The following is a 72,089-nucleotide window of genomic DNA, read 5'->3' as shown; positions in this document are numbered from 1 at the left end:
CTCTCTAAGTGATCCTCACCCTCTGATTTGATCCTAGGGTCACTAAGGATTGCTTACACCTTAAGCAATATTAGAATTCCAAACTTACCCCTCTAAAGGTGGCAAATCACCATTTTACCAAACAAAATATCTTGCCTTTTATAAAAAAAGGAGGGCGATATCTACACAACAAAGCTTTGATAATTCACCCTATCACAACCCAACTTTGATTATTGCACACACTTCGCCTGTCTTATTCTACATTTCTCTCCCGATTGCCATGAAATTTTGCTGGGGTATCCTTGAGAACACTAACAATCTCCTGGGGAATTTGTACCCACGAATACGCACAATAAGATGCTCAAAACTCAAGCCTTCTTCTCATTTTGGGCTCAGTCCTTTAGGAATTTTTGAGATTAATTTCGGGATATTTTGGGACTCGAAATTTGAGAATTTTATTTGATTTTTGGAGTTCTTATTCAATTTTGGGGACTTTACGCTCCGGTCAAAATGGGGTGTCTACAGATGCCCCTCTTTGGCAGAGTGTGCTTGTCGCACGAAAGCCAAAGCCGAACAGACAACACATTTTGACCGGCCCAAGTCTTTAAACAAAAGGATCTGAGAAGACAGCATCTTGACAGATCGACAAAGCGGAATGATTAGACAATTATCATGATCAAACCTAATTTAGGATATGAGAAGACGGCATCTTGACAGATCGACAAAGTGGAATGGTTAGACAATTATCATGATCAAACCTAAATTAGGATCTGAGAAGACAGCGTCTTCACAGATCAACAAAGCGGAATGATTAGACAGTTATCATGATCAAACCCAAATTAGGATCTGAGAAGACATCATCTTGACAGATCAACAAAGCGAAATGATTAGACGGTTATCATGATCAAACCTAAATTAGGATCTGAGAAGACAGCATCTTGACAGATCAACAAAGCGGAATGATTAGTCAGTTATCATGATCAAACCTAAATTAGGATCTGATAAGACAGCATCTTGACAGATCAACAAAGCGGAATGATTAGACAATCATCATGATCAAACTATTCTAGGATCTGAGAAGACAACATCTTGACAGATCAACAAAGCGGAATGATTAGACAGTTATTATGATCATACCTAAATTAGGATCTGTTAGCCCAAGGGTTCAACAAGTACTCCTATTGAATTGTTTTGATGATTAACAAACTAAATTTGTTTTAAAGGTTTTATACACTAATGATTTCCATTGGCAAAGTTATAATGTTCACAGTGTACCATCCTCAAGAGTGCATGACAAGGTTGAACTCAAGCACAAGAATGGCAAATCAACTCAAGCATCAATGGAGTGGAGTGAAGACATGTCAAAGCCTCTACAAGGTGCCAACAAGATTGAAGACCAAGTAAATTTAGAATGTAAATGGTCCTCAATGTTTAGTCTAGGTCTATGGCACAAAGGAGAGTTAAAATCAACCTAGATAGAATTTAATGGGTTTGTGAATGTTCATAGTGGTGTCTCAACATTGTTGGACCCTCATGACACTCCATTTATCTTGAAAAATCAAAGTTCCAAAAGCCCAAACAAAATCAGCAAAATATAAGGAAAATCTGCTGGCCGTAGGCTTCTCGGAACTCCGAGAAAATTCTCGGAACTCCGAGAATTGTTCCAGGTTCAAAAAAATAGCCGCTCGGAGCTCCGAGCCCGGAGTCCGAGACGACCGTTGGGGTGCGAATATTTTGTGATTTTTTGTCCCCTCTATTTATATGAACCTAGGGACTCTTGGGTTTTTCACCCAAGGACATTACAAAGATTTCAAGAGCACAAAAAGTCATTTGTTCTCCTTCTCTTGAAGATCTTCACTCTCCATCTCTCTCTTGTGCCATTTACCTTAGATTATTCTTGAGAGACCTTAGGACCTTCACTTGTTCAATCTTGTTCTTGTGAGAGTGAGTGAGCTTTACCTTAAATTAGCCTATCTAGAGGCAAGCAAGCTTTTTCATTTCATCTTCTTTGTATTTGGCACAAAGGGCGCCGTAGAAGACCCTTGGAGCGTAGAGCTCGATTTGTACAAGGCGGAAGGAACGCCGTATTTAAGTTCCTTGGAGAAGATAGTGGAATCCTCAAGGAGAGTAACTTGAGAAGAGTGGAGTAGGTCTTGAGATAAGACCGAACCACTATAAAAATCTTGGTGTCAAAGCTTCTTTGCCTCTTCACCTCTTCTTTTGTGGTAAGTTTTCACTATTGCTTTGAATACTATTTTTGATTTCCTATTCAATCTAAAACTAGTGCAATCTAAGTTTTCAAAATTCTTAAAATTTGAAAAGAAACCCAATTCACCCCCTCTTGGGTTGCTAAGTGGAATTTCACTTGGTATCAGAGCATAGGCTCTTACATAGGAATTCTCTTTGAAAACCTACAAGGGAAAGATTCAAATGGCAACCTTTTCTCATAGCAATGAGGGGCAATCCACCACTAGACCTCCCTTCTTCAATGGCTCAAACTATCCATATTGGAAAGCTAGAATGAGAGTGTTTTTAAAATCTTTGGATTTTGATGTTTGGAGAAGTATCCAAAATGGATATAATGAACCTAGTGTTGATATGGAACTATGGGATGAAAATGAAAGAAGAGAATCCACTATCAATGCAAAAGCAATGAATGCCTTGATTTGTGCCTTATCTCCCGAGGAGTTCAATCGAGTTTCTACTCTTGAAACCGCTAAGGAGATTTGGGATATGCTAGAGGTAGCTCATGAAGGGACAAATCAAGTGAAAGAGTCCAAGATGAATCTTCTCTTTAGAGAGTATGAGCTATTCATGATGGACCCAAATGAAACCATTGCCGAAATGCATACTAGGTTCACAAACATAACAAATGGGTTGAGATCCTTAGGTAAACAATTGTCTAGCAAGGACTTAGTTACCAAAATACTTAGATCTTTACCTAAAGATTGGGATCCCAAGGTCACCGCCATTGAAGAAGCAAAAGACGTATCAAAAATGGGCTTAGAAGACTTAATAGGTTCCTTAACAACTTATGAAATGATTTTAAAAGGAAGAGAAACCTTAAACAAACAAAAGGAAGATACAAAAAGGAAATGAATAGCTTTCAAAGCAAGAGTTGAGAGTGAAGAGGAAGAGAGTGAAGAAGACACACAAGATGATCTTGCTCTCTTCACCAAGAGATTCAAGAAATTTCTCAAATTCAAGAAAGGAGGTAACTCTAGCCAAGGAAGAAATAGACCCTCAAACAAAGAGGAAATGAGATGCTATAAGTGCAACAAGGTTGGTCATATACGGCCAAATTGCCCACTCATCAACAACAATGACAAGGATAGGAAGAATAGAAGACATGGCAAAAAGGCTTTGTGTGCGGCGGCTTGGGATGAAGGGAGTGCTTCATCCGGAAATGAATCCAACGGAAAGGATGAAGATGACCTTTGCTTCATGGGACTCGCCGATGTAACACAAGACATCTCCTTATCCGAGGTAAATGATGTTGATGATATATCTCATGAATTCTCTAATGATGAACTAATTTTTGCTTGTGAAAAACTTCATGAAAATTTGGATTTACAACTCGCCAAAAACAAAACAATGAAAAAGTCCTTACAAAATGTCACTAGGGATTTTGGGTTCATGAAAAAGGAATTCGATTTGCAAACCAATACAAGTGAAAAATTGTTTTTGGAAACCAAAGCTTTGAATGAAGAAGTAGACAAATTAATCTTTGAAAACAAAAGCTTAAAAGAAGAAAATGAGAAACTTATTTTGAAATGCAAAGAACTTGATTTGACATTTAAAAAATTCTCATGTGGCAAAAATAAACTAGATGAAATTCTTGAAAATAAGCTTGTCTCTCTAGAAAAAAATGGTCTTGGTTACCAACCCTTTTCTAAAGGAAAAGCCTCATTCAAAAATAAAGCTATAGGAAATTTCTCCTACATCCATGCTAACACTAGTGCCTTTATTCCCACTTGTCACTATTGTGGTAGAATAGGACACTTAAGGTTTGCATGCAATGTTAAGAAATCAAAAGCAACAAAATTTATGTGGGTTAAAAAGAATGAGCTTTATGATGTTGCTAACCTTGAAGGACCCAAGAAAAAGTGGGTACCTAAAACTTCAACATGAGCTTTGATTCTTGTAGGTGTGCTTGAAAGGAAAACCCTCAAAGGACAAATGGTTTTTGGATAGCGGTTGCTCAAGGCACATGACGGGAGATGTAAGCAAGTTCGCCTTTGTCACCATGAGTCATCAAGGAAATGTCACCTTTGGGGATGATACAAGAAGCAAAATCCTCGGTGAAGGTACCATTAAAATTAAGGACATTAAGGTTGAACATGTTTTGCTCGTTGACGGTCTTTCATTTAATTTAATAAGCATTAGTCAACTATGTGATCTTGGTCACAAAGTTCTTTTTGAAAAAGATAGATGTAAAATTTTGAATTCCAAGAATAATGAAGTTGAATTTGTTGCATATAGAGATGGCAATATGTATTCATTAGCATTAGAAGACCTTGAAAATCAAAACATCCAATGTCTCTCCGCCATGGATGATAACCCTTGGTTATGGCATAGGAGACTTGGTCATGCTCATATGGATTTAATTTCAAGATTATCTTCTAAGAATCTTGTGAGAGAGTTACCTAAACTCAAATACATTAGAGATAAAGTTTGTAGTGCTTGCATTCATGGAAAACATGCTAAAAACTCTTTTAAACCCATAAGTGTATTATCTACCTCTTGTCCTCTCCAACTCCTTCATATGGACCTATTTGGTCCCATGAAGACTAGTAGTAGAGGAGGAAGTAGATATGTATATGTGATTGTTGATGACTACTCTCGATTCACTTGGGTGTTATTCTTAACTAGTAAAGATGAAACCTTCAAGAAATTTGTCAACTTGTGCAAGCGAATTCAAAATGAACAAGGGGTTTTCATAAATGAAATTAGAAGTGATCATGGAACCGAGTTTGAGAACTTTGAGTTTGATACCTTTTGCAATGAAAATGGAATCAAGCACAATTTCTCGGCTCCAAGAACTCCCCAACAAAATGGGGTAGTTGAAAGGAAAAATAGATCTATTATTGAAATGGCTAGAACTATGTTAAATGAGCACAATGTTCCAAGAAACTTTTGGGCGGAAGCCGTTCACTCGGCTTGCTATATTTTAAATAGAGTGCTCATTAGACCTCACCTTAACAAAACACGTTATGAACTATGGAGTGGAACACCCCCCCAAAGTTAGCTATTTCAAAGTCTTTGGTTGTAAATGTTTTATATTAAACATGAAAGACACCTTGCATAAGTTTGATTCAAAATCCGATGAAGGTATCTTCTTAGGCTATTCAACCCATAGTAAAGCTTATAGAGTCTATAACAAAAGAACTCAAATTGTGGAAGAATCCGTGCATGTCAAATTTGACGAGTCATTTGAACCTCCTAATGTCATTAATGAAGATGATGATGGTGTCAATCTTCTAGAGCCTCTTAGTCAAGTAGAGTCCATTGTCCAACCCTTAGAAAATCTTAATTTAGAAGGTCAACCTATAGAAGAACTTGAAGTAGAAAGTCTTCCTAAACATAGTAGAATCATGTCTAGTCACCCCTCTACTCAAATCATAGGTGAAACCTCACAAGGAGTTAAGACAAGATCTCACTATAAGAATGTTTGTGCCAACATGGCCTTTATCTCCCAAATAGAACCCAAGTCCATAAAAGAAGCTGAAAAGGATGAATTTTGGATGATTGCTATGAATGAGGAACTAAACCAATTTGAGAGAAACCAAGTATGGAGGTTAGTTCCTAGGCCTAGTGATCACCCGGTTATTGGGACTAAATGGGTGTTTAGAAACAAACTCGATGAGCATGGAGATATTCAAAGGAATAAAGCTAGATTGGTAGCCCAAGGTTACAACCAAGAGGAAGGTATCGATTATGATGAGACATTTGCTCCGGTTGCTAGATTGGAAGCCATAAGGATGCTACTTGCATTTGCATCCCATAAAAACTTTAAGTTGTATCAAATGGATGTGAAGAGTGCATTCCTAAATGGGTATATTATGGAGGAAGTTTATGTTGAACAACCTCCCGGTTTTGAGGATTTCAAATACCCTAATCACGTATATAGGTTGGACAAAGCCTTGTATGGTCTAAAGCAAGCTCCTAGAGCTTGGTATGAGAGGCTTAGCTCCTTCCTATTAGAGAGTGGCTTTCAAATGGGCACGGTTGACAAAACCTTGTTTATTAAAAGAAAAGGAAAAGATATGCTTATTGTTCAAGTCTATGTAGATGATACAATATTTGGTGCTACCAATGATAAGATGTGTGAAGAATTCGCACAATCCATGCAAAAAGAGTTTGAGATGAGTATGATGGGAGAGCTTACCTACTTCCTAGGACTTCAAATCAAACAATGTAAAAATGGAATTTTCATCAACCAAGAGAAGTATACTAAGGAACTCCTTAAGAAATTTGGGATGGATAGCTCTCAAATCAAGCCAACTCCTATGAGCACTTCCACCAAATTAGAAAAGGATGAAAGTGGGAAACCGGTTGATGAGAAAAAGTTTAGAGGAATGATAGGAAGTCTATTATATTTGACCGCTAGTCGGCCGGATATAATGTTTAGCGTGTGCATTTGTGCTAGGTTTCAATCGGGTCCTAAAGAGTCTCATTTGAGTGCCGTTAAGAGGATATTCAAATATCTCAAAGGAACTCCTTCTTTAGGATTATGGTATGAACGATCGAATGAATTCAATCTAGTAGGATTTTCGGATGCCGACTTTGCCGGTTGTAGAATTGATAGAAAAAGCACAAGTGGCACTTCTCAATTTCTAGGAAGGTCTCTAGTGTCCTGGTTTAGCAAAAAACAAAACTCGGTAGCCTTGTCTACAACCGAAGCAGAATACATTGCGGCCGGCGCTTGTTGTGCACAAATCCTATGGATGAAGAACACTCTCATGGACTATAATCTTGCATTTAGTAATGTTCCAATCCATTGTGATAATACAAGCGCCATCAACTTGACAAAAAATCCAATTCAACATTCTAGGACTAAGCACATAGAGGTAAGGCATCATTTCTTAAGAGATCATTCTCAAAAAGGGGATATTGAAATTAAGTACATCCACACCAATGAACAATTGGCGGATATCTTCACAAAACCCCTTAATGAGGATCGATTTTGTGACCTTAGGAGTGGACTCAACATTTGGAGTCTAGATCAAATGAAAGAGTTTGCACATGAAGCATGAATAGAAGACATAATTATCTTTGTATATATATATCTCATATTTTGATTGTGACTACATGGTTTTTGATGATCCAACCCTAACTCTAAAAATCACTCAATTGGTACCCATAGCCCACTTCATTTCAAGGGGGAGTCGGTACCATCACCCTAAATTAAGATACTTAAAACTTTGGCCTTGCGCCATCATCAAAACCCTCGGAAAGTCATCTATGTTCATGCATTGGATCATGGTTGGTTAAGTTGAAACTCAAAATATCACATATAACTCTGTTCTCCTCCCATTCAAAAAAAAAAAAAAAAAAAAAAAAAAAATTTCAATTCTCGGAACTCCGAGATTTTGTCTCGGAACTCCGAGAAAATGAACAGAGGGCTCTGGAGCGTTTCTCGGAACTCCGAGAAAATTTCTCGGAACTCCGAGATTTCTTCCAGGCTTCTCGGAACTCCGAGAAAATTTCTCGAAACTCCGAGAATCGGACAGTAGAAAAATAAAAAAACGCGTGTGTTCTCGGAACTCCGAGACTATTTCTCGGAGCTCCGAGAATCGGTCCAGGAGCGTTAAAACCCCTGGATCCGGTTCTTTTTTTTCATTTTCTCCTCTTCCCTTTCCCTCTTCCTTCCCTTTCTTCTAAAATACTACCTCCATTTTCGTTCTTTCTCTTCCTTTTTCTCCTTCCACAACCCCTTTTCCTCCTTCAAACCATTTCCTTTAACTCTCTTCTTCCTACCAACCCATTTTTCTTCTTCAAACCCTAAAATTTCTCCTTTTTTTCTCCCCTTCTTCTATTTTCTTCCATTCTAGGGCCATTTCCTTGTTTTTAAACCCTTATCCTTCTTTATTTCTCTATTTCTCTCTATTTCTCTCTATTTCTCTTATTCTCCTTCATTTTAGGGCTATCTCTCCACTCACATTTCTTCTCACAATGCCTCCCAAAACCAAAAATCTCAACATTGGAGGCTCCTCCCAAGCTGCAGACCCTGAATACTTTCCTGAAGAAGTTCCCGAGGAAGAAGGGCCTTCTCGGAAGAAGGCAAAGGCAAAGGCTGTAGCGGCTGAGGTTGTGCCTAACTCATTTTTTACTGGGGATAAAGCCAAAAAACTCTGGGCCGACATCGGCACTAGGGGCATCCTCACCGGCAGGTACATTGATCCTCCTGTCCTTCAAAATTTCGACTTACAGGCCAAATTTGATGCCCTTCACTGGACATCCATCCTACACCTCAATGAACCAGTATACCCTCGATTGGTGCGTCTCTTCTACGCCAATCTCACAATTTCTCCTTCCTTCTTCAAAATTGAATCCAAAATCAAGAAAACAGTGATCAAACTCAACTATCACACCTTTGCCACTCTTCTTGGGATCAGCTTTGATGGCCTCACCCACTATTTCTGGCCGGAAGATGGGACCCATTCATTGGATGATATCGATCATGACACGGTCTATGGTAGGATTACACGGAACTACCACTCTGGTATGCCCGTCCAATCCGCCGACCTCATTCCGGTAGCGCGTATGCTTCACAACTTTATGTACCACATCTTCATCCCTCGTGGTGGGATGCGTGAAGCCCTCAGACCCTTAGAGGCCTATCTTATCTACAGCATTCTCGAGGGCCGCCAGCTTTGTCTGCCGTACATCATGTTTCGCTACATGTTTCAGACCCCTGGCCGCTACCGCTCTTCGTTGCCCTATGGCATGGTCCTCACACGTGTCTTCCGTCACTTTGGCATCACCTTGGATGGTGAACTGACCATGACTCCGACTGCCCCGTTTGATGAGCAGACCTTTAACCGCATGGCTTTGAATCAAGTAGCGGTTGACGATGCTCCTGCCGCTGGAGGCGGCTACGAAGCCGATGCTCAGGCTGCACCGGCCCCGCAGCCATCACAGGATACATCTTCATACTGCACTCGCCAGGATTTGGCTCAGATGCAGGAGGCTATTGAACGATCCATGGCCTCACAATTTGCGCAGCTATCTACCCATGTTGACTCTGAGATCTCTGCTCGCTTCCAGACCATGACTACCCACGTTGATGAGCAGTGGGCCGCTTATTATCGCTACCTCTCCGGTGACCAGTGGGGCCAGGCGCCGGGCAGCTCTTCTCATCAGCCACCGCCTCCTCCGCCTCAGTAGATGGCTCGAGTTCTCTAATGCTCAGATTTCAATTTCTATTCGGTGTATCTATCTGTTTCTGTTGTGTATCGATAGTCTTTGGACTATCCGCTGGTTGTATGGATTTTTTTTTTGGGATGTTTTAGGTTTATCTACATCTGTCGCCATTATGCTGTGTCATGAATGCTATGTATGCTGACCGATTGTATGCACTTTTCTGTATGCCATTTCACATCCTCTATATATATCTCTATGTTTCATTCTTTTTGCTTGCATACCATGTATTATGCCTACTCTCTTTATCGCATTTCATGTTACTTGTTCATTTGCTCTCACCTACCCTCACTCCTTTTGTTCCACCTTTTTGGTGATGACAAAAGGGGGAGAATATTTGAGCTCCCAATGCATATATTAAGGGGGAGCAAAGCTCTATGCTTAAAATGTTGCAATCAAATTTTCATCCTTAAAGTAATGCCTTAAATGTTCAATTAAATCAAACTCTTAGGGGGAGCCCAAAGTGTTTTATTCATCCCTAAAGGGGGAGCTCCTACCCTAAAACAAATTATGTTTGTCATCATCAAAAAGGGGGAGATTGTTAGCCCAAGGGTTCAACAAGTACTCATATTGAATTGTTTTGATGATTAACAAACTAAATTTGTTTTAAAGGTTTTATACACTAATGATTTCCATTGGCAAAGTTATAATGTTCACAGTGTACCATCCTCAAGAGTGCATGACAAGGTTGAACTCAAGCACAAGAATGGCAAATCAACTCAAGCATCAATGGAGTTGAGTGAAGACATGTCAAAGCCTCTACAAGGTGCCAACAAGATTGAAGACCAAGTAAATTTAGAATGTAAATGGTCCTCAATGTTTAGTCTAGGTCTATGGCACAAAGGAGAGTTAAAATCAACCTAGATAGAATTTAATGGGTTTGTGAATGTTCATAGTGGTGTCTCAACATTGTTGGACCCTCATGACACTCCATTTATCTTGAAAAATCAAAGTTCCAAAAGCCCAAACAAAATCAGCAAAATATAAGGAAAATCTGCTGGCCGTAGGCTTCTCGGAACTCCGAGAATATTCTCGGAGCTCCGAGCTCGGAACTCCGAGAAAATTCTCGGAACTCCGAGAAAATTCTCGGAACTCCGAGAATTGTTCCAGGTTCAAAAAAATAGCCGCTCGGAGCTCCGAGCCCGGAGTCCGAGACGACCGTTGGGGTGCGAATATTTTGTGATTTTTTGTCCCCTCTATTTATATGAACCTAGGGACTCTTGGGTTTTTCACCCAAGGACATTACAAAGATTTCAAGAGCACAAAAAGTCATTTGTTCTCCTTCTCTTGAAGATCTTCACTCTCCATCTCTCTCTTGTGCCATTTACCTTAGATTATTCTTGAGAGACCTTAGGACCTTCACTTGTTCAATCTTGTTCTTGTGAGAGTGAGTGAGCTTTACCTTAAATTAGCCTATCTAGAGGCAAGCAAGCTTTTTCATTTCATCTTCTTTGTATTTGGCACAAAGGGCGCCGTAGAAGACCCTTGGAGCGTAGAGCTCGATTTGTACAAGGCGGAAGGAACGCCGTATTTAAGTTCCTTGGAGAAGATAGTGGAATCCTCAAGGAGAGTAACTTGAGAAGAGTGGAGTAGGTCTTGAGATAAGACCGAACCACTATAAAAATCTTGGTGTCAAAGCTTCTTTGCCTCTTCACCTCTTCTTTTGTGGTAAGTTTTCACTATTGCTTTGAATACTATTTTTGATTTCCTATTCAATCTAAAACTAGTGCAATCTAAGTTTTCAAAATTCTTAAAATTTGAAAAGAAACCCAATTCACCCCCTCTTGGGTTGCTAAGTGGAATTTCAGGATCTGAGAAGACGCCATCTTGACAGATCAACAAAGCGGAATGATTAGACAATCATCATGATCAAACCACTCTAGGATCTGAGAAGACAGTATCTTGACAGATCAACAAAGCGGAATGATTAGACAATTATCATGATCATTCCTAAATTAGGATCTGAGAAGACAGCATCTTGACAGATCGACAAAGCAGAATGATTAGACAATTATCATGATCATTTCTAAATTAGGATCAGAGAAGACGGCATCTTGACATATCGACAAAGCGGAATGATTAGACAATTATCATGATCAAACCTAAATTAGGATCTGAGAAGACAGCATCTTGACAGATTGACAAAGCGGAATGATTAGACAATCATCATGATCGAACCTAAATTAGGATCTGAGAAGAGAGCATCTTAATAGATCAACAAAACAGAATGATTAGACAGTTATCATGGTCAAACCTAAATTAGGATCTGAGAAGACAGAATCTTGACAGATCAACAAAACGGAATGATTAGACATTTATCATCATCATTCCTAAATTAGGATCTGAGAAGACGGCATCTTGACAGATCAACAAAACAGAATGATTAGACAGTTATCATGATCATTCCTAAATTAGGATCTGAGAAGACGGCTTCTTAACAGATCGACAAAGCGGAACGATTAGACAATTATCATGACCATTCCCAATTTGAAAATTGGACTTGGAAAACGCGTTCAAGTTTCTCAAATCTTGATTTGTTAAGACTGCTATCTCAACTATCATTGCATGCTAGGTATCTTATATGGCCCGACTTTCATCAGGATGTAGAAGTTGCCCCTAGTATAATTTCGCATCCAATACAGGAGTCTTAACAAAACTCGAAGAGTTTGAAGCTTTCTTTCATGAAATTTGGGTCACAATGATTTTTTTTGAAAGCTTTTCCTTTTTGTTTTCAATAGAGTTGAAAGATTATTTTTTTTGAAAGTTTTTCTTTTTTCTTTTCAACAGCTTTGAAAGATTTGCTTTTTTTTCATTTGGCTTTTTGGATTTGAAGCTCAGATCGACCAAGGACGGCCTCCTGGTGCTCTAGGCATAGTACTTTTGAAGTTGATCAAGGTTTGAGATGCTATTTTTTTTTTTATACCACAAATTGAAATGATAAGACAGTTGCTCATAACACAACCACTTAAGTTTGTGAGACAGTCTCTCGCCATGCACACACTACAACTGTGAGACAGTCTCTCACTAAACAAATCAATAACACGAAACTCAAGAAGGAACAGTTTTGATTCAAGAGACTGAGATTTTGATCGATTCCATTACAGGATTGATTGTCTCTTGCCGAGAACTTTAGGAGTGCGCGATCTCTATTGAGAATCAGACACTAGCAACTTACTGAGGTTTTGAGTATTGACCATTTTTTCAGAGAGAACTGAATTCTGGTGGAGATTGAAGGCTGCGCGAGCAAATTCTAGATTCCGCTAGGGAAACTGATTTTCTTGGAGAATTGACTCTTCTGAAGAGTGGACTCAACTGAGGAGTTTAGAGGTTTGGCTTGAGATGTGCTTGTACCCCTCTTATCTTAACTTGTTGGAGACATTATTACTGATTGCCTTTGTGTGCTTGACATCTTTTATGACGCAAGTCATAAAAGATGCCCCTAGTATATTGTGTTTCCATGACAAGAGTTTTAAGGAGGCTGGACAATGATGGTTGAAGAGAAGATGCATCGCTTCATAAAGGCTTGAGGTTGCACAGTTTTTTTTTATAATTTTTATGGAGAGAGTAGGACAATCACCATGATGGCTGAGTATGAGAATCCCTTCTTTCGCATTGCTCACTTTTGGAGGCTTAAGGTCTCTGGTGACTTACGTTGAACATTGCCAAGGCACGCTTCCAGCTTATCCTCATAGGACCAAGCAATACTTCTTTGAACCTTCTAAATAGGTTTATCGATTCTTTGCGCTCTTAGGGAGATAAAATTTTACCAATCCTTATTTCCCGAGTTTCAGATTTGGATACCACTATCCACGATATCGATTTCATCTTCAAGTGGCTTTGCTCGACGCTCTTCCTCTCGTTTGATCATCTTTCAAATCTCGAGGAGAATTTCATCGACATCCCCGTCCGAGGAGGGTGTCTTAATTTGTTTATTAACATTAGATCCACGAGTGAACATATACAAGAATGTTGATGACACTGGAATCAAATGTTCATTGCATTGAATGTTTGAAGTACATACAATGATTTTTGACGCGCGATGATATGCTCTCCATCAAATTCAACAAAAGATTGGACGTTGGCTCACAATGAGAGAGACCAATAAACACAACATACTTAGAATTGATATTGACATGGTTAGACTTACCAACTTTGACAGGAGGGTTGGTATACACACTTCAAAACAAATTTCACAGATGAGACACTTCATCGGAGGCAACGTATTGACGCTGAAAGTTCAACGGCAATGTGCCTTCCTTAATGATGATAATGATTGGAGAGATCGACCCTGGAGTTAGAATCACAGAAGGGATAGTCCTATAATGTCCTATCAACTTGGCTCAAACTAATCCATTGGCATTGGTGGGATTTTCTCAGGCGTGGTGATATCTCATGAATTTCAAGCTCTGACATCTTTCATTTTCCCTATGCAATCAATCTACTTCCTAGCCCCAGGGTGGTACAGGTAAAGGTGGTAAGATATATGAAGGGTTGAATGGGTGAAAGGATTCCCATGATGGGTGTAGGAGGTGCAACACGGTTAGGTGTAGGGTTCTTGGAAGCACTTGAGTTCAAGAATAATGAGGGGATCCCTGTCTATCAGGTCATGGATATCATCATCATCTCTCTCATTTCTGTCAAGACGATATTTTTAGTATACTCAGCCATCTGGGCAATGTGAGAGGAAATAGGTACAACGGGCTAGCTAGACCAAGTGAGTTCAGAGATGAACGCTCATTTGGGGTTGATGGCAGACAAGTGACTAAGACTCCTGTCATGGAAACCATAAACACTAGGCTAAATGAGAATTAATCACATGGTAATGTAATGTGCAAGTTGAAACAAAAGGTAGACAAACACATCCATCCCGTGGATAAAATCCGACAGTATAACAACTGTACATGAAGATGTGGTAAGGTAAGCACATGATTTGTCAACAAGCCTAAAAAGATGATGACCACACTCAAGGTATTTATAGAAAATTCGGCAGCATAACGGCTATACCAGGAGATGTGGTAAGGTAAGCACATGATTCGTCAACGAACCCAAAAGGATAATGATTACGCTCAAAGGTTCTGAAAAAAAATCGGCAGCATGACGGCTATACTAGGAGGGTCTCAACAACTAAACATGAAGAGTATGCCGTCATGGTCAAGATAAAGCAGGGCTCTCAGCAAGAACACACACTCTGGTAATGATAATGGCAAGATAGACTCATAATCGACATGCGGAGTACATCTGATCATGATCAATCAAATGATCAAGCTCATGGAAGATAGATCATGGCTAAAAGAGCCAAGAATCTTATAATAATCCATATAATGGATAGAGAGGAATAATTGATTAGATTATGAAGGAACACTTAACTAAGAAGTAAACCCTAATCTAATAACAGATATGTATACATATAAATATATACATATACACATATATACATATATCCTAACCAGGGGCACCATCCCTAGTCTAACCTAGCGGGGTCAAGGATGACTTGACTCAAAAATGTCTGTGAGTGTACTAGACAGCGCGGCGGATAATCACAGTGTGATTTACCCTTCTACACTACAAGGGTAGACTGACTTCTATCCTTAGCTCAGACATGCCAGTCGCCAATCTGTGGACCCTAATCCGAGAGAGGCTGGGGGACGAGCCCCCACGCGAGTCTGTAGATCATCCACTTGAAGGAGAGCTCCACCAAGGAACTCTCGAAAGAGTGCCCCTCACAGCATGAGCGACGATGTAAAGTGAGATACCTCTCGATTTGGGGACTAGCCCGGATTCGAGACGCACCTTAAACAAAGAAAGAGTCACCATCCAAGGAAGTAGGCCCTGAATCCCATGCCGTGCTCTGTCGCAACAGATAATCAGAGACACAAAATATCCGTGCCTGATGACGAATGGGGAAGGGGTTAGGCGCCCCCAATTCGCCCAAGTGCGAGCACCTGGTCTCTTATGCCATTTATTATTAACTTTGAAGAGTTTTGGGCGAAAATCATGCGAAATGGGAACGAATATCCCCGAGATAGCGTCTAGCTAATCATGCATTTCTCGGAGATAAATAATAAGCACATACAAAAGAAAATGAAAGACATGCCACCTAAGAATAGCTAGGTGTAGACACCCCATTTTGACCGGACCCAAGTTCGTGTTGATTTTCTGCAAACCCGTCCAATGAGTGAGTGGGTACCCCAAATTTAACCCTAGCATAGATTAGGGTCTCGTCCAGATCCTCATAAAATTTTGTCGAAATCTGAGCCTGTTCGCTTAGTGAACGAGCCAGGGGAGTGAGCGTAGCGCGAATCCGGAAGAGGGATGAATTATCTGCACTAGGGGGTGCCCTGGGAATAAGGGGGGAAGAATATTTTGCTTTCCTTTTTCTTATTGTAAGCCCAATGGTTTTTACCTTGGCATTCCCATCTTGTTTTGATGATTCCAATACATAAGTGATCATTTATCACTAATGTGTTTGTTTGTCTAAGTTGTAGATCTTGATAAAGTAAGATCAAGGATGCTTGGATTGAAGGCCAAGAAGCCCACATTGGACCACTAATTGGAAGGCCAAAGTCATCAAGCAAGAAGTCATGAAGACTTGAAGACATGAAGAAATTAATATTGAAGACCATTTCTTAATGTAATTGATCCAAACCTAGATTAGGTTTTTAGAGGCATAATTAAGGTAATCTCACACACCCTAAATAGACAAGTGATTGTATTTGTGGAGTTCCAACACCTTGGAACCCTCATAGCAATCCCATCTTGGTTGAGAACTGGAAGCCCAAAAACAGAATTGAAAATCTGCTCTGCATAGGCTTCTCGGAACTCCGAGAGGTTTTCTCGGAACTCCGAGAATTCGTCTCGGAACTCCGAGAAATGGTCCAGTAGACTTTTTCCAATTTCTGTGTGGCTTCTCGGAACTCCGAGATTTTTTCTCGGAACTCCGAGAATTCTCGGAACTCCGAGAATTATTCTCGGAACTCCGAGAATTATTCTCGGAACTCCGAGAACACTCCAACGGTCTGAAAAAGAGCCGTTTGGAATTTTGCTGGAATTACCGTAATGCCACTGAACGGTCATATTTTGTTTTTCCTATAAATATGGGTGTTCTAAACATACAAACTATCAATCCTAACACTCTTAAACTTCATTTGAATACCCAAGAGTGAATCAAGCTTCAATTGTGCCTCTCATCACCAACTCTAGGATTTGGATCATAGGCTCTCAATTGTACATCTTTTGTAACCCTTGTGAAGGGATTTTTTAGTTCTTTCTTTCATCTTTCAAGATTTGTATTCGGGCGAGTATTCGGAGAAGCGGAGCCCTTTTTTCTCCGTGGTGAGGATTGCCACCAAGGTTAAAGCAATTGTAATTGGCACCGATCTTTGCCAAGGTTAAGAAGATCAAATAGTGAAGCTATCAACGGGTTTGGTTGGTGGAGTGGAGTAGGCCTCGGGTTTGAGGACCGAACCACTTTAAATCTCGGGTGCACTCTTTCTATCTCTTTGCTCTTTCATTTGCATTGCACCGTTAGATTTAACTTGTATGCTTAAAATAATGTTTTTGATCTCTTAATCGGTTTAAGTTTTTCAAATTGGTAAATTCTAGTTTTCTTAAACAACCGTATTCTCCCTCCTCATAGTTGCCATTTCTAATTCAACTTGGGACCCCCTATATCGGATTTTCACTTGGTATCAGAGCCTTGGCTCTTAAAAGATTTTAAAATTTTTTTGAAAGTTTTTTCAAAATCTAACTAGGGAAAGATTTTATTTGGCAACTTCTAATTGTGAAATGGCACACCAAATAGGAACCGGACTTCCGGAAGGCCATTCCACAACTAGACCTCCTTTCTTCAATGGGTCAAACTATGGACATTGGAAAACAAGGATGCGCATCTATCTTCTTTCGATAGATGTGGAACTTTGGTACATTGTTGAAAATGGATACAATGTACCTTCCAATCCTTTTGAAGAATGGAATGTGGTAGAGAAAAGGCAAGCTAATTTGAACTACAAAGCAATAAATTCCTTGTTTTGTGCCTTAGCTACCGAGGAGTTTAATAGAGTTGCTCTTTTTGATTCCGCCAAGACTATTTGGGATACCCTTGCAACTACCCATAAGGGAACATCACAAGTCAAGGATTCCAAAATAAACTTGTTAAAGAGCAAGTATGAAATGTTTAGAATGAGTCCAAACGAGAGTATTTCGGAAATGTATACTCGTTTTTCTATTATTTCTAACGAACTAGCTAATCTTGGTAAATCTTATCCTAACGATGAGCTTGTAAGTAAGTTACTTAGGTCTCTTCCTCCCCATTGGGATCCAAAGGTGACCGCGATTCAAGAGTCAAAAAATCTCAAGACGCTAACCATAGAGGAGCTTGTAGGATCTCTCATCACCCATGAGATGCTCCTTACTAGCCGACAAGAGGAAAAGAAGCCAAAGGAGAAGGAGAGGGAATTTAGATCCCTAGCACTCAAGGCTTCCAAGGAAGACTCATCAAGTGAAGCGGATAGTGACGAAGAAGAAGCTTTACGAAGATTCAAGAGCTTGTGGAGAAAGAAGCATAAGAAAGATAAGAAAAAGAAAGATGAAAGTGATGTTGATGGAGCCTTAAGATGCTTCAATTGCAGGAAGATTGGACACAAAAGACCGGATTGTCCACTTCTAAAATCAACTTCCTCTAAGTACAAGGGTAAGAAGGATTGGAAGAAGCATAAGGCTCTTGCCGCCGGTTGGGATGCGTTAAGCACATCGGGCAAAAGCTCAAGTGAAGGGGAAGAAAATAAAAAAGATGATCTTTGCTTCATGACAATCACCCATGAAGTTGAGGTAAACTCTAACCCCTCATATTCTTCATCTAGTAGTAAAAGTGATAGCATACCTTATGATGAATTATGTGAAACCTTGCATACCCAAATTTCCAAAAACAAAGTTCTTAAAAAATCCATTTTAAAGTTAGAAAAAGAACTTGAATCTTTGAAAAGTGATTTATCTTCTTCCATATCTCAAGAACAAGTTACACTTGAAAATCATAAACTTGAGATTAATACCCTTAAGGGTAGCTTGGATGAGAAAACTTGCCAACTTTTAAAATTTCAAAATATGGCAAGCTCCTCCAATTCTTATGAAGATGAAAGAAATGAGCTTTTAGTTCAAACATCCCATCTTCATAATGAAAATGAAAGACTTAGATTATGTTTACATGGATTTCTAAATGGAAATAAAATTATTGACATAATCCGAAGTAAAACTAGTCTTAGACCTCAACATTCTTATCATGATAGGACTAGTGTATCTAACCCTCTTGTTAGATGCCATTTTTGTGGAATGAATGGTCATTACCAATTCCAATGTGCATCCAAGAGTAGGGCTAGATGTGGGACCAAGAAATCTTGGGTTCCCAAAACCCCCATATGATGATATTCATATTGTGTAGATTAGGGGTTTTTGAACTTAAAATTGAATATATTTCATTTGTATGTTTTGTTTGATAACCCCTCTTGTATTGTAAAATTATTTTAACTAGGGGGAGTTAAAATTGAATTTTTCTTTGAAAAAGGGGGAGCTTTAAAATTGTAAAATTTTAAACCCTTGTTTTTCTTACCCCTTCTTTTTGTTGATGACAAAGGGGGAGAAGAATCTAGAGTAAAGTCTCTAGTGTAAGAAAAATGTGAAAAGAGTATATGCTTTGATTTGTAAATCTCTTGTGCTTGTCATCATCAAAAAGGGGGAGATTGTAAGCCCAATGGTTTTTACCTTGGCATTCCCATCTTGTTTTGATGATTCCAATACACAAGTGATCATTTATCACTAATGTGTTTGTTTGTCTAAGTTGTAGATCTTGATAAAGTAAGATCAAGGATGCTTGGATTGAAGGCCAAGAAGCCCACATTGGACCACTAATTGGAAGGCCAAAGTCATCAAGCAAGAAGTCATGAAGACTTGAAGACATGAAGAAATTAATATTGAAGACCATTTCTTAATGTAATTGATCCAAACCTAGATTAGGTTTTTAGAGGCATAATTAAGGTAATCTCACACACCCTAAATAGACAAGTGATTGTATTTGTGGAGTTCCAACACCTTGGAACCCTCATAGCAATCCCATCTTGGTTGAGAACTGGAAGCCCAAAAACAGAATTGAAAATCTGCTCTGCATAGGCTTCTCGGAACTCCGAGAGGTTTTCTCGGAACTCCGAGAATTCTCGGAACTCCGAGAATTCTCGGAACTCCGAGAATTCTTCTCGGAACTCCGAGAAATGGTCCAGTAGACTTTTTCCAATTTCTGTGTGGCTTCTCGGAACTCCGAGATTTTTTCTTGGAACTCCGAGAATTCTCGGAACTCCGAGAATTATTCTCGGAACTCCGAGAACACTCCAACGGTCTGAAAAAGAGCCGTTTGGAATTTTGCTGGAATTACCGTAATGCCACTGAACGGTCATATTTTGTTTTTCCTATAAATATGGGTGTTCTAAACATACAAACTATCAATCCTAACACTCTTAAACTTCATTTGAATACCCAAGAGTGAATCAAGCTTCAATTGTGCCTCTCATCACCAACTCTAGGATTTGGATCATAGGCTCTCAATTGTACATCTTTTGTAACCCTTGTGAAGGGATTTTTTAGTTCTTTCTTTCATCTTTCAAGATTTGTATTCGGGCGAGTATTCGGAGAAGCGGAGCCCTTTTTTCTCCGTGGTGAGGATTGCCACCAAGGTTAAAGCAATTGTAATTGGCACCGATCTTCGCCAAGGTTAAGAAGATCAAATAGTGAAGCCATCAACGGGTTTGGTTGGTGGAGTGGAGTAGGCCTCGAGTTTGAGGACCGAACCACTTTAAATCTCGGGTGCACTCTTTCTATCTCTTTGCTCTTTCATTTGCATTGCACCGTTAGATTTAACTTGTATGCTTAAAATATTGTTTTTGATCTCTTAATCGGTTTAAGTTTTTCAAATTGGTAAATTCTAGTTTTCTTAAACAACCGTATTCTCCCTCCTCATAGTTGCCATTTCTAATTCAACTTGGGACCCCCTATATCGGATTTTCACTTATAAACCACGGTAGAGAGAAAAGAGAAGGAGGAATCTCAGATCTGAGATCTGAGGAAGAGGAGAAAATCGATTTTCGTTTCAAAGATCTGAGATTTTTGAAAATTAAGGAGGGATTTTGGTTTTTTTTTTCCATCGAAGGGGATCGGGAGAAACAGAGAAACGAAGAAGGGAAAAAGGGGATTTTGGGGATCTTTCGTCTCCGGCACCATCTCCGGCCGGGGCTCCGCTCAGCCATCACCTCCATCAAACCTTCTCTCCCAGCCACCTCATCTCCACCTCCATCCCATTTCTGCAAATCATCTCCGACCCTAACACCGGCGGATTTCCTTTAAATCCGGCAAAAATCATTAGATCAGCTCATTCATTTCTTAGATCCTTCTTCACTCTCTCAGATCTAAACTCTGTACACCACTACCAAACCCTAATTTTAGAGAGGGAAAGAGAGAAGAGAGATTAAGAGAGAGGGAATAGATCTGGATCTTAAAATCCTTGTCCGAAACCTTAGCTTCTTCCTTTTCTTCTTCGATCTCCTTCTACGATGAAATCGTCGGAGATCCGGTTGATTTCTCTCTCACTGTACCCCATTTCTTATCAGATCTCTCCTCTTATCATTGATCTCTATTTTTAGTCTTTTGATCAACCCTTTTAAACCCTAATTCGAGTTGAGAATCTCAGATCCGGAGGATTTTTCAATAGATTTGAGCTACTCGTGTATTCTAATTGGTCTCATTGAAATTTAAATGATCTCAATAAATTTCCTGGGCGAATGTCATCGTTTCTGGTGTTTTCGAGGTAGCTCTTTTCATTCTAGTGTTCTAAAAGAGAAGGTAAGGTTTTCTTTTCTTGCGTTTCACTTCATTTCTTTATGTTCTGTAGTAATTTTCTTATTGAGGCATATCTGATAGCATGAGATTACAGTTTGGTTGATGATTGCGAATTATCTGTGATGGTGTTCTTCTCCGAGAACTCTCTGATGACTTGTGATTACTATTGTGTAGAAATGTTTCATGACTGATGATGATTTCTTGTTTTGATAATCATTTCGATGGTATATGACAAAGATTTTCTTTGTATATTCAAAGTTTTCATCAAAGGATTTTTTATATTTCTGTCTCAGATTATCTACCTTGTTTTCTTTTAAGAGTATGGCATTATTTTATAGATTTGATGTTAATATGACCTTTTAATCAAATCTGGTTAAATTCGGCTGAGGAGGAATTATGTTTGAGACATTTAATGTCCTTGGACTTTATGTAGCAGTGTAGCCTGTCTTTGCTCTTGCTGCCGGATACGCAACTCCCAAGTGTGAAATGACAGGAGTTGTGGTTGATGTGGGAGATGGAGCTACTCATGTCGTACCTGTCGCGGATGGTTATGTTATTGAGAGCAGCATCAAGTCTAATCTTATTGCAGGGAAGGATGTAACTCTCTTCATTCAGCAACTCTTACGGGAAAGAGGAGTGCTTATACCGCCAGAAGATTCTTTTGAAGTAGCTCGAAAGGTGAAAGAAATGTATTGCTACACTTGTTCAGACATTGTTAAGGTTTCCTTTCATCCTGAGATTTATAGTAGCGATTTTTCCACCCCATTGCCATCTGTAATTGACAAGTGCATTCAGTCAGCTCCAATTGATACTAGGAGGGCTTTGTATAAGAATATAGTATTATCTGGAGGATCAATCATGTTCAAAGACTTCCATAGAAGGTTACAGCGGACTTAAAGAAGATCGTAGATGTTAGGCTTGATGCATTTGGTGCCTGACATGGTGGAGATATAAAATCGCATCCAGTGGAAGTCAATGTGGTCAGCCATCTTATCCAGAGGTATACAGTTTGGTTTGGAGGCTCACTTCTGGCATCAATACCTGAATTCTATGTGGCATGCCGTACAAAAGCAGAATACAAGGAATGCGGAGTAAGCATATGCCGTGCAAAGCCCGTCTTTTAAGGGGACTTACTTAGTCTCGATAGTACTCCTTTCTTTTGTTTTATCTCCTTGGAGACCCTCTTAGTCTTTTAGACATCCTTAAATATTAGAGCCCTTATCATTGCAAGGGCGATGAAGGCGCTAGCCCAAGCCCATCCTTTGGGGACTTGCTTAGTCCGAGTAGGTTTCCCCTCTTAGTTTAGTAGACTTACTTAGTCTTTTAGACACCATTAGATGGTAGTTTCTCTTCTTCATTTCGGAGACCATTGTGGTCTCATTAGCGAGTACCGTTCTAGGAGACACGCTTTGTCTCGTTAGGCAGTTCTCCTCTGGGGACAAGCCTCGTTGCTTAGAGCCTCCCCTTTAGAGAGACAATTTGTGTCTCTATAGAGCTAGCTTTATCTGTCCACTTTTCAACTATGTTTTGCACTAAAATTTTTATAAATTGGGAATATCATTTGATATATTCGTATAATCTGTTGAAAATCTAATACTCTTCTTATACTAAGCTTTGAGTTAGGTTTTGAAGATGGTGATGAATGGATTATTCAGGTGATACTATCTTGAAACCTTATCATACTTTCTTTTATTTCATTAGGCTACCCAGCGGCTGGTCTGGGCTAATTAATTTTATAAATTGTTTAATTGAAGAAGGAAATCAGATGATTTGCACTATTCGATGTCCTTGACACGAATATCGTCTGATTTCAAGGCGGTTTGTAGAAATATTATATGTGTAGGAAATCAGATGATTACTTTGGCATCATCTGATTTCATTGGAGTCCCCGTATTGGGGTTTGTGGTTGGCTTTGAAGTGTTTGATATTGTTTTTTACTTTATTAGGCTATCCAGCGGCTGGTCTGGACTAATTAATGTTGTTTATCATTTTATGATTGCTACATGTTGTGCACTCTTTAGTTGTAGATCTTACTTTGCGGATATTTGATTTGTTTTTATAATAATTGAATGGAAATTTGAGTTTACTTGGTAACCTTTTTCTTCTCTCTTTGGATAGACTAGCACAGTCTTCTAGACTTTTTTAGATAATAGAACTTGTACTGTGAGACATACTCTGTCTCGTTAGGCAATCCTCCTTTGGAGGCAAGCCTCATTTGTAGAATCCTCTCTGAGATTGCACCTCAGTTTGTTCATTTGTTAATTAGAGACTAATTTGGTCAATTAGTTGTCTTAGCCCTGCTTACCCCTTTGAGGGCAATGATAAGGTTACTTGGAGCCCATCTTTGTGTGTGTTTGGGAGACCCGCCCGGTCTCATTCTCTCGTTAATCCTCTTTGTGTGCTTTTTGATTTTGGGAGAACACCTACTCGGCTTGGCTTCATACCCCTACCCTTATGGGTATTGGGTTGCACATTTGTTGCACCCTGGGGCTAGGTAGCTGTCCGGCCCGGCTGGGTGTTTTTACCTTTGCCAAATATGCACAAGGTCTTTTATTCCTTTTAGACTTGCCCAGTTTCATTCTCTTGCTAAACCTCCTCTTTGTGTGCCGTTTGGTTTTGGAAGAACACCCTACTCGGCTTGGCTTCATACCCTTACCCTTATGGGTATTGGGTTGCACATTTGTTGCACCCTAGGGCTAGGTAGCTGTCCGGCCCGGTTGGGTGTTTTACCTTTGCCAAATATGCACAAGGTCTCTTATTCCTTTTGCTTGTAAGCTTCTCCTTAGTCGATAGTCCATTCGCATAGGAGTCGGCCTTGATTAAAGAGTCTTTGACTCATTCATCCTTTAGATAGTGTTATTAGAGAGTCTTTGACTCATTCGCCTTTTAGGTGGCGTTATTAGAGAGTCTTTGACTCAATTGTCTTTTCAGTAGTGTTGTAGGAGAGTCTTGGACTCATTTGTCTTTCAGGTGTTGTTATTAAAGAGTTCTGACTCATTCTTTCTCTTTTAGAGAGTCTTTGACTCATTTATCCTTTAATCGGTGTTTTTGGAGTCTTTGACTCGTGTTTCCGTCTCTTAGAGAGTCTTTGACTCGTATATCCTTTAGTTGGTGTTTTTGGAGTCTTTGACTCGTGTTTCCATCTTTTAGAGAGTCTTTGACTCGTATATCCTTTAGTTGTTGTCAGTGGAGTCTTTGACTCGTATTTTCATCTCTCTTAGAGAGTCTTTGAATCGTGTTTCCTTTTCTTTCAGAGAATCTTTGGTTCATTTATTCCTTTGGTGATGTTATTAGAGAGTCTTTGACTCATTTATCTCTTTCGCAGTTTTCTTAGAGAGTCTTTGACTCATTTGTACTTTCAGTTGGATTTATTAGAGAGTCTTTGACTCGCCTTTCCTTTTGCAGTCATTAGAGAGTCTTTGACTCCGTTATCTCATTTTCAGTGTTATCAGTTACTCTTATTAGAGAGTCTTTCACTCATTTGTTCTTATAACGGTGTTATTAGAGCATAGTTTCCCTTATTCACCCTAGGGTTTGTCCCAAACCCTAGGGTGTTGCTTTGTATTTTCCCTTAGGTCTTTGACCAAAAGGGTGAAAACTCTTTACTTCAAAAACTTTTGAAAACTTTAAAAATACGAAAAAATATCTGAAAAACCTTAAAAAGCCTAAAGTGTTGAGTGTTTTAGAATTAGTAGTTAGAGAGTTCGTTTCGAACTACGTTGGCTTGATCCTCTTCCACGAGGTACGTAGTGCAGCTTGGGATTTACATCCCAAGTCCAGCCAAACTTTTTTGTAAATAAACGTTTTAAACCTTCTTCAAAAACCTTTAAAATCTTGTTTTCAAAAGATCTTCCTCTAGAGTTAGGAGTTTCTCCTAGATAGAGAGTTTTAGAGTTAGGGTTTTTCTTTTGATAGGTTGTTTGATTGTTTGTTTGCTGTGTGCTTGTTTTAGAGTTAGGGGTCTGTCCTAGAGTTATAGGAGCGCCTCCGTCCGGTCAGTCGGCGATCCACATCGCCGAGTGATGACTAGAGTAGGATACGCTAGTCCACATTTGGTTTTCCTTAGGAAATACAGCCTAGTTACACATAGGTTGTAGGAATCACTTGCATTAGCCTAGGGCTAACATGCATTTAGTTAGGGCATATAGGGTGTCCTAAAAATCCACAATTCACTGGAATTTAAATAATCGTACAAGAAATTTTAATAACTAGTCCGGTCTTTTAGATCGAGTCTAGGATAGAGGGCTAGGTGTCTTAGGCATCATAGCTTAGAATAGGCGCGAAGAACTACGTTGCCTTGATTCTCGTGGAGGCGGGGATACGTAGGCTTCTTTGGATGAATACCAGACCATCCGAAGACTCGGGCTAATTCGTTTAGAGTCTTAGGATTTGTTGTGCTGTTATTGTAGGATTTGATAGGTTTTCTTACTTTATTGTACTGATCTTATACCTTTAGCTATAGCTTGCATGTGTTTGTACATCAGAACTTAGACACCCGTTAGGCTTGTCACTCATAACCTAGCTATGCTTAGGTGACACATCTTTCATTTTATTTTATATGTGTTTATTATTTTTATCCTCAGGAAATGCATGCTTAGGTAGACGAGTCCTGAGGATTGTTCCCATTTCACATGATTTTTATTCAAACTTCTTTGGAGTTACTAAAAATGGCATAAGAGACCAAGTGCTTGCACTCGGACGAATTGGGGGTGCTCTCAGACCTTCCCCATTCGTAACCAGGCACGAACCCATATATATTTCTGGTTATCCATTGCACAGAGGATTTGATTTTAGGGTTCCATGGCATATCCATGGATGGCGACTCTGAGTTTATTTCAGGTATGTCTCGGTTTCGAACCTCGGTTCCAGATCGAGACATATCTCTTTCTTTTTACATCGCCACTCGTGCTATGCTATGAGGGTGGCATCCGTTTTGAGAGTTCCTTGGTAGAGCTCTCCTTCACACGTGGATGATCCAGATGGTGTTAGGGACTAGTTCCCTCGCCGCCTATCTCGGATCGGGGTCCACACTAGGTTATGAGTGTCATGCCTGATTGGTGTCTAAGTTCTGGTGGACAAACACACGCATGCTACAGCTAAAGGTATAGGATCTGTACATGAAAGTAAGAAAACACAACAAAACATACAATATGACAAACCCTAGACTTTAATGCAATACTTGACTCGGACCAAGATGGCCATCCATCTTGGCTGCACTACGTATCTCAGCCTAGGGAAGAATCAGAGTCAACGTAGTTCGGCGACCTATGCTAAACTACAATGCTTAACCCTCTAGGACTGCTATCCTAGACTCGATCAACTAGACCTGACTAGTTTTTAAAGCTTCTTGCGCCATTACTTAAGTTCAATTGAATGGTAATTTTTAGGACTTCCTATATGCCCTAACTAATGCAAGTGGACCCTACACCCTATGTGTCACTAGGCTATGCGTCCTAAGGAAAACCATGGGCTATCTAAATGCGTTCTAGTCTAGCCATCGAATCGACTAAGTGTCTAGCCGACCACGACTCGAGGCCTCCTAACTCTAAAGACACTCACACGACCAGACACAGCATATCAACACAAAATCAGGACAAACTCCTAACTCTTAGACACCCCAAACGCCTAGGATGGACTCCTGACTCTATGGGAAGATCTTTTGAAAATAGTTTGCAAGGTTATTTTGAAGAATTTTTGTATTTTTGGGAAGATTTGAAAGGTTCTGCAGCTTATGGAAGTTTTTTAAATTGTGAAAGTTGTGAAGTTATGAAAGTTGTGGCTGAACTCAGGATGCCAGCAGCACGCCTGAGCTACCTACGTACCCCTCAGCTAGGGATCAAGCCATCCGTAGTTTGGACCAGAATTTCCTAACTACTCCTAATGACTCTTGATTTTTGAGATTTTTGGTTTTTTAGATGTTTTTGAAGTGATTTTGAATTTTTGACACAAGAGGACAGAATCCTATTATCATAAGGGTAGGATAGACTCTTGATATCCCACAAAGGTTGGAAAGCATCCTATGCCTTGCGGGGGAATTCAACAGAATCATGACTTTGCAAGGGTTGGACAGCATCCTATGCCTTGCAACAGCGTATAAAAAATCAAATGCCTTGATGACAGGATGGAGAGAATCCTAACCCCTATGATGATAGGACAGACTCCTGAAAGATTGACTCTTAAAGATGGAAGGACGGAATCCTAAACTCTATGAAGGTTGGACAGAATCCTATATTCCATAGAGGTAGGAGGGACTGATGAATTTTAAAAGGGGGGGACCGACTCCTAAACTTTGAAAGGGTAGGACAGACTCCTAAACTCTATGGCGGTAGGACACTCTATGGCGGTAGGACATACTCCTAAACTCTCTATGACAGACTCTAAAGAGGAAGAAATCCCTTAACCTGCGAAAACTCTAAGGCAGGAAGGGAAGGGGTTGGCTCAATAAGCATTCCGTCATAGCCTGCGCTCGAAAAAGACAAATTCCTAGAGGCAAAGAGTTCTAAAACCCCGAAAAAGACTAATTCATGTTGCCACTGTACAAGGAATTTTCTCTTTTGCAATAAAAAAAAACATAAAAATTCAATTGAGACCTTTGTTAATGTGCGATCTGAACCACGAACAGAACCTGTTTGGGCTTAATCAAAATATTCAACTGAATCGCGAAGACTACTAAAATGCTGAAATTCATTTGATAGGAAACATGAAGATAAAGGTTGATCATCAAGAATGCAGAGAAAAGGAATGCCCTGAGATGAGCCATTTGATAGATTTCCAACTAAAAATAAAGAAAATCACCATCTGAAGATGACTACTATAAGCTCAAGCTTATGAATCAAGGTGCATTGGATCATAAAGCACTGAGAATAGATGTGACAAAAAGAAAACCTGAGAACTGAATTTCGAGAAATAAGCCAAAAGAATTTTCAGAGATCATACTTAAACTTCAAAACATAACCAAACAACTAATCCCTACTTCGAATTCAGACCAAAATGCCTAAGAGGATGAGAAATTACTTGAGTTGGGCTAGTTACTCTTTAATTTTCCATTGCCGGTGCCGCACAAAGTTGCCGATCCGGACATGATCCCCGCGCCGCGAGGACGCAATGCATGTACAGAACCTCTCTTGGGTTGAATGCAATAACAGCGACGACGATGATGAAAGATCTGAGATCAGAGGAGAGGAAACGGTCGGATTCCGGCAAAATTGCCGCAATCGATGAAGGTAATCTCGATAGTTGCTGGGTTGGATCGGAGATGGGGTGGGAAGATGGTCGGAGTTGGGGTGAAAAATGAAATGAAGAGGGTTTGGATGGTTTTAATGTGGGTTTTGCAGAGAACAGGGGATAGGTTTGGATTTTGGAAGTTGCAGAGATGGTGGAGATCGGTGAGGTGGGTTTTGACCGGATGGGTGAAGGGAACAAAGGGGGGAAGATGATGGTGGTGGCGGCTAGTGGTGGTTGGCCGAAGGAGATGAAGTTGAAAGGGGTCGAGCTTGGGCTGGCTGGAGATGGATGGATGGCCGGTGGGAGAAGGAGGTGGGTGGAAGAAAAATGAGGAGGATCGGGCAGAGATGATGGGGGTACAGATGGGAGATGGGTTTGAGATAATGGGTTTTGGGAAGATGAAGTGGGTTAGCTGGGTCGGATTCCATGGGGGTTTGAAATGGGTTTGAATGGGATAGCAGCAGAGGAGAAAGAAGATGGCCGGCCGGCTGGCGGGAATGAGGTTGGAGGATGAAGATGGTGGCGGTCGTGGGGTAGCCTTGGCCGGAATCCGGCAAGCTTGCTGGAGAAGATGAAGACAAAGGAGGTTGATGAAGGTGGGGTTTTGGTTTTGCAGAAATGGGTTTTGAGGTTGAAGAGGGAGATGGACAGAGGAGGTGGTGGTGGGTGGATTGGCCGGAGTTGGGAGAGGCGGCTGGAGGTTTTTTTTTATAAAAAAGGGGTTGCTGGCCGGATGTGGGTTTGGTGGTTGGGTTGCTAGTAAGGGATGGAGATGGTGGTTGAAGAGGAGAGATGAGGGAGGAGATGGAGGCGGCTCGGCCGGAGGTTGGAGGGTGGTCGGAGGATAGGCTCTCTCTCTCTCTCTCTCTCTCTCTCTCTCTCTCTCTCCCTCTCTCTCTCTCTCTCTCTGCTTCCTTTTCTCCGACGAAGATGAAGAAGACCCGCCTCCTGGAACCCTAGCTCGAGAGGATATAAAAAGGGAAATGGTAAACTTTTTCTCCCCCCCATCTTTACTTGGACAGCCCCTCCTAATGCATTTTGACTACTCCTTTTATTCTACCAGGGTGGCCCCTTATAGAAAATAGGACGAAAGATTCTCCTCTCTCTAAATGATCCTCACCCTCTGATTTGATCCAAGGGTCACTAAGGATTGCTTACACCTTAAGCAATATTAGAATTCCAAAATTACCCCTCTAAAGGTGGCAAATCACCATTTTACCAAACAAAATATCTTGCCATTTATAAAAAAAGGAGGGCGATATCTACACAACCAAGCTTCGATAATTCACCCTATCACAACCCAACTTTGATTATTGCACACTTCGCCTGTCTTATTCTACATTTCTCGCCCGATTGCCATGAAATTTTGCAGGGGTATCCTTGAGAACACTAATAATCTCCTGGGGAATTTGTACCCAGGAATACGCACAATAAGATGCTCAAAACTCAAGCCTTCTTCTCATTTTGGGGCCAGTCTTTCCGGAATTTTTTAGATTAATTTCAGGATATTTTGGGACTCAGAATTTGGGAATTTTATTTGATTTTTGGAGTTCTTATTCAATTTTTGGGGACTTTAGGGTCCGGTCAAAATGGTCTACAGCTACTCTCTCTCTTTTCCTACTTTTTAGCAGCCCAACTCTTTTCGTATTTCGATGGATATGTGGTATATGAACGGCTTGGATCAGCTTGTGGAAATGGATTAGAGAGACGACCATTTATGTGTAACCCATAAAGTGGATGGTTAGGATCAATATGGAAGCTAATCAAAGGTTTCTGTGGAAGAGAGTGTGCCACATGTCCCTTCTTTAATTCAAGAAACCCATGTTGCTACTTTGATTAAAGTTAATAGCTGTTGATTGGCAAATTCCCATATGGAAACATATCTTCCCAAGAAGAATGCTGCCACTTTCTTATATATAAGATGCCATTCCCTCCCTCCAAAGCAACCAAATATTATTCCCTTTGATCCATCAATTCAACGGTTCAGATCAACCAATGGGAATGGTTTTAGAGGGATAGCCTAATTTTTCATGTATTTGAGGTTTTATAGATAGCAACATGGATATCAAGGTGCCGATTGGAGGAGCAATCATATGGATGGTTTGATGAGGGTCTGTGTGAGGTGGATGATGTTTAGCAGTTTACAAGCTATGGGTGTTCAATTATGGGAAGGTTCTGTTGGCGTGGGTTTATGGTTATCAAAAAATTTTGAATTCATATGGGGTCCGCTAGAGGAGATGAATCCCAATTAGATATTGATGTATTGCATGTATACTGAGATCGGCATTACGTCATGTTGTGATGTGGCTGAATTTTAATAGGCAATAGTCCATTAGTTTGCCAAGTGTAGTTGCTAGTTGCCATTTCTAGCATTCAACAAGATATCTAGCTACAATTTTTTTTAGGAAAACCATGTACAGAGAGCTGATATTCATATTTTTTTTCCAACTTTGGGACCACATATAGAAAAATTGTAATTGGAAATGCCAATGAGCTATTAGCTTCGGACTATTACCAATTCCATCAACTTCATATGGCGTGTTACCTTTCTAAGATGGTTTGTTCGGAAAATGGGATTTGGTGATATTAGTTTCTTTTGGAAGGTCAATCTCCTTATCATATGCAGTTTATAAAAGAAGGATGATGTTTTTAAAACAGTGGGATTCTCTTGCTATTGTCTACTCAACTTCTCTTGGGCAATATCCTTTCCTTTCAAGGTGAAGAAAAAAAATTAAATGGCAACTCTTCTATTTAGGCAAGCAGGTTACACATTTGGAAATGGGAAGAAAACAATTTTCACTCTTTTAAAAATGCAAGACAAGATGGGCCATTAGACACACTTCTTTTTCTTCCTCAGAAAATTTGCCCAACTCTCTCTCCCCTAAAATTCGCCCAATTCTCTCTTTCTTTCACGATTTGTATTTTTCATGCTCTCTTTGCTCACTCACAATCACATGCCTCCGTACAATCAACTCAAGGTGACATCAAGGAAGGAGAACAAGGATTCAACCAATGCAAGGAGAATAAAAAGACTACGTTTTCTTCTATTTTGTTCTTTATTACAATTCCAATTCAATGTACTTTTTGAAGACTAGAGAAGAAGTTATTTTTGTTTCTTTTCCCTTTTTAAGTTCTTATATGGCATTATTTTTCTTTGATTTTGTTTCTTTTCCATGAAGAACTAAACCCAATTTACTTAGGGTTTAGATGAAACCATGGGGAAGGAGAAAGATTAAAGATTAAAATCAATGGTATAAAATAAAATCATATATAGTGTTTTATAATAGTGGATTCTCAATTATTCATGCCATTGGATTTTATCCTTTCGTATGAGTAATTGTTGATGAACTTTATAAAAACTTATATAATCTTTGAAATTGGATAGTGTGTTTGATAAATTACTCATGGGAATGACATCCATTGATCTTATTTCCCATTGACCGCCTTTATTAAATATACTATTCAATGCAAAAATTGGTTAATTAATAATCCAATCCAAACCCATGATGGATTCTAACCCTAAGTAATCTTTTAATCGAATTAAGGTTTCAATTCAATTTTTAATTACTTTTGTAATCGAATCCCAATCAATTTAGAGTAATTTTGCGACCAACTTTTCGATTAATTTAGGCTTTTAGATTTTGGTTTTCTAATTAGATTAGATAATTAATTAATAGAAATCCTTTGAATATTGGTTTACTTTGCCTAAGTATAAGAGTCGAATTTGTAAGCGTCTCTTCCCTGAGTTTGACCCGTATCTACACGCGATCCGTGCACTTGCGGTTAATTTATTATCACAATCAGGTTTTTGGCGTCGCTGCCGGGGAGGAGTTGGATTACTTTAATTCTTATATTATTCGAAGTGATTTTTCTTTTTGTTATTTAGTTTCAATGTTTGTTTACTTTGGTTTTTGGTTACTTCTTGTTCTAACTTGGCTATTTTTTGTGTACGAGTTCAGGTTGGGTGCGTAATTCCGTCAACCGTTTGGAGAGAGTAATTCGATCAGAAACAGAGACAGACATTCAACCAATTCCAATTGCCATGGTGGAAGAGGAACTTCTCAAAACTTTTCGCGATCATTTCTACCCTACTCGAGCAGCACAACCTTCTTTTATTCGATTGCCAGCTGGTCAGGGCAATAATTTTGAGTTAAAATCACAATTTATTACGATGCTCCCTCATTTTCACAGGCTCCCTTATGAAAATGCCTATTTATTTTTACGAGAGTTTGAGGAGGTATGTGCTTTAATTAAATTACAACAACTCACGGATGATTCGGTAAAATTGCAGTTCATTACCTTCTTACTCAAGGAGGGAACCAAAAAATGGTTTTACAGTTTGCCCACAAACTCCATCACCACTTGGGAGGAGTTTACAGTAGCGTTTCTTAAAAAAATATTTCTTCACATAAAACTAACAAATTAAGAAATGATATTCTTCAATTTAGGCAAAAACGTCATGAGTCGTTTTCAAAATTTATGGAGAAATTCAAGGATCTATTTCAAGAATGCCCTCACCAGGGCTTTGATATGTTACACTTGTGCCAAACCATATATGAGGGCATTGATTTTCAAACAAAATAACTATTAGAGTCGATGTGCCCTACATGATTCACATCCTATACGGATGAAGACGAAGCGTGGAAATTTTTGCTTGACTTGGTAGAAAAGACCTGTGAGTGGGAATCCACTCAAGAAAGCGAAAGGGCCACATCAAGCAACGGCTTCTTTATTGAGGGTACCATGGCTAAGGAGGCCCAATTGGATAGTCTTATCAAAAGACTAGAGGCAATAGTTTTAAAGGGACACGCACAAATAAATCAAATCAATCAAAGTGTCCCAATGTGCAATTGGTGCCAAGCTGCTGACCATGTCATGGAAGAGTGCCCCAATTTGTCAAAGTTTGGTAATTCTACTGAAAATGCAAGTGCTTTGTTTACAAATAACCCTTATAGTAGTACTTACAATCTGGAATGGAGAAATCATTCCAATTTCTCTTGGAGCCAAGGAAATTACCAAGGTGGGCCATCCAATTTCCAAGGTCAAGGCCAATTCGACCAAGCTAGGCCCACCTTCCCTCCCACTTATGTTTGGCCACCCCTAGCCACACCCCCATCTTTTCAAAACCTAATTTTAAATAATGTTTCAAATCAGCAACCACCGGGTTTTCAAAAATAAGCAAAATCATCCAGAATAGCTTCCTTAGAGAAGAATATGGAACTTCTCATGAGTACCTTCATGACAAGCAAGCATAACATGGAAAGATAAATTTCTCAACTCGCCACGACTTTGCATGAGAGGAAAAAGGGTAAGATTCCAAGTCAACCCGTTCCTAATCCAAGGAACTTGAATGTGAATCTGAATCCACAGGTACCGCCAAATCAGCTGAATGCCATTCAACCGATTCCATCACCGCAAGAGTCCTCCAACCAATGCAATGTTGTATATGCTTTACGAAGCAGCCAAGAATACCACAAGGAGGTGGTCAGATCCCAACCCTCTATAGAACCTCAAGAGACAACCAAAGAGGTAAGTGATCAGCCCATTTCAACTGGTTCGACTAAGGAACCCAAAAAGGTAAGTAAAGAGCAGGAAGTTTCACCACCTGAAAAGGAATATGTGGCCAAGGCTCCTTTTCCAAGTAGACTTGCCAATAATAAGAAGGTGGATGCCATGGATAGAATTTTGAATGTGTTTAAACAAGTACAAATTAATATTCCTTTATTAGATGTGATTTCTCAGGTCCCTACTTATGCTAAAGTGCTTAAAGATTTGTTCACTCAAAAGTGCACAACTAATGTGCCCAAGAAGGCCTTCTTGGCCGCAAACATAAGTTCCATCTCGTCTCAACAGATGGTGGCTAAGTATAAGGACCCGGGATGTCCTACTATTTCTTGTACTATTGGTAAAACAAAGATTGAACATGCTCTTTTGGATATGGGTGCAAGTGTGAATCTCTTGCCTTTTTTGTATTTAAACAACTAGGATTAGGAGACCTAAAACCAACCACCGTCACTCTCCAATTGGCAGATAGATCAATTAAGATACCCAAAGGGATGGTTGATGATGTATTAGTTAAAGTAGCAGATTTTCTATTTCCCGTAGATTTTGTTGTCTTAGATACAAAACCCGTTGCTAATATCAAAGATCAAATCCTTATCATTTTTGGTAGGCCTTTCCTTGCTATTAGCAACGTTTTAATTAATTGTAGGAATGGCCTAATGAAATTGTCTTTTGGTAATACATCAGTAGATTTCAATGTATTTCGATTAGGTAAGCAACCTAATTTTCATGAAGAGATTAATATGTTGCATTCCTTTCCTGAAGATATAATTATTAATTTTGAAATTGATTTTGATGAGGATTTCGAGAATGCTTGGACGAACTTGGAGATGATGGGGGAGGCAATTTCTTTTCCGATGCCTTTGCCATCCAAAATGTGGAGCCTGTGGGACCTTTAGCCACATCCCTTCCAAAGCCTTCGATCGAAGAGGCCCCACAGCTGCAGTTGAAGCCTTTGCCTTCAAATTTACGTTATGCTTTATTGGGTGATAATTGTACTTTGCCTGTAATAATTGTCGCGGACCTAACCTATACTCAAGAGGAGGAACTCATTAAATTGCTAAAAGATAATAAGTAGGCCATAAGTTGGACAATTACCGACATCAAAGGAATTAGCCCTTCGATTGTGCAACACCACATCAACATCATTGAGGGTTCCAAACCTTCAAGCGAACCCCAAAGAAAGCCATCCAAAAAAGAGATCCTAAAATGACTTGATAATGGAATTATCTATCCCATCTCGGATAGCTAATGGGTGAGTCCCGTCCAAGTAGTGCTTAAGAAGTTGGGAGTCACCATTATACAATCCGCCACCAATGAACTTATACCTTCTCGTATTCAAACGGGGTGGCAGGTTTGTATTAACTACCGAAAGCTTAATGCGGCTACATGGAAGGACCATTTTCCTTTGCCTTTTATTGATCAAATGTTAGAAAGGTTAGCGGGTCACAAGTATTACTGCTTTTTAGATGGATACTCTAGTTACAATGAAACTCCCATAGTTCTTGAAGATCTAGAAAAAATGACATTCACATGCCCCTTTGGAACGTTTGCTTATAGACGCATGCCTTTTGGGTTAAGCAATGCACCGGCAACCTTCCAAAGATGCATGATGAGTATCTTCTCGGATATGGTGGAGACCTTTCTAGAGATCTTTATGGATGATTTTTTCATACACGGCTGCACCTATGCCGAATGTTTACATCACTTAAAGTTGGTCTTAGAAAGGAGTAGGGAAATGAACCTTATCCTCAATTGGAAAAAATGTCATTTTATGGTAAAAGAGGGCATGGTTCTGGGCCATGCGATTTCAAAAGATGGGATTAAGGTTGATAAAGCCAATGTGGATTTTACTGTCCATCTTCCACCGCCCAAAAGTGTGAAGGACATTCGATCTTGTTTGGGCCATGCAGGCTTTTACAGAAGATTTAAAAAAGATTTTTCTAGAATTGCTAGGCCTCTAACCAATTTGTTAGCAAATGATCAAAATTTTGAATTTTTCAAAGAATGTTTGGATTCGTTTGAGTGTTTGAAAAATGAAATTCCAAGGGTAGGCCCGAGTACTTATTCTAATGGCAACTTATGAGGAGGGAAAATTAGGTTATTAACAAGTTTTAATCTTTTGAAAACTCTAACCCAATATTGAAGATTTAAGAGATCAAAAAGGAAATTGAGCATACAAGTTAAATCCTAAGTGCAATGTAAATGTAAAGCAAGAGATAAGAGAGAGTGCACTCGAGATTTAAAGTGGTTCGATCATCAAAACGCGATCCCTACTCCACTCCACCAACCAAACCCGTTGATGGCTTCACTATGTTGATCTTCTTAACTTAGGCGAAGATTGGTGCCGATTACAATTCCAATTGCCTTTAACCTTGGTGGCAATCCTCACCATGGAAAGTGGGCTCCGCTTCTCCGAACACTCGCCCAATTATAATGGTCTTGATAAAGAAAGAAAGAAATAAAAAATCCCTCACAAGGGTTTACAAGAGTTGTAGAAGATGTACAAATTGAAGCCTATGATCCAAATCCTAATTCTAGAGGGTGAGAGGCATAAACAAGCTTAATACACTCTTAGGATATTCCAATAGGTTTTTAGAGTGTTAGGATTGATTGTTGGGAAGTTTAGAATACCCTTATATATAGAAAAACCCAAATTTGACCGTTTGGGGGCATAGTCGTAATTCTGGCAAAAACCCCAACGGCTATAATTTCTTCCCGAACAAGTGGTCTCGGAGTTCCGAGAGTTTTTCTCGGAGTTCCGAGAATTTCTCTCGGAGTTCCGGGAATTGAAACAGAAGATGGAAAATGTTACTGGACCAAATCTCGGAGTTCCGAGAAGCTTATTTCCAGCAGATTTTCAATTCTTGTTTCTTATTTGTTTTTGGGCTTCCAAATCTTCACCAAGTGGGATTGTTGTGAGGGTTCCAAATTGTTGGAACACCATAAGGACAACCACTTAAGCATTTAGGGTGTGTGTAATTTACTTTATTTATGCCTCTAAACACCTAAACGAGGATTGGATCTTTACATTCTAAAATGACTTCGATCTTGAATTGCGATGCTTCAAGTCTTCATGCGTCTTGGATCTCCGATGTCATGGTTTTCCAAATGTGGTCCAATGAGAGCTTCTTGGCCTCAATCCAAGCAATCTTGTCTTAGCACAATTAAGATCTACAACTTAGACATTCAAACACATTAGTGATATAAAATCACTTGTGTATTGGAATCATCAAAAGAAGATGGGAATGCCAAGGTGGGAACCATTGGGCTTACAAAAAAGGAGCTAACTACGGCTCTTATCATTCAAGCATCCATTTGGACCGCTCCTTTCGAGATTATGTGTAATACTTTTGACTTTGCAATAGGGGTTGTTTTGGGTCAAAGGATTTATAAATTACAACATGTAATCTATTATGCAAGTAGGACTCTCAATGATGCACAAATCAACTACACCATTACGGAAAAAGAATTTTTAGCTGTTGTATTTGCACTTGAGAAGTTTCGATCCTACTGATTGGATCACATTTGATAATTTATACGGATCATTCGTCTATCAAGTATCTCATAGGAAAGAAAGATGCAAAGGCTCGCCTCATTCGGTGGGTTTACTTCTTCAAGAATTTGATTTGAAAATTAGAGTTAAAAAAGGTACGGAGAACTTGGTTGTCGATCACTTGTCTAGATTACCTAATACAAAGGATGACAAAAGTCCAATTAATGAGAATTTTCCTGATGAGCAGTTGTTGGCTATTTCTAGTGAGCCTTGGTATGCGGATATTGTGAATTATTTGTTTACATGTGCGACACCGGATCATTGGTCCAACCAAGACAAATATCGGTTTCACTCACAGGTAAAGTATTTCTTTTGGGATGTCCCTTACTTGTTTAAAACTTGCTCGGATCAAATTGTTCGAATGTGTGTTCCCGATCATGAGCAACACTCGATCCTATCCTTTTGCCATGATCAAGCATGTGGTGGCTATTTTAGTGCGAAGAAAATCGCCCACAAACTTCTCCAATGTGGTTTCTATTGGCCGACTCTTTTTAGGGATTCTTTTGAGTTTTGTAAGGCTTGTAGGTCTTGTCACTCATTAGGTAGAGTTGCAAAGAGGAACATGATGCCCCTCAACCAGATCTTAGTGGTAGAAATCTTTGATGTGTGGGGTATCGATTTTATGGGTCCATTTCCTAACTCTTTTGGTAATTTGTATATTTTGTTAGGATTAGATTAAGTTTCAAAGTGGATTGAGGCATTCGCTTGCAAATCCAATGACCACAAGGTGGTGGTCCATTTTTTAAAAGAAAACATATTTTCTCGCTTTGGTACTCCTCGCACCATAATTAGTGATAGGGGAAAACATTTTTGTAATATACCTTTTGAGGCTCTTATGAAGAAATATGGGATAACTCATAAGTGGCTACCCCTTTTCATCCCCAAACGAGTGGCCAAGTGGAGGTTTTGAATAGGCAAATTAAGCAAATTTTAAAGAAGACAATTAATCCAAATTGGAAGGATTGGTCCGTTAGATTAATGGATGCCTCGTGGGCTCATAGGATGGCATTTGAGACTCATCTTGATCACTCTCCTTACCTCCTTGTGTATGGAAAAGTGCGTCATCTCCCGGTTGAATTAGAACATATAGCTTTTTGGGCTATTAAGAAACTAAATTTCGATTTGTCTGGGGCAGGAAATCAAATAAGACTTCAACTTGCCGAATTGGAGGAGTTACGGAATGATCACTACAACAAAACCTATATTTAGCAGCGGTCATGACCGCTGTTAAAAGTCCCAACGACCGCTGGTATTATATTTGCCCGCGGTCTTCCGTCTGCGAGTATTCATCTCGTCGGTGTATGCTTTACCCGCGGTCATAACCGCAGCTATTACGTACCTCTTATAATTAGCAGCGGTCATGATCGCTGGTAAATACATGTAGGGCTGTTCATTCGGTTAAAACTGAACCGAATTAGCCAAAAGTAACCGAACCGAAATATTTCGGTTAGGGAAAAAAGATAACCAAAACCGAACCGAATTAATTTCTAACCGAACTTGAACCGAAACCGAAAAAAAATTCGGTTCTTCGGTTAGTTCGGTTATAACCAAAATTCCATAGCCCAAAAGAGATCAAACTATCAGTCTACCCCCACCCAAATCTCACCCATCTTTAAAACCCATCTCCCACACCACCAAGAAAAACCCAATTGAAACCAAAAACCAACAACAAAACCAAAACCCCAAATTCCATAACCCAAAAGAGATCAAACTATCCCCATGCAAATATCACGGATCAATATAAACCCATCTCCCATACCTTCTCTTCCTCTCTCTTCTCTTTTTATTTTCCCTCTCCTTCCATGTGGGTAGCCTACCTGATGATCCCTCGAAGTCATATCTCTCTCTATTCTATCTTTTTTTGATGATTTGGGTTCTTTGAACAAGGGAGAATAGAAGAGGGGTTTTGGATGATTTGGGTTTTTTGCTTCTCTATATTTGCCCTTGCTAGTTTGGGTTTGTTTTTTTGGAAGAAGGGAGAAAAACAGTAGCAGAAAAAATGGGTGTTTTCTTATGCTTCTCTCCCTTCTCTTTCTTTTTGCAGAGAGAGTCTTGCAGGCGACTCACGTGGGTTGTCATAACTTTCTTGGAAGATGTAAAAACAAGCCCATGGTTTTGAATAGACCAGCGGTTTTGGAGAAATGGTATTAGTGCTCGAAAGCTGCCAAAAGGCAAAAAGCATTTTGAATTTCACTAAAAACAAATGGGCAAAGATAAAAAAGGACAAACAAAAGAGCAGATTGAATCTTAACAAAAGCTACTATACTGTTAATCGGGTATAACCGATTTTTTTTAACAAAAACCGAAGCCGAAACCGAAAACCGAAAGTGGTACAACTTGTTAACCGAAACCGAACCGAAGCATAAAAAAACCGAACCGAAATAACCGACCAAATTCGGTTCGGTCGGTTATTTCGGTTTTAACCGTATAGTGAACAGCCCTAAATACATGTTTCTTTAGTTGAGCTAGAGATATATACCAGCGGTCATGACCGCTGGTAAAATGACCGCTACTGTACCTCTTATAATTAGAAGCGATTATGACAGCTAGTAAATACATGTTTCTTTAGTTGAGCTAGAGATACATACCAGCGGTCATGACCGTTGGTAAAAGTTATTCTACACTAATTGCATACCTCTAAACCAGCGGTCATGACCGCTGCTAAAAGCACGATTTTTTTTTAAGATACCAAAATGCAGAAATATCCCAAAACATGGGTACAATACACACATTCAGAACCAGCTTTACAAATTAAAACTCATGACACATAAAGAACCTGCTTCACATATTAGAACCTGTGACACATGCAAAACCAAGTTTTACAAAAGAAGCACCTGGACACTTTGATAAAAGAACTTTTAATTTATTTAAACAATAGAAAATTTAAAAATGATGGAACAAATCAATGGGGATGCCTTAAAGGCTACAAGTGTCACAAATAAGCAAAATAAATCCATGGGGATGCCTTAAAGGCTACAAGTGTCACAAACAAGCAAAATAAATCCATGGGGATGCCTTAAAGGCTACATGTGTCATAGATAAGTAAAACAAATCCATGGGGATGCCTTAGAGCTTGAATTATGTGATTGGAAGATGAGAAGAATGAAAGCTTCCCCACTCCATGATAACCTGAAAGAAAACACACGTACATTAAATTTATTCATTGACCCAAAATTAAAGCTTCAATTTATCTTAGCATTAACAAGTCACATCGATCATGTATGTAAAGAAGAGTGGTGAATAATTATGTGAAAGTGCACACGCCAAAAAGCTCTAAGCGGCCAATGAGAGATCGTAAAACAAACTGAGTTCGTCCCATAATCCAAAGACAGTCTTCTGAATATTAGTAGCCAGTAAATATAATACGAGGAGTAATAAATTATATATATATATATATATATATATATATATATATATATATATACACACACACACACACTAGTAAAAAACCCTGTGCGATGCACGAGCCGACAAAGAACTGTATAGACCACATCATAGGTTGATCCAAACCATCCATGTGATGGAACACAACAGAAATAGGTTGTGCCCCTAAAATCATTTCCATAGGCTGATCCTAGCCCTCCACTCTATAGAGGTGAAATGCAACTGTGGCAACCCAAGAGGGGGAGTGAATTGGTCAATTAGAAATTTTGGCTTAATTAGGTGTGGAGGTTAAAATCAATTTGCCAATTTTAAGCTATTTATATCAAACCCTAGTTCAAGTAATCAAGATAACACAATTAGGGTTTAGATATTTCTTATCATTTATATTTTGGAAAAATTGTTAGAAAAATGCAAAGTTTTGGTTAAATTGTCAAGTAAGCGCACGTTCTTTATTTTTGTGAAATAGGGGCTGTCAGTACTTCTAGAAATCCCAAAGGACAAGAATACCCTCCCTTCTCTTTTTCCCTTCACCTTTTTAGCTCACTTCCCTATGCATTTTCACCTACCCTATCACCTTTTCCCTCCACCTTTTCACCCTCTTCTTCCCCAAACGTAAGAAACTCCATGAAACCCCATGGAAGCTTACCATTGCCAAACGTTCTAAGCTCCATTTCCATTGGCTTTTGATAAAAACCTCCATTGTGAACACCCTCTTCTTCCCCAAACGTGAGATTTCTTCATGTGCGCCGGTAGGTCCTCTCTTGATTAGGTTAAAGACGTTGTTTTCATGTTGTGTGATTTTTTGGTTTATTCTCATCCTCTCTTGCTTAGGTTTTAGATGACTCTTTTGACCCCTCTCTCTTTCTCTCTCTCAATGGTTCAATGGTTGAATGGTTCAATGGTTGTAAAGTTTTTAAATGGTTCCATGTTTGTAAATCCAATATCAAACCCATTATTAATCTCATTATCAATCCCATTTGGTTGCTCTATGTACACAATCAATTTATACACTGGGAGCCATTATTTAGACCTTGGAACCATAATTTAGTGGTTCCAAGAGTGTAAGTAGTGGTTTCAAGAGTGTAAATAGACATCCATGCACTTTATAAGTGATCATGAGTGTATTGATAGTGGTTAAGGTAGTCATACTCAGTATGTATATAATCCGAACCATTATGAACACCTCAGAACCACAATTTATTGGTTCCAAGAGTGTAAATAGTGCTTCCAAGAGAGTAAATAGGAGGTCATGCTTTGTAAAAGTGGTTTAATTAATAGTGGTTCCGAGGTATAAAATGTGGTTCCCAAGTGGTTCCCTAGTATAAAATGTGGTTCCGAAGTGGTTCCGGGGTAGAAATTGTGGTTCCCTAATCGTTCCGAGATATAAAATGTGGTTCCCTAGTGGTTCCGTGGTAGAAAATGTGGTTCCGTAGTTGTTCCGGGGTATAAAATGTGGTTCCCTAGTGGTTCTGAGGTATAAAATGTGATTCCCTAGTGGTTCCGGGGTGTAAATGGGGTTCCCTAGTGGTGTGGTTTCGTAGTGGTTCTGGGGTATAAAATGTGGTTCCGTAGTGGTTCTGGGGTATAAAATGTGGTTCCGTAGTGGTTTCGGGGTATAAAATGTGGTTCCCTAGTGGTTCCGGGGAATAAAATGTGGTTCCCTAATGGTTCCGAGGTAAAAAATGTGGTTGCATGGTTGTTCCGAGGTATAAATGGTGCTTCCATAATGGTTCCGGGGTATAAAATGTGGTTCTCGAGTGGTTCTGGGATATAGAATGTGGATCCGTAGTGGTTCCAAGGTATAAAATGTGGTTCCGTACTGGTTTCGGGGTATAAAACCCATTATTTTATTGATTGTTGTAAGTTTCTTTTGTAGGTCCGGTGTGTCCTTCGCACCTCCTTTCTTTGCTTGGGAATGGAGTTGTTTGTTTTTTCTACAAAGTGGCATTGATTTGGGACACTTGTTACTGCACATGATACTTACTCACACAGAATTAGTAGAAATTAAATGCTATTGTAGCCACTATTTGGTCGGAACTGTACATTGATTTTACGTTTACCTCTCTCTCTCTCTATTTGTATTAAATTGGTTCCAAGAGTGGAAGTTGTGTTCGGGAAATTCTAATATCATTGGGGTTCGAAGAGTTAAATTATTATAGCTTGAATTTGTATAAGGTAGGCCCCCTCTTTGAAACACAGTCAATGCTAATGAAGACCCCATACACCCCTCCGAATCTAAACACTACCGAAAACTCAGTGGGCCCACATTGTTTGGATCATCCAAAGCGTTCATTTGATGGGCCCTCACATATATAGGGTGTGCCCAAAAAATCAGCTCCGTCGGATCATCGTAACCCTTCCATCTGTGGACAACAATGTGTATGTAGCCCTACTCGGAAGTCCGAACAAAGATTCAAATTTTCGAATAGAGTCCAGCACACTGGGCATTGTACTGGACTTCATTCGGAAGTCCGAATCCTTGTTCGGAAGTCCGAATCCTTGTTCGAAAGTCCGAGTCGGAAGGCCGAAAAAAATTTCGGACTTCCGAATGAAGTCCAGTAAAATAGCCATTTTACTGGACATTGGTCGGAAGTCCGAAACAAATTTCGGACTTCCGAATGAAGTCCAGTAGAATGGCCATTTTACTGGACTCCATTCGGAAGTCCGAAGCTTTGTTTGGACTTCCAAACAAAATTTCGGACTTCCGAATGAAGTCCAGTAAAATAGGTATTTTATTGGACAACATTCGGAAGTCCGAATCTTTGTTCGGATTTCCGAGTCAGACTTCCAAACAATATTCGGACTTCCGAATGAAGTCCAGTCGAATAGGCATTTTTCTGGATAACATTCTGTACAGTCCAGTACATTGCCCAGTGTTTGGATTCTGGAATGGGGTTCGTAGTGAGAGACCAATGGCTGAAAGAAAAATTAGCACCTGCATCTTGGTTTCATTGAACATAGGGACTGAAATAAAAAGTCTCAGCTGTGTCAGTTATGAGTTGAAATTAAACATACAATCAACATTTAAAAGTTAAAAAAAAAAATGAGAGTGTGATCTATTCCTACCCCTACTCAAAAATCATATGAGACGATCTCTTCTGGAACATCCATGACTTCTTCAACTTCCACTTCTTTGGCATGATATTCTTCCTCTTCATCACTAGCTTCGCCATCCCTCAATTTTGAAAAGGACAACCAACAACAATGTCTCCCAGGTAAGAGTGTCGAAGAGTTAAGGGGATACTATCCCATACACCCCATTCAACATTTTGGAAAGTCAAGAAGCTCGTATAGCCGTAATGACTTTCTGGGTGAAATCGAGGCTAGCGTCACGATTGATGTATTCCATCTCATTCAAAACGAACAGCCCACAGTCGTGGCTGCAAAACATGAAGAATATATGCAACAATAAGAATTAATCGTTTACAGAGGTTTCCTAAACTGAAGTAATAGCACGTAACATACCTGTTAGCTTGTATGGCCGATCGGCCACTACATCAATGGGGAATGCACTTATATCACTGTCTTTCACCTTTCGAAACCACTAGGGAACCACATTTTATACCCCGGAGTCACTAGGGAACCACATTTTATACTAGGGAACCATATTTTATACCTCAGAACAACTAGGGAACCACATTTTATATCCTGGAACCACTATGGAACCACCATTTATACCTCGGAACCACTAGGGAACCCCATTTACACCCCGGAACCACTAGGGAATCACATTTTATACCTCGGAACCACTAGCGAACCACATTTTATACGCCGAAACCACAAGGTAACCACATTTTATACCCCGAAACCACTAGGGAACTACATTTTATACCCCGGAACCACTATGGAACCACATTTTATACACCGGAACCACTAGGGAACCACATTTTATACCCTGGAACCACTATGGAAGCACCATTTATACATCGGAATCACTAAGGAACCCCATTTACACCCCTGAACCACTAGGGAATCACATTGTATACCTCGGAACCACTAGGGAACCACATTTTATTCCCCGGAACCACTACGGAACCACATTTTATACCCCGGAACCACTACGGAACCACAATTTATACCCCAGAACAACTAGGGAACCTCATTTTATACCACCCCGAACCACTACGGAACCACATTTTCTACCACAGAATCACTAGGGAACCACATTTTATACCTCGGAACGACTAGGGAACCACAATTTCTACCCCGAAACCACTTGGGAACCACATTTTATACTAGGGAACCACATTTTATACCTCAGAACCACTAGGGAACCACATTTTATACCCCGGAACCACTATAGAACTACCATTTATACCTCGGAACCACTAGGGAACCCCATTTACACCCCGGAACCACTAGGGAATCACATTTTATACCCTGGAACCACTAGGGAACCACATTTTATACCCCGGAACCACTAGGGAACCACATTTTATACCCTGGAACCACTACGAAACCACATTTTCTACCACGGAACCACTAGGGAGCCACATTTTATACCTTGGAACCACTAGGGAACCACAATTTCTACCTCGAAACCACTTGGAAACCACATTTTATACCTCAGAACTAATATTAATTAAACCACTTTTATAAAGTATGACCTCCTATTTACTCTCTTGGAAGCACTATTTACACTCTTGGAACCAATAAATTGTGGTTCCGAGGTGTTCATAATGGTTCTGATTATATACATACTGAGTATGACTACCTTAACCACTATCAATACACTCATGATCACTTATAAAGTGCATGGATGTCTATTTACACTCTTGGAACCACTACTTACACTCTTGGAACCACTAAATTATGGTTCCAGGGTCTAAATAATGGTTCCCAGTGTATTAAACCACTTTACAAAGCATGAACCCCTATTTACTCTCTTGGGACCATACTTTAGACTCTTGGAAGCACTATTTGCACTCTTGGAACCAATAAATTATGGTTCCGAGGTGTTCATAATGGTTCCGATTATATACATACTGAGTATGAGTACCTTAACCACTATTAATACGGTCATAATCACTTATAAAGTGTATGAAAGTCTATGTACACTCTTGGATCCACTACTTACACTCTTGGAACCAAGGTCTACGTAATGGTTCGAATTGTATAAATTGATTGTGTACATAAAGCAACCAAATAGGATTGATAATGGGATTGATAATGAGTTTGATATTGGATTTACAAACATTGAACCATTTAAAAACTTTACAACCATTGAACCATTGAGAGAGAGAAAGAGAGGGGTCAAAAGATTCATCTAAAACCTCAGCAAGAGAGGATGAGAATAAACCAAAAAATCACACAACATGAAAACAACATCTTTAACCTAATCAAGAGAGGACCTACCGGCGCACACGAAGAAATCTCACGTTTGGGGAAGAAGAGGGTGTTCACAATGGAGGTTTTTATCAAAAGCCAATGGAAATGGAGCTTAGAACGTTTGGAAATGGCAAGCTTCCATGGGGTTTCATGGAGTTTCTTACGTTTGGGGAAGAAGAGGGTGAAAAGGTGGAGGGAAAAGGTCATAGGGTAGGTGAAAATGCATAGGGAAGTGAGCTAAAAAGGTGAAGGGAAAAAGAGGAGGGAGAGTATTCTTGTCCTTTGGGATTTCTAGAAGCACCTGACAGCCCTTATTTTACAAAAAAGAGAATGTACCCTTACTTGACAATTTAACCAAAACTTTGCATTTTTCTAACAAATTTTCCTTATATTTTCTAACCCTTGTTCAATATACACATAAACACAAGAAATGTTAGAATTTACCAATCACCACAAAGAGGTAAGAGAAGTGGAAGGAGACCAAAAAAAGATTTATAGTGGTTCGGTCACTAACGGAACTACTTCACTACCCAAGTACTTGGTCTTTCCTTGGGAATTCTCCACTATTGTTGAAAGCTTTACACACGCCTTCTCCACCTCCGAGGGGAAAAATCCTCTAGCTCTGGATTCACCTTTCTTAATGGGCCGAATCGAAGACCGTCTTATAATCAAGCTTCTCCTTAAGGCTGAAGCGGAAACCCCTCTCACAACTCCTAGATTCACCTTTCTTATCACACCGAATAGGAGACACTCAATACAAAGAAGAACAAATAAAGAAAAACTCTCTTTAGCCCCTTGATAGGCTTGATACAAAGATAATAGCTCTCAAAGCTCTCTAAAAGATAACACAAATGAAAGCCCTATGGAGATCTTCTTCAAAATGAAATATGCAAGTTCAAAGCTCTTTGAAGAAATTAATGGATTTGAAGGTTTAAGCTCAAGTATGATTTTTAATAAGTCCAAAAGTCTCTTAATCCATTATAGAACGACATATTTATAGCCCACAGTCATTCATGACCATTTTGGGGTAGTTTGGGCAAGAAAAGATAAAAAACGGGTCAAAAAAGCAACTAGCCGTTATGCCCCAACGGCTAGTTTCTAGCGCCGTGGTGGTCGACCGGGGCAGGGCCATCTGGAATTTTAAAAAACTAAAAATTTACTGCCCCGGTCGACCGGGGGTTCAGCGGTCGGCCGGTCGACCGGGGGTTCAGGACCGGCCCGGTCGACCACGGCTGCAAGAACAATTTCTGGCCGCGATCTTCTAAAATTCATATCTCAATCGTTTCTCGCAGGATGTTAAAGTTCTTATACACTACGGATATGAGTAAATGAGAGAAATCTGTTAAAAATATTTTCATAAATATTTGAAAATGTTTTGGACCCATTTAATCAGGTTTAAGCTGCTGTTTTCATAATTCAATTCCTAATGTCATTCCTTTTCATTTGTAAACTTTGGTTAGCGCTTCTGCTTTCGTTCTTGGGCTATGGAATTTTATTTTAATAACATTTATGACCTTTGAAAATAATTTTACATTAAATACAAATAGGTTTTAAGGTTGGTTTTGAAAGACGATTGAAAAACACTTTAAAATGCAAAACCACTTGAAAAAGCTCTCCAATACAATCTATAAAGTTAAACTACTTAGCACCTTGATCGTATTGGCTTTGTAAGCCCAAGGGCTCATCCTCTTACCTTGTTTTGATGATCAACAAATCCAAATTGATTAGTTCTTTATGGGCTAATCGTTTGCCTTGAGTGTTGTGCTTCAGACAGGTCCTACACAAGTCAAGTCATACTAGCACACACCTTGTTGGCCTATGCTTGAAGATGAACCAAACACAATGGCAAAGGAGCTCGGAACATACTTGGACCAATCACACCTTGGAGGATTAACCAAGGAGAAGCTAAACATCATCCACATCAAGCATTTGGACAATCTGGAAAAATCAATGAAGGCCAAAGCTAGAGGATCAACAAGCAATGCAAAGGACAAAGGAGCATGAACCAAATGGTGACATCATCCTTGGAAGGTGTCAAAGAAAGAAGCTCAACTTTGAGGATCCCAAAGCAAGCCAAGAACCACATTGAAGATCAAATGAAGATTGGCTAAAGAGAAGTTCAAGAGAGTACTTAGAATGGTAGTATGTATCACCTTTCTCTCTTGTGTTTTCTCTTGATCAAGGCACATCTTAAAATCCCTAAAAATATATTTTTCAAAGAGACTAACACACCCTTTAAGGACTTAAATGGATAAGTGAATGGCCATGGTGGTATACCAATATGTTGGGACCCATATGGCATTCAACACAACATTGAACAAAACAAAGTTCCTAAGAAACAACCAGGACCAGCAACTAAATCCTATCAAAATTTATTTAAAATATTTTTAACAGATAGCTCTCATTTTTTCATATCCTTAGAGTATAAGAACATCGAATTCCGATAAGAAATGAAGGAGATATGAATTTTACAAAATCAAAACATCCTGCTGGAAATCCAGTTTCGGAATTCTGAGAATTGTTCTCGGAATTCCTAGCTGGAATTCTGAGACATTTTCTCAGAACTCCGAGAAAGCCCCTGGACTAAAAAAAAATAGGCGTTGGGGGTCCAACAGCTAGTTGACTTTTTGACCCGAAAATTACTAGTTTGCCCCCTGAAACGGTCATATTGTGTTGGGACTCTATATATACCCATTGTATGGGTTCAAAACATGATGATGAACATGTTCCAACCTTAAAGAACCCTTGAAATTCACTTGTAAATATTTTTGGGCAAAATCTCTCACCAACCTCTTGTGCCTTGATTTGGAGAAAATCCTTTGAGATTGGTTTAGGCATCACTTGTATTCATCTTTGAGAGTATATTAGGAGCTTCATTGTGCAGTGTAGCCTACATAGAGGCAAAGCTATTTTCTTCTTCTTTGTTCGATCGGTGGCAAGGGCATCCGTATTCTCTTGGAAGAAGGGCTTAGTTCTCGGCCGTGTAGGAGAGACGTTGTTGGCTTAGTTCTTGGCCGTGTAGGAGAGACATTGTAAAGGTGGCAAGAGCATCATCATTTAATTCCCTTGGGATTGTAATAGCCTCGGAGCACGGCATCGTGGAGGTCTTAATAGTGAAAATCCTCAAGTGCGACCTTGAGTAGAGTGGAGTAGGCCGTTGGCCGAACCACTATAAATTCATGTGTCACTTGTGTGGTATTTCTCTATCTCTCACTCCCTCACTCTCTTATTTATTTGTGCTTGCATTTTTACATATTTGGAATTGAGTGAGTAGTTAGCATTATGGTTTTGATTGAATAATTATACCTTGCTAATTAGGCTATTAATTACTTAATTAAGTTTGTTAATCAATAAGGGTTTTCAACTTATATTAATTTGTACTATTATTTTTAAGTTCAATCATTTCAAATTTAATTAAACAAGGGATAAAACTAGGGTGATTTTGGGAAACATTTTTTAAAGAAATTTTTTTCATAAACAACCTATTCACCCCCTCTAGGTTGCCAAACCGGGTTACTCTTTGGATTTCAATTGGTATCCGAGCTAGGGCGCTTGATTGAGACCCTAACCGGTTAAGAGTTAAAAGATCAAATTTTTGGCAATTTTAAAAGAAGGGATCTAGACTACCTATTTTGGATGGTTCAGATTATGGATCATGGTCGATCCATATGAAGACATACTTAAAAGGTCTAGATAAAGATATGGTAAGGATAATTGAAAATGGATTTGTTTTAAATGCTAAATCTAAAGGATTAAATGAATATTATAAAAAATTATCTTCACTTAACACTAAAGCCCTAATTTGTTATATGTTGTGCCTTGCCACCTACCACCTATGATAAAATATCTTCTTATCAAAATGCTAAAGATGTGTTAAACAAATTTGAAAAATCTTGTCAAAGTGAAATTTTATGCTTAACAGGATTACTTGATGAATCACATAAAAATACTTTAGAAAATTTGATTTCACTTTTGAAGAACTACAAAATGCACTTCAAGAATTGGATAAGAAACTTGAGGATCAACTAGCTAAAAATGAAAACTTGAAAAACTCTCTAGCTAGTATTAACAATGAGTTTAGGTCACTAAAAATAGATCATGCACATCTTAGTGAAGAAAATGAAGTGTTTAAAAAGGATTTTATTGAATTAGGTGAAACCATTGCATCACTAAGAGAAGAAAACCAACTCCTTAAAGAAGAAGAGAAAATCAAAATATTTTCATCTCTTGAATCAATGAATTTTAAAACGAAAATCAATGACTTGAAAATCAAGAATGAAACATTACTGTTGAAAAATTATTATTTACAAGAAAGTGTAAAACATAGTTTTCATCATAGTCATTCTTGTAAATCATCTTGTTCATCCCGTCCATCTACCTACTCATATATGTCTTGTGATATTTGTGGTAGATTTGGACATGACAAATCTAAATGCAAGTTTAGATTTGTAAATAGTAGTAAGTTTGTTTCGGTTAGAAAAGATACATCAACTTGCTTGGAACCAACATAGTTTGGGTTCCAAAATCCCCTACTTGAATCACATCATATGATTAGTAAATTTAGGGGTAATGAGCTTAAAATGAAATATCATTTGAAAATAAATTTTTGATACGGTATGCTTATAGTTGGTTAACCTTATTGTATCAATATTCAATGTGCTTAATTTGAAAATCTTTTCAAAATATGAGTGTATAGATACTATATGCCTATCTTTATTTAAATAACATGTATCTATATATCTTCTTATAATTCATAGTCTATATGCTTAAATGTAGTTAATATGAGACTTTGATATAATGAGCCTAATTGAATTTCATTTTGAGTTTCCTAGTCTAAGTGCTCACATATACTTAAAAATCATCATGCACTTAGAATAAGTCATTCATCCACATGACAACCATAATAGAGCATTCAATGTGAAAACCATAATTTGTGCTAAATAGGAAAATCAACCACATCATTTGCCCATGTGTTCAAATTGTACTTACAAGTATATCCTCAAATTTGAACATTATTTGGTAGTTGCTAGAAGCTAGGTTGTACGATCTATCACATCTCTCTAGCAAAACAAAAAAAGAGAAGAAACCTATAGGTTTAAAGACTTGAACTCAAATAGAAATTTATGGCATCAAATAGTATTTGAGTTGTGAATATGCCAAAATATTATTCTTTAAACTCTATTTTGGACAAATATGGCACTTGCTAGAAAATTGAGTACCTAAACTTGTTTACATTGTCATTTCTAGCAAAACTATGGTATTTAATGCCTTGTCTAAGAAATCAACTCAAATCCTTTCTTAGACATCTTTATGTACCCTAGGTGAATAAACGTGTTTATTACTTAGCACCTCGTTGTCCTACATATCCATTCTACAATATGCTTTATATTATAGAGGGAGTCAAAGCCTTCTAGGCAGCTCATTGACCTCTTTAGAGAGATGATAGGTCTATTGTCGGGTTTGTGGGAACTCAAGTTGTTGTACATTCACCATGAAGGGAACACAGACGGGATTGTCTTTCTGCCACCCTGCAATGCTTCCTGTACCACATATCATCTCAGGTCAATCGTGGCGGTGATCTTTGGCTGCCAGAAAATGTTCTGGCAGGTTACCATACCAAAATGTGTCAACATAACTATATTCAAACCGTACATTAAAGTCCAGGCTCATGAGCCTAATCTAATTTTATTTCCTAGCCCATGAGCTTGGGTAAATAGCCAGATCATCTGTCTTTCATCACTGCCCCTGAGGATTGGAAGAAATTCATCGTTGGCGATAAATTGGTTGAATTAAGAATCCACTCTATAGTAGATATCCTTAGCCAAATCGAAAGAATTGGTCACATTCTAGCTTGGTTCGATGTTACTTGTATATTTCACCTCCATAAGGCAATACCAATGCTGGCTATTATGCAAATAATGGAATTACATGTACTTAGTGTATTGCTATTCCATGCCATTTGACCTCTAGACCTTATAATCTTATATATATATATATATATATATATATATATATATATATATATATATATATATATAACTTTTATACTGTTTACAAGAAAGCCATGTTCCAACACTAACAAACGAACATTGCATTCACATCTCTCAAAGAAAATCGATTAGGGGTTGTTGAATGCCTTTAGATTCACTCATAGGCTTCATTGCATACAAAATATTTCTTACCCACTGGAGATTCTGAAAAATGGAAGTTAGAAGCATCAATGGTACATATCATAATCACTGTTCTGGATTTTGGGGTTTTGATGCTATTTTTTTTTCCAGTATACTGTAGCAATCATGAAGGTTGCAAAAACACCATGACATATCATGTAAAGTCATGAACTAATATGAAAATTTACAATTCAGTAAACTATTGCTTACAATATTAGATTTTTTTTATTTTAAATAACACAAGGGATGTCTTAGTCTAAACTATAAACATTCATTTACAAATTATAGAGCTTTCCAAGAATTGTTTGATGGGCAAACTTCAAAACAATGGTTGACTGGTGGGAAGGTTGTTAACTTAAAGCCTTCATTGTTCCACGAGATGCTATGTTCTATGGATCATGACAAATTAATAACTCCAAGATAATTATCAGTACTTATGAAGCATCTTCTACTTACATAAACATGTTCTCATACCTTTGGTTTAGAATTGCCAGTCCATTTGTATCATGAAGGAGGGATATATCACCAATCACATAGAGAACCTGATAAACAAAAAAGAGAGACTACATGATAAGGTGTCATTAAATCTACCCACGTAGCATTCCAATACTAAGAAAATTTTAAGACCAATATTATGTGTCCTATAGATGGTATAAAAGATATATGCCCTTGCATAGTTTCAATAAATGGAACATAACTCTATGATCACGCCTCAAGTTCAAGAATAAATGGACAAAAGATAAAAAGACTTAAATTCTAAACCTGTTTTTTTTTTCTTCGGTGATGACAAAAAATCTATCAAGGAAGATGAAGAAAGTAGAAAATTGAGAAATCTCTAATCTCACAAAATAGGATCAAACGTGATGAACAACAAATGACAAGAAGAGATGCAAGAAAAATAATCGCCCAAAGCAAGAATGCAATATTTACGTGTGTAGACACCCTCATTTTGGTACACTTTAACCAACAATAACCTAATATATTGATCCATCGAATTTCACTAGTAAAATATGCATCCTCACATTCCCTGAAAACCAAAATGATAAAGAGATGTACCTGGTAAGACGATTAGATCCGAAAAATTGGAAAAATGCCCTGATTGGTGACTTAGAGCGTTAAATCCAAGTAAGAGTCCCTCTATCATTGATTTATATGTTTTAAGGCATTAATATCTCGATCTGACTTTACGGATCATCAATCGGGACAAAATAAGCTAGTGTCATTTCACAACTCGGACCCTGATTCCATTATGAGACCCGATTTCTGTAAATCGTTTGATCAAGGGCTGATTTTTTACCTGGGTATCTTTCTTTATGATCATTTATTCAAAATAATATCAATCAAGGTCGATCTCAAATTTGGATTAAACATTGGGCGACTTTAATTAAGCAAAAATCCAGTGAAAAGTTACGGATCAAGGCGGGATAAGCGAGATCCGTCGAAATCGTCCCATTAAATAATCGATATCAAAACTTTCTAATGACTCAACTATTGTCAATATCATGGTTTAATAGTTTTAACAATTGACCCAAAGTTGATCGAATCAGTTGGTTCGTTCGAACCACCGATTTGCTCGATCTTTGGAAAAACAATCTACCGACGGAGATCGGAGGCTCGCATTGGTCGAAAATTCTGAACATAGTATTTCTACAGCAATATTGTGCTTAAATGAAAGAGGAAAAATCAACGATTCCAACGGCGAATGAATTATCGAAATCGGACTTCAAAATCTCCTGAAAACTGCGTTTTTCGATATTCACATTCAAAATATTTGAAAAATATTTCAAAGATTCTAGGAGATTTGGAGGCATCATCTCGTCCATTCTTTCGATCGAAATTGATCTCAACCACCCAATCTTATTCCATATCTTTTACAAAGATTCCAGGAGATTTGAAGGCATCATCGCGTCCATTCTTTCGATGCCCTAAAGATTGCAATTTATCTCAACCACCAAATCTTATTCCATATCTTTGCAAAGATTTTAGGATATTTGGAGACCCCATCTCACCCGTTCTTTCGATCACATGGAGATTGCAGTTAATCGCAACCATCCAAATCGTTACCATTCTCTACAAAGGCAATCAAATTGGACATTTCCCTTGTCTTGAAATTTGCTTCCAAATCCACAAAGATTCCAAGGACAAGTGTCATCATCTTGGACCTTGAATTGTTCCTAAATCTTTAGTGCTTGATACTGACCATATAAGTGCCTGCCATTTTTAACATGGCCATGGCTAAAATGGAAGATGCCAAAGAATGAGGAGAATATTTTAGAAAAATTCGATCTTGGCCATCCTTTTTCCTTCCTTTCTCCATCACTCAATCTCCACCCTACACCTTTAGGCTCCTAAGAAGGCAACCTAGCTCACACATTCCCCTATAAATACCTCTCCATTGCTCCATCCCAAAACAACTCAATACTCCAAGAGCCCACACACACAAAAATTACTCTTCTCACTTACTCTCAACATTCATCTTCAAGGAATCATTTTTTGGTTGGGAGTCATCTTCAAGGAATCATTATCAACAAGGGATCATCTTCAAAGTATTTGGAACCAAGAAAGGATCTCCTCCAAGCTTCAAAGAGGTAAGCCTTTATTTTAATTCTAAATCAATGTAGGAGGCATATGAGATTAGCATTTAAATTCATTCCTCACTTCTCTCTCAAGTCCCTCTTCTCTTTGTTTTCATTTTCTTTTTTCCAAATAATCAACCTATGGCCACAGACCTACTTTCCTAACACCCTTTTTCTTTCCCAAAGGCCCCAAGTCTTATTCAGCCTCACCCCCACACCCTTCAGCTTCATATCCCCCATACCATTCGGTCATGCCATGGCCTACACTCATCGGCACATCTCACACACCCCACCCATAGTCACCACCCTATTCCCCATCCCATATCCTATTTCCCACATCTCATCCTACCTCACCTATTTCCATTCATCCCATCAAACCTTTTTCATGCCTATAGCCCATTCACCCATCATACATACCCATAGCCCATAGCATGCTCCCAAAGTGATCTAACAGATCTTCTCTAGATCATTTGACCTCACAATTATCCCACCACCATTCGGCCATCCCCTTGGGCCCCACCACCATTCGGTCACAAACTTGGACCCCACCATCATTTGGTTATAAACTAGGCCCACTCAAGAGAATCTAACGAGGCACCCCGATTTAACCCGAGTCAACCCAAGTCAGCCCGGGTTCAATCCGAGTTCAAACCAAGTCAACCTGAATCAGCCAACTCGAGTCAACCCGAACCGTACCACCCGAACCCCAATCCGGACCAGCCCGGTCCAACCCAACCCACCCAGTCCAACTTTGAACCGAACCGCAATCCGAGCCAACCCGGACCTAACCCAGTTCAGCCCCAACCTAACCCGATTCAATCCGAGCCAACCCAAGTCAGCCCGAGCCAACCCGAGTCAATCCAAGTCATACCCAAAACCCATTGAACCAAGACTAGCTCTAACACCACCTTCATTCGCCCAACCCCATTAAATCCAACAGACCCATTCACCATGCCCCATAAGCATATATCCATTATTTCATAGCCCATATCCCCATCCCCATAGCATGCCTTCATAGCATACATCCAACCACCCACATATATCATTCGTTATCCATCTACTGTACGCATTAGATCCCATAATTCCTCAAGCCCATGTGCCATGCTTCCATCCTCATAATCACATAGCCATAGATAGTCACCATGCCCTATAGCCCAACATCACATCCCATAGCCCATCTTCCTAGTCTGCTTCATTAGCCTAGCCCAAATCTGATACATTCCATCAAGCCTATGCCCATCCTATACATCCCATCCGACCACCCCATCAGACCTTTTCCTATTTATCACACCCAATCAAACTACACTCAGCTCCCATCCATACTCTATTAGAATAAATCCCAACCAAACTTTACCCCAACAGACCCCAATCCAAATGGTCCACCTCAACTTCGACCCCACCCAGCTCCACCCGCCCCGACCCAATCCAACCTGGTCTAGCCGATCTAACTGAACCTCCCAAGCGGACCCAATCTGGGCGACTCAACCCACCCAACCCAGGTCTAGTTTAAGCTAACCCGAGTCAGACCGAGCCAAGCCGGACTCAACCCAATCCAACCCAAGCTAACCTGGGTCCAATTCGACTTGACTCGACCCGATCTAATCCAACCCGAGTCTGCCCGGATCCAACCCGGTCCAACGCGGTCCAAACCAAAATTGCACCAAGTCCATCTAACCCGGATCAAACCCGACTCGCACTCAACCCAACCCAATTCAACCTAACCCACACCCTTAGACGTACCTCGAGTCGCACCCCGGCCCGTAGCCCGCACCCATATCTTCAACCACAGTGCCAATCCAGAACCAACCCGCAACCCGTAAACTTCATTTCACTCAGACATGCCTCGTCCCAACCGGACCCAACCTGCAACTTGCATGCCGATCCATAGCCATTGGCCCCTATGCCATCAGCTCCTATGCCATCACATAAATTCCACTAGGACCACATCCCCATCCCATACTCCATAGCCATATATTCCATGGCTTACACCCATCCAGCCACGCACATCATGGAGTTCACCCTCACACACCCGGCCCATAGCCACTAACCTATTCCTTATTTCCCATCCAATATCCTATTTATCACATCCCAACAGAACCTTGTCGCCTCCCCTTTAAAGTTATAGCATGTTTACATATCCCATGCCATCATCCCATCACTCTCCCATCCATCAATTCACACCCTACCATCCCATATGCTATCACGCTCCCATCCATTAATTCACACCCTACCATCCCATATGCTATCATCCCCCCACGATCTATTAATTCGCATCCCACTTTCCCATATGCATGGCAGTAACCCCATCTTCATATCCATTTCCATCCGACCCTCCATTGCCAACCGATCCTCCACTTCCATAATCCCAACTGCAAAAGACCCATAGTCCCTACTATCCAACCCAATGGTCCGAGTCTAAATTTGAGTCAACCCAAGTCCGACTCAGATCCAAACCCAAGTCTGACTCGGATCCAACTCTGAACCATATCCCAAACCCAAACCGCGACCTTGAACTCGCACCCTTAGACTCAACCCGACCCGACCCAGCCCAACCCAACCCAACACCAACTTGACCTCACCCATCAGACCCGAACCTCTTCATCCGACTCTACCTCGTATCCATAGCTCTAACAGACCTTACCCTCTCTAGCACCCAATCCATCACATCTTGTACACCAATATTGTTTGGCCTGTTGTACCTCACTACATCCAATTGCCCCCACCAATCCGTATAGCCAACCTGGACTCGACCCAATACCTAACCGAGTCGTACTCCAACCGTTTCATGCCCCAATCGAGTCATATAACCTAACCCAAACCGAGTTGCATCTTTTCCTAGCCTAGTTGCACCCCTTTTGCCTAACTGAGTCATCCCATGGCCTTTAACAAAGTCACCCAAAGTCCAATTGAGTCACACTTCTATCTCCTCAACCAAACCTAAACACAAACCTAATCCATTTGTCCGAGTCTCATCTTTCTGCTCCTTAAATTTCATTCCCAAATGAATCTTTGTCCAACCTGTTGGTGTCAATTCTCAACTCGAATGTCCAAAGGCCCAAAATCCAAACATGAGTCTTCTATCTAAGATCTCATCTTAAATCTCCCAATGGAACTACGTGTGGCTTGATCCCCATCACGGGGTACGTAGGCAACTTGGCACTCCCAAGTTCAGTCACACCTTTCTCCATCCTTCTCGTTCCCCTACACCCTTCTTCATCCCTTCCATTCCCCTATTCACCCTTTTCTTTTCCTTAAACCCTTTTTGCATGTTAGATGTTTTCTTTTGCTTAGTTGCATGATTAGTTGCATGTTTAGAACTCTTTAATTGTTCTTATCGTAAGCTTAGAATCACATGCTAGTTGCTTTCTTTGCATGATTAGTTGTGTTTGTTAAATTTGGAACTCAAAAGAATTCAAAAATCTTAAAGAATCTAAGAACTCATAATCATCTAAGATGAAAAATTCCAATCTCCAAAACATAAAGTTCTAGGCTCTAAACTTAGAGATCACACTCTAGGTTTTCAAAATAGAATTCTTAGAATCCAAAGTTCACAAATATACTAAAAATGTAACTTAGGTCCATTGCATTAAATCTAGGTTCATATAGCATAGGTCACTCCACCTCAAATCAATCAATCTAATTCAACTCAAACCGAATCGCAGTAATCTCATGAAATGTCAAAAACACTCACATAGGCACATAGGCATGTAGTTGCATGTAGGATGCACTCCTGGCCCGCATGAGTCTAAACTGTGAACGGCTAAACAATTAGAATGCACTTAGGTTAATAAAATTCATATTCCCCCCGTTAGTTAAAACTAAATAATTAAAGCTTTTAAAAGTTAGGCAAGGTCGATGCTATACACTTCGTGCGGTACACCTTCCGACCTCGTAACCAGGTAACTTATCCAGAACTCAAAACGTAGACCATGTTAACAGAGTTAATCATGGGTCCTAGATCCCTAATCTAGGTGGCGACTCTGGTCAGTTGCTTCTTTCGTGAAGTTAGGACTTTTATCCTAAATTTATGGAAAAAGCAACCATATTCAAATCTAATGGACAAAGGCGCTATCATCATCACAAGACACACACCCTCGTGGGGCCACCCCTCACCGGGACGGGATCCACAACATGGTTCGGCAGTGTGCCTACATCGACAGGAAAAGAGTTTCACTATTTTGGTTTAGGGTTACAAAATTGTACTTGCCTCTCGGCCAAGAAAACTCGAATAAGCTCGAAACAATTATTACATAGATTATGTATTAATGGCCATTACATTAGCTCAACCTGCAGGTGCGTCATGCACATAGGCGGTCAGGTAATCAATCGTTACTAGAATACAAGACAATTGCACAACAGAGGAGATACAACAACAAAAAATGGGACGATTTGTCCCAAGAACAAAAAATGGGACGAATTGTAATAGAAGACTGCTACATAAGAGTGGGGGGGGGGGGGGGGGGGGGTGATGGCATTGCGATAAAGAGCGGTTGGGATCTTTATGGAACTGCTTATGGCCGTCCATCTTCCAACATTCATATCCGGAATCTTATTGTTCAGTCCACGATGATGTGATCTCTCTATCCCTCTCTTTCTCTTATAGAAAAACAACCGATACAAATACTAGCACAAATGATTTTAGGGGTGCAACTCAGGTCGTACTCAATTGTAAATGCACATTTTTTCATTCAACTGCACAAAAATAGATTATCTATCCTGCAAGTCATCTTACAAAGGAACTGTTAATTAGCATATATATAATTATATACAGGGATATGAGATCAGCATTGCAATGTTTTGATATATCAAAAAGTTGTAGTGTGTGTGTGTCTATATATATAAGGGAAATGATATCAAGGGGGCCAACATAGCATGAGGTGTAAAATAGTAGGTCCCACTATATGCATGGGTTTAGATATAGTTGATGGGCCCAAACATAGTATTGGAAATGACCCTGTTCTTTACACTTACTTCACAGACCTATCATTGTGGGATCCACATTTTACATATAGCCATTCAAACATTCATAGACCGAAGTAATGAACTTTTATTCATCAAAGGTAACACCATGTATTTACATTCAAAATAGTATGCCCATCTGCCATTCAAACAATTTAGTTATATACCAAATCTAATCAAATTCCGGGAAATGAAGGTCTTCATATTTGGATCCTAAAAATACATGATTCTTGTCTAACCCTATAATAGATTGGATAGATCAAAAGGCTGTATGTATTATTAGTGGCAATGAATTTGGTAGGAAAGTAAAAATGGAGATGGGGAGGGAGAGATTACAGGCTTCGTATCCAAACAAACCCCACCCCCTTATAAAAAATATCATAACAAATCTCAGCCTTGGCAGAGTAAATAGAAGAAAAAAAGGTTCAGCATAGCTTTTGGCAAAGGGAAAAAATAGATTAAGGCAACATCTAGCACATTCCACTTTTATAGGTGAAGAACACCATTCTCTCTTTTTCTTCAATCTGGCCAACAAAAATACATAGAATGGTTAATGGCCCCATTTCAGTTCTTGGAAAAAAAATTCCATATATCCAAATAGTAGCCCTAAATTATTATAACAACCCATCCATATAAAACACCGGCCATTAATGCATTAGGGAACATTTAAAAATAAGGAAAATAAAAAAGACGTCCAATGAGCATGTAGTGATATAGTAGGGAGGGGGAGAGTCTGCCACAATAAGAAACCAACATCAAACAAAAAAAATCAAAGCCTTCACCAGAGTGAGTGAGAGAGAATACCCAATCATCATATAAAAAATCTAATGAATCCAAAAAAGAAAGAACAAACAATTGTGATAACACATTTACAATTAAAGTAGAATCTGAACCCATCTATATTAAAAACAAAAACCATTAAGATCCTTGGATAGAAAGAACAAAACTCAGAGGGTTCGAATCAAGCCTATAAAAACCAACTTCACACAATATAACCAAACTCATCTTAAATCCTAGACAATAACCAAAACCTAAAAAGAAGAAACCGAGATCGTTACCTTGCAAACCTAAAAAGAAGAAACTAATTTCACCCAAACTAATAAGCAATAACTTGAAACCCTTTTTCAGAAAGAAAAGAGAAATCAGGAGGACTCACATGGTTGGAAGATGGTACAGATCTCAGGCCAGAAGGAATGAAAGATGGTGGAGAGGGTAGAACCCTAACCCCAAATCAGCCCCCTTCGGAGAATCCCTCCTATCCCAGATTAGGGTTTCACGAGCTATTTTTTGCTCCTAATCGGTCGCCGACGAGGATGGAAAAGAGGGAGCGGGAGAGAAAAGCTAGGGTATTTCGTGAAAGAAAAGTTAGGGGATGAGGATGGAAAAGAAGGAGCGGTAGAGAAAAAGTAGGAAGTGCAGGACAGAAAAATTAGGGCGCGAGTGATAATTTTTAGTGCTTGTTAACGCATTGTTTTCTCCAAAAATATAACAGCTATCGGCTAAGTGACGGCGCCTAAAGGGCCACATTTAGTAGCGGTTTTTAAGCCCGCTGGTAATTGATGACTTTGTTGTAGTGGATGCTTACGAGAATGCAAAAATCTACAAATAAAAGACAAAAGATTTTCATGACAAGTATATTTTGAGAAAATCGTTCCAGGAAGGTGATAAAGTTCTTCTATACAATTTAGGATTGCATCTCTTTCCAGGTAAGTTAAGATCCCGTTAGGATGATCCATATTTACTCCCATGGTGCGATTGAAGTTTTGAACCCAAATAATGGAGAAACATTTAAAGTAAATGGACAAAGACTGAAACTGTATATTGCATTACCATCATCAAATTTGGAAGAGGTCATGGGTCTCCATGAGCCTCTCTATTCAACTCTTTCTTAAAAGTTTAAGGTACGCCTCTCTTCATTGTCCTTGTTTTTATTTCTATTTTTGCATGCATTGAGGACACTGCTTGATTCAAGTATGAGGATGATAGTATATTTAGAAAACTTATTTGTAAGTTTCTTTTTATGGTTTAAAGTAGAATATTTTATTTTTCGTTGTTTTTAGTATTTTTACAAAAGAAGAAATAACTAGATATTATTGGAAAGAAATTTTTATCCTGTTTTAGGAGAGGAAATTAGTCTATATTTTAATTATGGAATTTGAGAAAATAAAAATAGCACTTTCTACTTATAAGTTTGATTTTTTTTGTAATCTTGTTTATAAAAGATTTGATTAGGAGATGAGATTAGAATGTTGGCTTTCATATGGTAAAGTGAAAAGGAAAGAAAGGTGAAAAAGAAAAAGGAATAAAAAGGAATAAAATACTTTTTGATCTAGTCTTGACTTGTAGCATTTTTTACTCGAGCAAATAAGTCTGAGGGGTGCTCTACACCTAGTTCCTTAAAGCTATATAGTTTGAGAGTAATTGACCAAAAGCTCATTACAAGGGTCATCTAGAAAGCTTAAGAGGTCAAGACATTGCACGGATCAAAGTAAAGGCTGAACTCATATTGCATCAATTTCTTAAAGATATATACAAAATTGCAAAAATAATTCCAACACTGCTTAGTAACTTGGGTGACTGGTGTAAGCCTTGCATGTCCTTAGAAATAATGGGACCAAAAGCTCATTACAAGGGTCATCTAGAAAGCTTAAGAGGTCAAGACATTGCACGGATCAAAGTAAAGGCTGAACTCATATTGCATCAATTTCTTAAAGATATATACAAAATTGCAAAAATAATTCCAACACTGCTTAGTAACTTTGGTGACTGGTGTAAGCCTTGCATGTCCTTCACACCAATGGCAGTATAGGAATAATTGAGTTCATTTCTTAGAAATAATGGGAAAGTGAAAAGAAAGGTGGAACCATACAAGTGTCCAAATTTCTATCAAAGTTCTGATTCAAATTCTTTTGTAACATAGATGACATTAGAATCTAATTTATGAGGATAAAAGTGTGAAAGATATATAGGAGGATTTCTTAATTAAGATATATGTCGAATGTCACAACTTAGAATGGAATAACAAAGATCAAGTATGGGTATTCTACAAGTTTCTATCTTTAGTGAAATATTAAAGCAAGAGGAAGTGTTATATTTGGCTTTATTCTATATTAAGGATTTGTAATTAAGTTTTTATTTTGAAAAGTTAATATTTGGAATTTTGTGTGTATATTTATTGCAAACACTCACGAGACACAACTCTTCCACTAGGGTAACCTAGGGGTTTAAAAGCTTTTTTTACGTGCTAAGTGCAATCGTGAATCCTACGAAAGTGAGTTAGATTATTTGGTTTTTATTTACTTGTTATTTTCATTTTTGTTTGCTTGAGGACTAGAAAAGCTTAAGTATGTGGGAATCTGATGAGCACATTTACATATGAATTGTAGGTAGGAAAAGCATACATATTTCATCTCTACTGTACTACTAAGATATTTTCTTTGTTTTTGGTGTTTCAGGGTTATTTCTGGATTGTCACAGAAAATGGAGCTAAAGAGATGAAATTCCGACGAAAAATTCAAGTGTGAGAACAACTGAAATACAGTGACAACCCAAGAGGGGGGTGAATTGGCTAATTAAAAATTTGGGACTTAATTATGAGGATTATTAAAATTAATTTACTAATTAAGCACTAGTTAATCTAACCCTTGTTCAAATAAACAATATAGTGAAATCTAGGGTTTAGATGTTACTTTAAGCTTATATACTCTAACCCTTGTTCAATAAACCATAAATGCAATTAAATTGTAGAGATTACCAATCACCAAGTGCAAAGAGAAGGAGAAGAGAAAGCATCCACAAGGCACGAGATTTATAGTGGTTCGGTCACAAATTGACCTACTCCACTCTTCCAAGTTTACCTTCTTGGGCGCTCCACTAAATCAATAAGATTCTTCAACGGGCGAATCTCAAAGTCGTACACCAACTTCTCCTTCAAAAGAATCACATCCTTTCTGCACGAAGCCTTGCGAGGGCACACTCCCTCTTATAATGATTCACCTTTCTTAGCGGGCCAAATCGGAGACCCTCAAATACATATGAAGAAATAAAATGAAAGAACTCTTAATGCCTCTTGAATAGGCGGATTACAACCTTGTATAGCTCACAAACACTCCAAGGAAGATAAAATATAAAGCCTATGGAGTACCTCTTCATAGAATGTAAAAATCTAAGTTCAAAGAGGTTTAATCTTCCATATAAAAGTTTAAGTTCAAGAGGATAGGATTTAATCTTGCAAAAAGGTTATTTAGAAAGGTTTAGATATTGTATATATAGCCCACAAGGAAATATGACCGTTTGGGGGTAACTGTAAAATACAAGGTTGAAAAAGTTAACCTGCGCAAGCTCCAACGGCTCTATTTTCATCTCGCGGCGATCAACCGATGCACGGCAGTCGCCCGCCCTTATCGGGCTCTCAATTTGAATTTCAAATTTCATACCGGTGTGGTCGACCGGCCCTATGGCGGTCGCCCTGCGAGGGCAATCTGTTTGAATAAAAATTCGGCTCAAAAACACTATCGCGGTCGACCTCCAAGCCCAACCTGGATGTTTTCTGGATTTTCAGAAATCATATCCGCGGTCGCCTGTCTTACCCAGGTCGACCGGCCCGATAAATTTCGTGATGCCTTGAAATTCTAAGTAGCATCCCGCGGTTGCCCGGCATAGCCCTGTCGACCGACCCTGAGTAAAATTTCATTTTTAACTTTAAAATCAAGGGGCTTTAGGCTTAAGTCCTAGGTTTTCAAACACATATTTGAGTGTGTGAAATGATTTTCAAAGATATAAAAAGTTAAGTTTGGAAACCTATTGAAAGTGCATTTAAACATAAAATCAAGAGGAATCTAAATACATTCTAAAAATAAGAACCTTGAATCTTCTTGGAATGTCTTGGCTCCTTTGCACTTTCTTAGACTTCTTATGCTTGAGTGAACAACTTGAACTTTGTCTTGGCTCTTGTGATTAGCTTGTTCTCCTATCTTCAATGCATGTTGAGGTATATGAGGTGTCACCATGGCATTTTCAACTCCAAGCTCCTTCTTGACACTTGCTGGGGAACTTGTGGGATCTTCATGTTGAGCTCCTTGACTTGATCATCTCCAAATAGTGATGACTCCAATGTAGGTGCAAGCTCTTTTCTCCTTGCTTTCTTGATCCACAATCTATGTGTTGAGTTGAGTTGTGTAATGGCGATAATGACATTAAATTTCGGTATATGACACTACACTTCAAGGCAACACATTAGTCAATAAACGCTAATCAATTTAGTTTGCTAGCATCAAAACAAGAAGGTAAGGTGAATGACTAACCCATGAGAGTACATTCTCCCCCTTTTTGATGATGGCAAACAAATTGATTAGGGAGGAAGGATATACCAAACAAATAGATGAATAAGCATGATATGATATACACAATAGAGCATAGCTCCCCCTCACTATATGCACAAATATAATTAATGACTGTAAAACATATGGTGCATATACAATCGGACTACATAATCAATTGCCAAAATTCTCCCCCTTTTGGCAACTGCAAAAAGGTAAGGATCTACAAGTGAAAGTGCAAGTGGGGTGTCAAGATGAATAATAGCTTGTCTAAGCTATGTGCCTTGTATGACAAGCTCTATGAAAGCTCCTCAAAGAGAAAGCAAAAGTGAAATTCATGATAAGCCCCTTTATTTAAAAAAAAAATTATCAAATGATTCGCAAGTTAAGCATAAGAATATAGGTTAAAAACCATATGAGCATATCACATAGGTCTATATAAGTGTGAATATATGATTGTTTAACTCTCCCCCTATAAATTTGTCACTGGCCCTAGGTGAAACCTATTTTGTAGGGCATGACAGAGCATAATGATTTGAATACTTGAGCTTCATTTGTAACTTTTTGAAACAGATAAGTATCTACCTGAGCAAAGATATGCTCAGATCTATGACCTAACCTTTCAAGTTCACAAGTTGCATTACGTAGGGCTTTTCTTGTCATCGGGAAGACAAGTTTCTTCCTAAGCATGAACATGCTCAGAATTATAAAATAACTTTTGAGTTTAAGTTGTTTGGCCCTAAATAGTTATACATTTGCAAGTGAAAGCTCCCCCTGACTATTTGCATTTAGTCTAACTGTAATAGTTCAAGGCACACAGAGCCCATGATTTAAATTACCTCAATCATTCTAATTTTTGCTCTATTCAAATGAGAAATACAATTTGAATTAGAATGGATGATTATTAGATATATGATTATAAAATTGAGGCAAGTACAGTCTAATAACCACATGGATACCAAAATAATGAACAACAAGGGAATACACATCCATGGCAACCAAAAGATCATGTATATATATATATATATATATAGGACACATAAAACTCCATATACATGAGCCAATAGATGGAAGAGACACACCCTCTTCACATCATGTCAAAACATCATAAGAGATACAAGAATAAGTGTGAAAGACATGTACTAAACACCACCACAATAGATACAATCGTACAATCTCTGAGACATGAACCAAAATAAAACATAAAAGGCCCCTTACTGGGGGCAGAACATCCATCACCAACCATAAAGCCCACACTGGGCATCTAAACAACAATATCCAGAAGCCCATCTAGGGCAACATCCACGGCAGTCATAAACCCCATATTGGGCATATACATCTAGACATACAAGCCCACATCAGGCATAAACAACATCCATGAAGAGAAAAAAACATAGTCCAAAAGCACACCCTGAGCAAGAAGAAGGAATAAAAAAGATGATCAAGCAGCAAAAAGAATGTAGTCAACTGCAACTGCTGCTGAGAAGGTGTTGGTCATCTGTCACTCCTGAGGAGGAGGAGGCTGATGCTCATGAGATAGAGATCGAGAGGTGTAGTATCTGGTGGCCTGACTCCTCTGATAAGCTTGCATCATCTCCCTATGCTGCCTAGACATAAGTTCCATAAGTCTTGCATGATCTGAGGCTCTCTGACTCTCTGCAGTCATAAAGGCAGTAGAGAGGGTATCAAACATAGTCGTGAGGGTGTCCACGCCAGATTTCAATGATACGATATCTCTGGCAAGAATCTCATATGAACCAGTGGTAGGGGGCTGACGCTGCTGAGGCTGTGCCTGCTCATGTGCTCTACTCTGCTCCTGCGTCAGGGCCACTCCTTCAGCTTCATCCACGCCTCTTCTATGTCATCTTGTGTAACCCCATTAGGACTACCTACTCCTGGTATAAGAATTCTCATAAGGGCAATGGTGGAGTGATTGAGTGGAGGATCAGGGTTTGTTGAGAAGGCTTTTTCCAGATTGATCTTATGGAGCCTTACGAGCTTAGTAATTTGTATCCCATCAGGTAGGACACCATGTCCTTTTTTGACTGCCTCATTCATATAATCCAACATGATGAAGCCTAAATGTAATTGGATCTTTTTCATAATGCAATGGATTATGAGGGCTTCAAAGGGCTTCACTACATCAAAATTTCCTGCTCTAGGGGTGATGTTATATGCCATAATTTTATAAATCACCCTATCCGCATCATTCATTTTACTAGCCTGGATGTTTAACTTATCCTTTGGATGAGGAACACCTAATGTCCCATATACCTCGTCTCTTCAAAAGTGATTTTCTATTTCATCTTTCCCCCAAAAGAAAATCATTTTCCTTGCATTAGGTATATCAAGCCAAGCACAGAAATTCTTCAAATTTAACCCAAATTTGTCTCCTTGAAGGTGGGTATTCTTAACTACTCTTTCATGGGAAATATCCAAATTGGCATAAAAATACCTAACTGTCTCAGGATAGACTGGACCGCTATAGACTAGAAAGAAGGACCAACCTTGGAATTCAAAAAGTGATAGAAAATCAAATTTGTCAAAATCTTGGAAAATAACTTTTCGCCCCGAGATGTCGACTCGATCTATGAAGGCCTTGTAACGATCCTTGGCTTGCTTGTTCAAGAAGTGTTCGGTGGGGAACGCTTCTTCTTCCGGCTCCATTCTTGCTCGCTTCCCTTTTTGAGCTAAGGTTTTCCTTGACATTTAGTTTCTAGGGTTTTGAGAGAAAAGTGAAGAATCTAAGTAAAAATCAATGGGGTTTTGAGAAAGATGATGAGAATGGATGAAGAGGATGGGAACACGTAGAAAATGAACGATTTGTGGGAGAAAATGGCAAGAGAAAAAGAGAAGAAATGGAATGGAAAGATTATATGGATGAAAACAAGGAAGAAGATGAGAAAATGAGAAATAGAGGAGGAAGGATGGATCAAAACTCTATTGAATGCCTTAATCTTGAGTATCTTCCACTGAAAATGGCTTGGGAGCAAGGAGGGAAGAAAACCCTAGGAGAGAAAGATACGATGGAAGTTAAAAATCGATTCACGGACGCCCTTTAAAACATAGTTTTCGACCGTCGCGGTCGACCGGCTATTGCGGTCGCCTAGCGAGACCCGTCTGACTCTTTTTATTTTTCATTTCGACCATCCGTGGTCGACCTGGTTCACTCGGTCGTCCGCCGCGTCTAACCTGTTTCGATTTTATTTTTATCCAGGTTTCCTTCCGCAGTCGGCCTCCGAGGCTCGGTCAACCGCCACACCTCAATTTTCAATTTCTTGATATTTTTCAAAGGATTTTATGGACAAATCGATTTTCTCCTATTTGTCTCGCCTTTATGTGATTCTAATGGACATGTAAACTTGATCCCTAGGCTATGTGAGGGCATCTAAAAATTCATTTCTATTTTTCTAACATTTAAGCTCATGAAAATGAATGGACATATATTTTCAATGAAGTTTTTTGTGGATGTGTGTTTGATGGATTTTGCTAGAAATAAAATATAACACATGCTTGATCTATATCTAGCAAGGTTTGACATGTTAGCTCTTCTAGTTTGTGGATGCTAAGTGCACGTGTGTGTGTTTTTTGCACTTAGATGGATTTTATTAAAAGATTTTCAATAAAGCACAACACATAGTCTAAAGAGGTAATTTCTTATTTTCTTTATAGACTATAAGTGATATACGATGTGATCATGAAGCTCAATAGGCAAAGATACATTCAATTAAAAACATGACTAATGATATGTATCTATGCTTAATTATGAAATGATATATCATTAAAGCACAAGTGATCTAGATACATTGAATGCAACATTGAATAGTATCTAGAGAGAATTCATATGATATAGCAATTAAAGCATAACCCATTTAACCAAAGTGTTCAATGAAGAGTTTTAATGGGTGATTTTGGAACCCAAATTACTTTGGTTCCAACCAAGTTTCTTTGTGGAAGTGAGTCTTTTCTTATCCACACAAACTTGTTTGATTTCACAAATCTAAGCTTGCACCAAGATTTGTGATGCCCTAATCTACCACAATATGAACATAAATAAGCATAGGTAGATGAAGAGCAGCTAGAACCACAAGAATACACCGGATGACAAACATGTTTGTCTTTTTCTTCTTGTATTCTTTGGTTCTTTGTTGAGAATTCTTCATTTACTAATTTTATCTCATTTAATTGATCTTGAAGACAATTTATCTTATGAGATGAATTAATTTTTAATTTTTCTTCATTTTCACAAACAAGTTTATATTTTTCATTTAAATCTTTGTTTTTGGTTTCAAGGTGTGGATCCCGTCCCGAGGGGGGGTGGTCCCACGAGGGTGTGTTTTACGATGATGATGATAGCGCCTTTGTCCATTGGATTTGAATATGATTGCTTTTTTCACAAATTTAGGATAAAAGTCCTAACTTCACGAAAGAAGCAACTGACCAGAGTCGCCACCTACATTAGGGATCTAGGACCCATGATTAACTCTGTTAATTTGGTCTACGTTTTGAATTCTGGGTAAGTTACCTGATTACGAAGTCGGAAGGTGTACCGCACGAAGTGTACAGCACCGACCTTGCCTAACTTTTTAAAAGCTTTAATTATTCAGGTTTAACTAAGGGGGTGAATGCGAGTTTTATTTTAGAAATATAAACATTACTAATGATTTGGCCGTTCACAGTTTAGACTCATGCGGGCCAGGAGTGCATCCTACATGCAACTACATGCCTACGTGCCTATTTGATTGTTTTGAGATTGATGAGATTTGACTTAAGTTGAATTTGATTAATTGATTTGAGGTGAAGTGACCTACGCTATATGAACCTAGATCTAATGCAATGGGCCTAAGTTGCATCTTAGTATTTCCGTGAGAATTTTGACTCTAAGATTCTATTGGGGAACCTAAAGTGCAACCTCTAAGTTCAGAACCTAAAAGATTTTTACAATTGATCTTGAATTGTGATTTTCCAATTGGGTGAAAGTTCTTAGGTTTTTTAAGGCTTTCAAATTCCAAAGAGTTCCAAATTCAAATAAAATAACTAAACATGCAATTTCTACCAAAGATAATTAACATGACATTTTAAATGATGAAACATGTGAAGAAACTAAACATAGAAAGCAAAGTAACTAATCATGCAAAATGACCAAAGAAATACACATGCAATCAGTGACTTGAGAAAGGGAGAAGGGATAGAAAGAGGGGTGGAAGGGACGGAGAAGGGTGTGAAGGAATAGGAAGGATGGAGAAAGGTGCGGCTGAACTTGGTTTTGCCAAGTTGCCTATGTACCCCGTCGTGGGGATCAAGCCATACGTAGTTCCAAAGGGATTGGAAATTGGGAATTGGGAATCAGGTTCGGGAATGAGATTTTTGAAAAGAATTTTTGAATTGGGAACGAGCCTCGAAGGAGCTAATCGCAGAGGAATCATCAATGAGTCAATAAAAAGAGATGAAGTTTTGGCTAATGGGTTTGGACATAAGGATGCAACTCGGTTGGGTTAAAGAAGAGGTAACTCAGTTAGGAATGGTTGATTGGGCGGGTCAACTCGGGTTAGATTTGGTTTCAACTCGGGTTGAGTTGGATCAGGTTGACTCGGGTTTGAGTTGGACTCAGGTTACGATGCGAGTTCAAGTTGGACTCGGGTTAGGCTTGGGTTGGGTCAAGTAGAGTTAGGTCCGATTTGGACCAGGTTGAGCTCTAATTGCGGTTTAGGTACGGGTTGCAGGTTGAGACCGAATGGACCAGGGGTTTGGGTCGAGGCCAAATTGGCGGTGGGTTTAGGTGCGGCTTGGGGGTTTGCTCGGATTATGGTCTGTGTAGGGCTCGGATTGGGGCTTGGTAAGGTGAGGGGAATTTGGGTTAGGCAGAGTAGGCTTTTGATGCTACGGGCACGGATTAAAAGGCTAGGTGTTTGGGTCCAGGTTTGGGTTGGGCTGAGACGCGGTTTAGACCGAGGCTTGGTGCGGGTTCGACCTGAGTTACCTCGGGTTTGGACCAATTTTAGATCGGCTACACATGTGCACGACACGCGTGGATCGGGACTTTGAACCTTGGGTCGGAACCCATATTAGCTTTGGTGTCAGGTTGAAGTGGAACCCATGTGGATTTAAAACTTGGGCCCAAATTATGCATACAGTGTAACACGTTCACTTATATTGGATATGTAGCATGCATGTGAACATCACACATAATGGGATAAATACATTGTGAATTGGTTGCATGTGTATGTACCGTACACACAAGAAATTTGGACCGATTACAGCATGTGTACATATCAAATTGGTTGCACTGTATTATCAACAGGTTTAGGCGCAATAGGTTTGTGGTTCGGATGTGGGTTAGGAGTTGTGACTGAACCGGTTTAAGGGTTTAAGGCTGAACTGGGTTGGGCTGGGTTGAACCGATTCGGGGCTGAACCGGGTTGGGTTTGGGTAAGCTTCGATAAGGCTGAATCGGGTAGTTCCGGTTGAGTGCGGATTGGGGTGCGGCTTGAGGCTTGGGTGAGGCGAACTAGGTTGGGCGTGTGGCTTGGGGTTGGGCCTGCGACTTGGGTTTGGGATGCGGCTTTCGGTGTAGGTCCGGGTTGGAGTCGGGTTGTGGGTCCGAGTTGGCGCTGAACCGGGTTGGGTTTGGGTAAGCTTGGATAAGGCTGAATCGGGTAGTTCGGGTTGAGTGCGGATTGGGGTGCGGCTTGAGGCTTGGGTGAGGCGAACTAGGTTGGGCGTGTGGCTTGGGGTT

The 72,089-nt window shown here is 39.3% G+C and overlaps 1 long non-coding RNA gene and 1 pseudogene across 1 annotated transcript; one reads left to right on the top strand and one right to left on the bottom strand.

Annotated features, from left to right (window-relative positions):
• Window positions 1-21,672: 21,672 nt before the first annotated feature.
• LOC143886133 (actin-related protein 3 pseudogene) lies at window positions 21,673-22,400 on the top strand (annotated as a pseudogene).
• An 18,081-nt stretch (window positions 22,401-40,481) lies between these two features.
• LOC143886132 (uncharacterized) lies at window positions 40,482-61,439 on the bottom strand. Its single transcript, XR_013253688.1, has 3 exons — window positions 61,192-61,439; window positions 52,975-53,042; window positions 40,482-40,747 (listed from the first exon to the last, which is right to left on the bottom strand). It is a non-coding gene; the product is annotated as an uncharacterized LOC143886132 (long non-coding RNA).
• Window positions 61,440-72,089: the final 10,650 nt, after the last annotated feature.

Source organism: Tasmannia lanceolata, unplaced genomic scaffold (genome assembly GCF_043159265.1).
Source record: "Tasmannia lanceolata isolate RefF3 unplaced genomic scaffold, GAP_Taslan_0.1 ptg000011l, whole genome shotgun sequence".
NCBI classification, from domain to species: domain Eukaryota; kingdom Viridiplantae; phylum Streptophyta; class Magnoliopsida; order Canellales; family Winteraceae; genus Tasmannia; species Tasmannia lanceolata.
Note: the sequence above shows the minus strand (reverse complement) of the source record. Positions and strands in the feature narration are given on the sequence as shown.